The 70249-nt window shown below is 44.7% G+C and overlaps 2 protein-coding genes and 2 long non-coding RNA genes across 27 annotated transcripts; all 4 read left to right on the top strand.

The window, feature by feature from the left end:
- Positions 1-21611: 21611 nt before the first annotated feature.
- LOC116806334 lies at positions 21612-54321 on the top strand. Of its 21 annotated transcripts, none has more exons than XM_043215721.1 (6): positions 21745-21919; positions 21984-22093; positions 35824-35916; positions 39267-39362; positions 39425-39535; positions 39610-39706. In XM_043215721.1, exons 2-5 carry the CDS (start codon positions 22010-22012, stop codon positions 39482-39484), a joined length of 333 nt encoding a protein of 110 aa, XP_043071656.1. In that variant the 5' UTR covers positions 21745-21919; positions 21984-22009; the 3' UTR covers positions 39485-39535; positions 39610-39706. The 21 variants fall into 21 exon arrangements, 18 of the variants coding, with proteins under 18 accessions (XP_043071665.1, XP_043071662.1, XP_043071656.1 ...); XM_043215716.1 differs by lacking the exons at positions 21745-21919; positions 21984-22093; positions 35824-35916; ... (1 more) ...; positions 39425-39535; positions 39610-39706 and adding exons at positions 50093-50141; positions 50203-50295; positions 50355-50468; ... (1 more) ...; positions 53994-54102; positions 54168-54321; XM_043215714.1 differs by lacking the exons at positions 21745-21919; positions 21984-22093; positions 35824-35916; ... (1 more) ...; positions 39425-39535; positions 39610-39706 and adding exons at positions 50093-50141; positions 50203-50295; positions 50355-50468; ... (1 more) ...; positions 53991-54102; positions 54168-54321.
- LOC122322636 lies at positions 25525-25958 on the top strand. Its single transcript, XR_006246736.1, has 3 exons — positions 25525-25603; positions 25666-25776; positions 25851-25958. It is a non-coding gene; the product is annotated as an uncharacterized LOC122322636 (long non-coding RNA).
- LOC122322635 lies at positions 27212-29499 on the top strand. Of its 2 annotated transcripts, XR_006246735.1 has the most exons (4): positions 27212-27226; positions 29126-29221; positions 29284-29394; positions 29469-29499. It is a non-coding gene; the product is annotated as an uncharacterized LOC122322635 (long non-coding RNA). The 2 variants fall into 2 exon arrangements; XR_006246734.1 differs by lacking the exon at positions 27212-27226 and having other exon boundaries at positions 29049-29221.
- Positions 54322-60550: 6229 nt separating the features above from the next.
- Positions 60551-64663, top strand: LOC122322634. 3 transcript variants are annotated; one of them, XM_043215733.1, is made up of 5 exons: positions 60551-60635; positions 60698-60808; positions 64212-64307; positions 64370-64480; positions 64555-64660. In XM_043215733.1, the coding sequence occupies exons 1-5, from the start codon at positions 60628-60630 to the stop codon at positions 64586-64588; spliced, it is 360 nt and encodes a 119-aa protein (XP_043071668.1). In that variant the 5' UTR covers positions 60551-60627; the 3' UTR covers positions 64589-64660. The 3 variants fall into 3 exon arrangements, 2 of the variants coding, with proteins under 2 accessions (XP_043071668.1, XP_043071667.1); XM_043215732.1 differs by having other exon boundaries at positions 60593-60635; positions 60695-60808; positions 64555-64663; XR_006246733.1 differs by lacking the exons at positions 64212-64307; positions 64370-64480; positions 64555-64660 and adding an exon at positions 60883-60991.
- The last annotated feature ends 5586 nt before the right edge of the window (positions 64664-70249 follow it).

The following is a 70249-nucleotide window of genomic DNA, read 5'->3' as shown; positions in this document are numbered from 1 at the left end:
ATCAGTGTTAAAAAGGCGTCCATCTTCCGGCCCAGTTCAGTCACCAAGACAGTGTGTTGCTGAATAATTTCCAGCATGGAAGTGGCTTCAGGGGTACAGGGCAATGGTGTATTCTTTTGTTCCTCCTGTTTCTTCGGCTGAGGGCTGCGGAGCTGCTTCTCCTGCTGCTCGACGCAAAGCCTCTCCTGGAACCTCTCCAGATGCCTCTCCGCTGGGTTGCGTGTATGTGTAGTAGTGTCCTTACCCTGCACCACCTGGCTGTACGTCTTCTTCTGTAAGTTCTGTGTTGGAGTTGGCTGCCTTTTCTGCGACTTCTCCGGCTGCTGCTTCATTAAAGGGCTTGCACTACGCCTGACCGGCGGCTGCACCAACTGCTGGTGTTGATGTTGGTGCTCATGCTGAAGTTGCGGCTTCATAAGTGGCTTATCCTTCCGGAGTGGCGACTGCTGTTGCTGTGGTTTAGCCTGCAAGCTAGCTACCTCAGCACGTGTGACAAGCAGCTTGCTCCTAGCCGACTTATACACAGGGCAGCCCTTGTAACTAGCAACATGCTTGCCCTTACAATTGGCGCAAGTAGCCTCCGTGTCTCGCTGCTTCTCGCACACCGTTGTCATGTGATTGCCAGCACACTTCAGACACACAAATGGTCTTCGGCAATAGTTTTTGCTGTGTCCGAAGGCCTGACAACGGTGGCATTGAACTGGATCCAGCCGCCGCACGTGCTCTTCAACCACAACTTGCTGGCATCCAATACGTGTAAGCTTTGTAATGTTCTTGTATTCTTGTTCAGGTAGTGGCGCAATCTCAACTTCAAACATGTTTAAAGTGTTGCCGGTGAAACGATGTTTAACTGGAGTGGCGTATTTGACTGTGTATCCTAACTCACTCAGCTGGCTCTTCAACCACTCAACAGATGTTGAGTGATGAAGGTTGCGTATGATGACTCGGTAGCCACGTTTCGACTTCAGCTGGTGAGTATACAACTGTGTGTTATCATCATCCAGCGTCTTCAGAATAGTTTTGTAAGTTTCTACATTGTCACAGAGGATCCGGACCCCATTGCCTTGTGTGCATTTAGTGGTAAAGCTACCAGCGTGTGCTGTGTAGCTTAACTTGTCCATTAAAGACTGTATGGCAGCCACGTCTGGCAGAAAAATTTGAGGAATTTTCTGGGGGGCCACAGATTCAGCTCCACAGCCGGAAATTCCATCCTTCCCCGTGTGCGTGTTTTGTGTGCCTAGCACACGCGTATTGGCTGAGGGACTTACACACCTCCTCTTCCTGCTCTTGGGCTGGCTTGGGCTGCTAAGTACAGCAGCCTCAGGAGAATCCATTGCAGTGCACAGTGCACTAATGGTTTCTTTTGACCTACGGAAGTCAACAAGTGGCTCCTGCGCCATCCATCCTCCAGCAGCAACAGGTTTGTGCATCTTCTTAATTTTTTTGGGGGGTTTTGTTGCTTTTTTTTTTTTTTTTTTTTTTTTTTTTTTTTTTATTAATTAAAATAAAATTTATTTTTTTTTATATTTATATTAAATTTTTTTTTTTTTTTTTTTTTTTTTTTTTTTTTGTTTTTTGTTTTTTTTTTTTTTTTTTTTTTTTTTTTTTTTTTTTTTTTTTTTTTTTTTTTTGTTCCTTGGGAGACGGGGGGGGGGGGGGAAGAGGGGGAGGGAAAAAAAAAAAAAAAAAAAGATAGGATGGTGGGTTTTTTTGTTTGGGGGGGGGGGGGGGGCATTAGGGGGGGGGGGGCGCCGCGACCTCCTACTACTTTTTTTTTTTTTTTTTTTTTTTTTTTTTTTTTCTTTTTTTTATTCTTTTCATAAATATATTCTCCTAAAAAGAGAGGTAACCACTTTTTTTTTTGGTTTTCTAAAGTAAGAAAAAAAAAAATTTTTCCCAAATATTTTCCCTTTTCAGATTTTTCAGGCCTTCACTTTTCAGCGTTTCCAGTTTCAGTTTTCCGATTTTTATTTCCCTTTGTCAGATTTAAATTTTTCACGCTGGAACAATGAAAGCAACTGACGACTGAAATATACAGTCGCCAGCCAGCCCGAATATATTTTTCCATTACTTAAACATAGCAATCTTTAAAATATTACTGACATGTCATTTGACAAATTTGATATGGCAACTCTGAACAAAATGAATTTGCTCAGCTTCTTGACTGCAGCATCTACTGCATTTTGCCAACTGCATTACGCAGATGGGGTGACACCGCGAGCTCCTGACCGTCGAGGACCAACTTCAAGAAACCGTTGGGAAAACTGCTTTGCACGTGCAGCTGGAATGTCATCGCAAGTGAAAAAGACCATGGAGGACCAGATAACCAATATTGTCCCATTGAGCGCATTACTCCTGCAGCTGAAATGGCACCGCGAATAAGTGACCATGGAGGACCAGATAACTTAATAAGATGCCAAAACAAGAGCTGCATCTGCCAATGGAGTGGCGCCAAATAAATGACCATGGAGGTCCATCCATATCAAAGTGAATGTAAAACAAAACTTATTCTTTCATCAATTGTTCAGAGGTTGAGAAACAACTGCACTGAAATGAAAGAAAAGAAGAAAGTCAAGGAAAACTAGAGACTTAGCCATATCCGAGGTGGCCGCGCCTTCCGATGTGCCAAACGTCTGGAGTTGTGTAATGGCCGCCAAACAGGAATCAGACATCGGTCATTAACCCAGGTAAACTGCTGCACACCATTAGCACATTGTCGCCGCATCCTCCAAGGACTGAGCACCTGCCTTCGCCAGTCCTGCCACAAATGATGCAAGGGACGCTTACGCAAAGAAAACGATCGTCGCCGCTGCTCCTGTAGGGTCTCCTCCAGACTTTGTTGCTGTTGCCACGGCAGCAAAATCGAGTTTGAAGGCCTTACATGCATACATGGATTAGTCCGATCTGGCAATTTGTCTACACATTCACAAGTGCACATCCGTTTAGCAGGTGGCAATGCCCGCTTAATCTTCCGCTTCTCCGGATTACTTCTGCGCGGCATTATATGGTGCCTATATGGATGCGTGCATAACCGCTTAGAGGGCATCAGTGGAAAGCTACACGGCCGCTTGACTGAGGTAGCTTGAAACTGCTGCATCAGCAGATGATGCTGAGTCCGTACCGACAAAAGCTGGTCCGGAAAAAACGTGGACTCCATAGGTCTACACTGAAACTGCTCAGGTTGCTTAGTCACCTTCTGCTGCTCAAGAAGGAGCTCATCATCCATATCCTGCTCAAGTTGTTGCCGCAAATCCCCAAGCCGCACATCCAACTCAAGTACATCATTACTGGGGGAATGCTGACTCTGATGCTGCACAACCACTTCACTTTGCATAGTCTGCCCAAGTTGAGGCAATTCCAACCTCTCCATATCCATACGTGGACGTATACACAACCGATTCTCATCCATAAGCGGGAAGTTGCATTTGCGGTTCAAAGGAATTGCTACTGGATTCAAGTGCACCAGCGCCTGCTGCTGCTGCATGGGGACATCCTGAATCAGCACAGACTCATCTCCACCTGCAGCCCGAACCGAGGGTAAAATCAACTCCTTAATCTGAGCTGGTTGGCCTCTGATCACTTGCTCAAGTTTCTCACGTGTGATGCGGCCAAGCCTAAAGTCACGACGGAGTGCGTTGATTCTCCCACCATCAAACCGAGCAGGTAAGTGCACTTTCCGCTGCAGTTGCCAAATAGCCGGAGCGTCTTGTTGCTCGCCAGGCTGGCGCAGCTGAGGCAGAATTATGTTCTGAATTTGCGGGGGCTGATGTGCAATAAGCGCCTCTACCCGTTCTCGAGAGATGAGCCCATCTCGGTATCTACGGCGCAGCGAGTTTATGACCATTTCACTCATTCTCCCAGAAGACTGCAGGCATAACTGACGCAGCCGGTCCAGTTCCCTGGCCTCGCGAACAGCATTTTGCTCCCTCTGCTCAATTAGCAAAAGTGTCGGTAACTCTTCCTCCAGTGTGGGTCGAATCTGGAACTGGCGCTGAAGTGGCAGGATGTGCGTATCCAACTGCTGAGTGTACCTAGGACGCACAAGACGTACTGGCACAAACGGCTGAAATAGCAATCTTCGAGCCTCCATATTCGGGTGCGTGCCCAATGAAGAAGCATACCGACTACTGGCCACCTGAAATACATCCTCGACCGTCTTAATGTTGTAGGAGTCTCTAATCACCTGGTTCCTGGTGTACCAACTGACTTGCAATATTTTGCGTAAGATGACATTTTGCAAAGTTTCAATGCGGCGCATCTGTGTGTTTGAAACTAGAGCTCCCCAAATTGGAAATGCATACTGCCATACTGGGGCCATCAACTGCTTGTAAACCACCACTTTGCAGCTCCTATGCAGCATACTACTTCTTCCAAGCAGCCAGTCAAGCTTCCTGCAAAGGGCTCGCAGCCTAATGCAGAGCTGTGTGACGTGACTGTGGAGAATAAGCTTCCGATCCAAAAGCAAGCCCAGATATCTTTGCTTGGATTGCATCTCAACAATTTGTCCATCAAGCTTAATGGCTGGCAATTTAAGGGAATGGGCGGGACGTCGTCTGGAAAACACAACATGTGCCGTCTTGCTAACATTGATCTTAATACACCAATAGTTAGCCCACGCCATGAACTTATTCAGGAAACACTGATTCCCTCTAATTGCTTCCCGAGCACCATTGTGCGCACATAAAACAATGGTGTCATCAGCATACGTTGACAATAGCATAGTGCAATCACTTGGGAAGGCAGACAGTTGCTCACTTCTGATCAGCGATGGGAGCGGCATATCCGACGAGGAGATGGTGTAAAGGATAGGACCAAGCACGCTGCCCTGTGGTACCCCAGCGCAGATTATGCCTGGCCTAGACCTCACACCACCAGTGTTGACGACAAAGCTACGATCACTCAAATAGCTTTGGAGAACTCTATACAAAGTTGGCGGCAAAAGCCTGATCAACTTATACAGAAGTCCTGCATGCCACACTCTGTCAAATGCTTCGCTGATGTCAACGAATACAGCAGAGCAATACTGCCGCCTTTCATATGCACCAAGGATAAACTGCGTCACACGGGCAAGCTGTTGTTCCGCACTATGCTCCTTCCGAAATCCAAACTGGTGACTGGGTACGGCACTGGCAAAATCCTTGCACTCAAAAAGCCTCCGCATAAGCACTTTTTCAAACAGCTTCGAAAAGCCAGACAAAAGGCTTATGGGGCGATACGAGGAGACACTCTCTGTAGATTTACCAGGCTTCAGCAACATCGTAATCCCAGCACACTTCCACTGCTGTGGAAAGTGCCCGAACCTCAGTATGGAATTGAACAGCAGCACAAGATATAGCAACGACTTCACTGGCAGCACCTTAATAACATGGTTGCTAATGTTATCCAAACCAGGGGACTTCTTTAAGGCAAGGGACTTGATCTCCAAAGTGACTTCACTGAGAGTAACAGGACGGAAGGGCAATGGGGCGCCAGACGCACCGCCATCGCCATCAACACGTCGCTGCCGCAGCTCCAGGAGCTGCCACTCATCAGTAACCTTCTTTCGATCCTCCTCTGTGTTCAAGTAGTTAGGCATAAAGCGCCGTTCAAGGTGAGAGACAAACTCCTCAGCTTTCTCAGCATTGGTTCGCGTCCAGACTGGCCCGCCAACATCACCATCAGAACGAGCCTTTAGCGGCCAATTGGGCTCCACCTGCCGCTTCAAAGTTTGTGTCATTCTCCACAACTTTTGCATCCTGTACCGGTCCTTCACATCAATTTGCTTAAACAAATGATTAAGGTGGTTAACCTTTAACAAGCTCAGCGCTTTCCTCAGGCGATTTTGTACCTGTCTGTACCTCTGCCTAGCCAACGGCGTACCCAAGATCAGGAACTCACGCTTGTACTTACGCTTGAGCTGCAGCAGCTTTCCGGTCTCATCATCAAGTCTTGACCCCATACAGGATGTATTGCTCCGCTGTTTCTGCCAAAGTTGTGGCGGTGATGCAAATTTCGCAGCCTCATTAATGTTATTGATGAACACATCAATAGCATCTTCAATGTCAGCACCAGAATTAATTTCCACATTGAGCAACACTCGCTGGTTGAGGTATGCCTGAAACTTGCCAATATTTGCATTCCTGGGTAAAATTGTGCGCCTTAGACCCGGCCGCGTATCAATGCTTGTCCCTTTTGTTGCTAAATCCACATGAATCGGCAAATGATCTGAATCCAGATCTATTGTAGAGAAAGTGCGAAGCCGAGCACTTCCCAAACCACCAAAGACAGCAAAATCCAGAGCAGATGGCCTCTTCTTCTTGTCATATGGATAGTGCGTAGCTCCACCAGTAGCAAGAACATTCAAACGCTTGTTCTTATGCACAACTTCCATCAATCCCGACCCACGCTTACAGGCTCGCACATTCCCCCACCAGGAGTGCCTTGCATTCCAGTCTCCGCATAAAATGAAATTGCCCACATTGCACAGAGAGTCGATGTGCTCAAAAAGCAAAGCAAAGTGGCGGGATGACCAATTATACAGCGGCGGACAGTATATAGGAGCCACAAGCACCAAATCCTTACTACCAGAAGGTGGCAATAACGCAACTGGCATACATTGCACTGACGGGTACTCAATCGGCTGCATGGCCATATGTGCAATTCCATGCTTGACCAGAATAGCCACTCCGCCACTCCTACGGCCTCGCGGACTTACCGCCATATATGTAGTATATCCATCAATGTCCAAGGTCTTCGCATCATCTATCATATTATCATATCTATTTCCAGGGTCTAATCGAGTTTCTATAATCATCATAACATCAATCTGGCTCCGCTGCATGAAAACTTCAAGCTCCAGAATCTTGTTCCGAATCCCAGCAGCATTCCAGTATACAATTTTAAGTGTCTTGGCAGGTGTGATTTCTTCATCAGAAATGGCTGTGGCAGCAGCTATATTTACAGCCGTGCCAACACTAGATGTAGAATTGGTAGTGGTGTGTCTAATCATCAGCAATGTCATTGGCATCACTGACTAAGCAATCAGGTGTTAGTGTAGCATGATTACTGAATGGCGCAGCAGCAAAGGCCAACGACTGCTGATTGCTGGTGCCGGATGAAACAATCGACAAGAGAATATTTAGAAGGGTATCCATCTTCTTGCCCATCTCTCCAATCATTAACGTATTCTGCTGCAGCGCTTGCAAAAACGGGCCATCAGCTTGCCCATCACATTGCTTGCATCGCTGACACTGCTGCTGACTAGGCTTCAGCTGCTGCTGTTGACGCTGCTGCTGCTGTTGATGCTGCTGCTGCTGCTGATGCTGCTGCTGCTGCTGAACTTGCTGCTGCTGCTGCTGCTCAAGAAGGAGCTGATGCTGAAAAACTTGGAGATGCTTCATAGCTGGGTTGCGTTCTCGGATTGGGGCAGTTACACCTCGAGCTACTTGACTATATGTCAGACCAGATTGAATGCCATCCGTCTGCTGCTTACGCATCTGCTTTAAGCCGAGGGGCTGCTGCTTCTGCTGCTGCGGCTTTACCGAACGCTTAACTGCCTTCATCTCAGATTCCTTAATAGAATTATTCACTTGCTGTTTAGCCAGCTGATTGACTTGCTGCTTAACAGACTGGCTGATCAGTTGCTCCACAGACTTCTTAACTGGCCGAACGACGGGCTTCACAACAGGCTGACCAACGAACTTCTTTACCAACTGCTTCTGCTGCACAACTGTGCGTTGATACTGCTTCTGCTGCTTGACTGGTGGTGGCATTGCTGCATCGGCTGACTTGCTGACAGCAGACCGATGAAATGGCTTGACTAGATCACCACGCACAGCTGAACGACTTGACAAGAGTTTATCGCGAGCAGCCTTGTAGACAGGGCAGCCCTTATAGCTCGCCACATGAGATCCCTTGCAATTAGCACAGGTGGCCTCAATCTCCTTCCCCTTGCTGCAGGTTGTAGTGGCGTGACTTCCTGCACACTTTAAGCACAGAAAAGGCCTCCGGCAATAATTTTTACTATGCCCAAATGCCTGGCAACGATGGCATTGGACAGGATCAATACGCCTCTGCTGCCGATCCACAGTAACTTGCTGGTTACCGAGCACAGTTAGCGATAGGATCTTCTCGTTACTCCCATCCAAACGAGGCTCCAACTCCACTTCAAACAAGTTCATCGGTTTAGCAGTGAACCGATGCTTAATCACAGCAACATAACGAGCAGCAAATCCCAACTGCCCCAGCTTATCCTTAACCCATTCATGGGATGTAGTGTGGTGAAGATGACGAATCACTACACGATATCCTCGCTCCATACGCAGCTGATGCGTGTGTAAATGAGTCTCATCCTCATTAAGTGCAGCCAAAACTGCCTTGTATGTGTCCAGGTTCTTACAAAGTACCCTCACACCATCACCCTGAGAGCACTTTGTTGTAAAGCTATTGGCACATGGCAAGCTGCCAAGCTTCTCCAATAGCGGCTGGATCTGAGCCACCTTTGGCAAGAACAATGTCGGCACCTTCGCAGCCTGAACTTGCCCTTGCTCCTGCTGGATATGTTGCTGTACCACGGCATCTTTATCACTGTGAGAGCCAGCACTACGATCACGGACACCATGAGCACCAACATCATCACTCATACACTCATCAAGATCCATTGAGTTCCCCAAAAACAAGGAACGCATCTTCTTACTACGCTTGCTGGCTGGCTGCACGTTAGCCTTAGTTTTCAGGCTCATTGGGACAACCTTCCTCTTAACTCCGACTACAGCAGACAAAAGCGACGAACGATTCTTCTTGCCCACGACTTTCCAATCAGAATCAAGCATCTCTGGCGCGTTCTTTTGTTGCAACATAGAACCGTCGACACCAACTTCAACACCACCCACAGGGATTACAGGCTCACCATCAGAACAACCAGAAAGGTCACAGTATCCAATAGCTTTGCATTCCTCACTGGTCAATAGGGAACCAAGAGGCAATGGCTTCTTCGCCAATTCAGTCTCTGGGTGAGCTGCTCCATCATCCATCAATTTATTCACAGCTGAATCTGAATCATCATCTTCCGAGAAATCCAGCGTATCAATCACCTCCTTATATTTCATTAACAACTTCCTATTCTTATCCATATTCGTTCCAGGTCCTCAAAATATCCGTTATCAGGTAAGTAGCACAAACTTCAAAATTCGCAATCCGTTATCAAGTTCAAATAAACAATACTTCCAGGTCGTCAACTTATATCTTATTATTATCCTTTACTTGCAGCTTTTTCCTTAAAAAATTCACGGTATATATTTGGGCATCCGCCCATGGGATAGAAGCTCCCTGCTTCACACACAATATATTTCACCTATTTTATTTTTCACGATATAAATTCCTTTTTTAGTTGTGTTCACGCTGGAACAATGAAAGCAACTGACGACTGAAATATACAGTCGCCAGCCAGCCCGAATATATTTTTCCATTACTTAAACATAGCAATCTTTAAAATATTACTGACATGTCATTTGACAAATTTGATATGGCAACTCTGAACAAAATGAATTTGCTCAGCTTCTTGACTGCAGCATCTACTGCATTTTGCCAACTGCATTACGCAGATGGGGTGACACCGCGAGCTCCTGACCGTCGAGGACCAACTTCAAGAAACCGTTGGGAAAACTGCTTTGCACGTGCAGCTGGAATGTCATCGCAAGTGAAAAAGACCATGGAGGACCAGATAACCAATATTGTCCCATTGAGCGCATTACTCCTGCAGCTAAAATGGCACCGCGAATAAGTGACCATGGAGGACCAGATAACTTAATAAGATGCCAAAACAAGAGCTGCATCTGCCAATGGAGTGGCGCCAAATAAATGACCATGGAGGTCCATCCATATCAAAGTGAATGTAAAACAAAACTTATTCTTTCATCAATTGTTCAGAGGTTGAGAAACAACTGCACTGAAATGAAAGAAAAGAAGAAAGTCAAGGAAAACTAGAGACTTAGCCATATCCGAGGTGGCCGCGCCTTCCGATGTGCCAAACGTCTGGAGTTGTGTAATGGCCGCCAAACAGGAATCAGACATCGGTCATTAACCCAGGTAAACTGCTGCACACCATTAGCACATTGTCGCCGCATCCTCCAAGGACTGAGCACCTGCCTTCGCCAGTCCTGCCACAAATGATGCAAGGGACGCTTACGCAAAGAAAACGATCGTCGCCGCTGCTCCTGTAGGGTCTCCTCCAGACTTTGTTGCTGTTGCCACGGCAGCAAAATCGAGTTTGAAGGCCTTACATGCATACATGGATTAGTCCGATCTGGCAATTTGTCTACACATTCACAAGTGCACATCCGTTTAGCAGGTGGCAATGCCCGCTTAATCTTCCGCTTCTCCGGATTACTTCTGCGCGGCATTATATGGTGCCTATATGGATGCGTGCATAACCGCTTAGAGGGCATCAGTGGAAAGCTACACGGCCGCTTGACTGAGGTAGCTTGAAACTGCTGCATCAGCAGATGATGCTGAGTCCGTACCGACAAAAGCTGGTCCGGAAAAAACGTGGACTCCATAGGTCTACACTGAAACTGCTCAGGTTGCTTAGTCACCTTCTGCTGCTCAAGAAGGAGCTCATCATCCATATCCTGCTCAAGTTGTTGCCGCAAATCCCCAAGCCGCACATCCAACTCAAGTACATCATTACTGGGGGAATGCTGACTCTGATGCTGCACAACCACTTCACTTTGCATAGTCTGCCCAAGTTGAGGCAATTCCAACCTCTCCATATCCATACGTGGACGTATACACAACCGATTCTCATCCATAAGCGGGAAGTTGCATTTGCGGTTCAAAGGAATTGCTACTGGATTCAAGTGCACCAGCGCCTGCTGCTGCTGCATGGGGACATCCTGAATCAGCACAGACTCATCTCCACCTGCAGCCCGAACCGAGGGTAAAATCAACTCCTTAATCTGAGCTGGTTGGCCTCTGATCACTTGCTCAAGTTTCTCACGTGTGATGCGGCCAAGCCTAAAGTCACGACGGAGTGCGTTGATTCTCCCACCATCAAACCGAGCAGGTAAGTGCACTTTCCGCTGCAGTTGCCAAATAGCCGGAGCGTCTTGTTGCTCGCCAGGCTGGCGCAGCTGAGGCAGAATTATGTTCTGAATTTGCGGGGGCTGATGTGCAATAAGCGCCTCTACCCGTTCTCGAGAGATGAGCCCATCTCGGTATCTACGGCGCAGCGAGTTTATGACCATTTCACTCATTCTCCCAGAAGACTGCAGGCATAACTGACGCAGCCGGTCCAGTTCCCTGGCCTCGCGAACAGCATTTTGCTCCCTCTGCTCAATTAGCAAAAGTGTCGGTAACTCTTCCTCCAGTGTGGGTCGAATCTGGAACTGGCGCTGAAGTGGCAGGATGTGCGTATCCAACTGCTGAGTGTACCTAGGACGCACAAGACGTACTGGCACAAACGGCTGAAATAGCAATCTTCGAGCCTCCATATTCGGGTGCGTGCCCAATGAAGAAGCATACCGACTACTGGCCACCTGAAATACATCCTCGACCGTCTTAATGTTGTAGGAGTCTCTAATCACCTGGTTCCTGGTGTACCAACTGACTTGCAATATTTTGCGTAAGATGACATTTTGCAAAGTTTCAATGCGGCGCATCTGTGTGTTTGAAACTAGAGCTCCCCAAATTGGAAATGCATACTGCCATACTGGGGCCATCAACTGCTTGTAAACCACCACTTTGCAGCTCCTATGCAGCATACTACTTCTTCCAAGCAGCCAGTCAAGCTTCCTGCAAAGGGCTCGCAGCCTAATGCAGAGCTGTGTGACGTGACTGTGGAGAATAAGCTTCCGATCCAAAAGCAAGCCCAGATATCTTTGCTTGGATTGCATCTCAACAATTTGTCCATCAAGCTTAATGGCTGGCAATTTAAGGGAATGGGCGGGACGTCGTCTGGAAAACACAACATGTGCCGTCTTGCTAACATTGATCTTAATACACCAATAGTTAGCCCACGCCATGAACTTATTCAGGAAACACTGATTCCCTCTAATTGCTTCCCGAGCACCATTGTGCGCACATAAAACAATGGTGTCATCAGCATACGTTGACAATAGCATAGTGCAATCACTTGGGAAGGCAGACAGTTGCTCACTTCTGATCAGCGATGGGAGCGGCATATCCGACGAGGAGATGGTGTAAAGGATAGGACCAAGCACGCTGCCCTGTGGTACCCCAGCGCAGATTATGCCTGGCCTAGACCTCACACCACCAGTGTTGACGACAAAGCTACGATCACTCAAATAGCTTTGGAGAACTCTATACAAAGTTGGCGGCAAAAGCCTGATCAACTTATACAGAAGTCCTGCATGCCACACTCTGTCAAATGCTTCGCTGATGTCAACGAATACAGCAGAGCAATACTGCCGCCTTTCATATGCACCAAGGATAAACTGCGTCACACGGGCAAGCTGTTGTTCCGCACTATGCTCCTTCCGAAATCCAAACTGGTGACTGGGTACGGCACTGTTTTTTTGTGTTTGGTGCTCGCGTTGCTCGCACAATTTGGGCTCAAAAAAAATTAAAATTTTACTTCTAATTTTTTTTTTTTTTTTTTTTTTTTTTATTTATTAAAAAAATTTAAAAAATTTTAAAAAAATTTTTAAAAAAAAATAAATATAAATTATTTTAAAAATATTTTTTTTTTTTAATTTAAATTACTCTGTGTAAGAGGGGTGGGCGCCCGCCCCACAAAAAAAAATTATTTAATTAACTATTCTATAACCCCAGCCCTTTTTTTATTTAATATTTTTGTTTAGTAATAATTAAATTTTTTTTTTTAATTAAAATAAAAAATAATAAAATATTTTTTTTTTATTCTTTTTTTTTTCCCCCCCCCCCCAAAAAACCCCCAAAAAAGAAAAAAAAAAAAAAAACACCTCCCCTCTAGAGGGGGGGAGCGGGGTGGGGTTGGGGATGGGTGGATGGGTTAGTTTGGTTTTTTTTTTTTAAAAAAAAAAAAAATATTATAATTTTTTTTTTTTAAAAAGAGGGGCCCCCCCCCCCCCAGCCCAACGCGGGGGGGGGGGGCCACACCACAAATAAAAAATGGAAAGCATTTATAACAAACCCCCCCCCCCCCCCTTATATGGGGGTTTTGTGGGTGAGGGGTGAGGTTTTTTTCCTCCCGGTGTATTGTAGTGTTTTTTTTTTTTTTTTTTTTTTTTTTTTTTATGGGGGGGGGGGGCAGAAAAAACCCAAAAAAAAAAAGAGACAAACCACTAAAAATTATTTTGGGGAGTTCGCAGTGTTAACGGGAGGCGGGAAAATGCGGTTGGTTTTTTTTTTATTGTTTTAGTATTTAAATATTTTATTTTTTTTTTTTTTTTTTTTTTTTTTTTTATAATTTTGTTGTTTTTTATTTTTTTTTTTTTTTTTTTATTATTTTTTATTTTTTTTTTTTTTTTTTATTATTTATAAAGTATTTTTTTTTTTAAAAAAAATTGTAGAAATTGTATTTTTTTGTGTTGTTTTATTTTTTGGGGTTTTTTTTTTTTTTTTTTTTTTTTTTTTTTTTCTTGGAAAGACGAAACTAAGGTCACTCCTTTAGTGGACAGAAAGGCTTGCACCAGGTTAACAAGGGCATCTACCTTGCGTTCCATTAACAGCAGTTTATTTAGGCTTGCCTCAACTGCAAGTAGCCGTGGTGCATTATCCACCGGACCACATTGAAGCCGTGGCGAAGTTGGCTGCTGGTCCTGCTGTTGTTGTTGTATTAGCTGCTGATGCTGCTGCTGCTGGTGCTGCTGCTGCTGCTGCTGTGCTGCTGCTGTTTTAGCTGCTGCTGATGCTGCTGTTGCTGCTGCTGTTTTAGCTGCTGCTGCTGTTGCTGCTGCTGTTTTAGCTGCTGCTGCTGCTGCTGTTTTAACTGCTGCTGCTGCTGCTGCTGATTTTGACTCTGCTGCTGCTGCTGCTGTTGGTGCTGCTGTTTTGCTGCTGCTGATGCTGCCGCTGCCGCTGCTGCTGCTGACCACTGCGCCCGCCGCTCCCAGATGAGGAGGTGGGCAGCTCCGAGCGCAGTTTGTTGATAAGAAGCTTTGCCCGAGCCTCTTTATATTTGGGGCAACCTTTGTAGCAGGACACATGGCTGCCTCCGCAATTGGCGCACTTAGGATTGGCGATCCTCGTCGCACTGCAGGCCGTGGAAGGATGCGCTCCCGCACACTTCATGCAGATAAAAGGGCGGCGGCAGTAATTTTTAGTGTGTCCAAATAGTTGACAGCGATGACATTGAGCGGGATCCTGTCTTCTCAGTTGTCTCTCCACAACAACTCGCTGGTTTCCCAGCAGTGTGAGAGACAGGATCGTATCATTAAAGTTGTCAATAGTAGGCTGAAACTCCACGGCGAAGATGTTCATAGGCTGGAGAGTCCTATTGTGCTTAATAACGTTGACATTCCTGACACCAAAGCCGAGGCTGCGTAATGTGTTGTTTATCCACTCGGTCGGTGTCGAGTGATGTAGCTGGCGAATGACGACCCTATACCCACGGTCGCTGCGAAGCTGATGGGTATGTAAATCAGTGTCATCATTTTTTAATGCGCTCAACAGGGCACGGTATGTGTTCAAATCCTCGCAAATGAATTTGACTCCATTGAATTTAGAGCATTTGGTAGTGAACTTGCCGATGCCCGGAATGTTGTTAACTTTATCCAGCAATGGCTGGATTTCAATAACGTCGTGCACAAAAATAGCAGGAATTTTAACCTCAGAGCAGGTCGCCTGGTTGCTCTTCATATGGGATTCAACCACAACATTCTGCTCACGGTCGGTAATAGCTTTCGGCTGCACAATTTTCACGCTGGAATTTGGGCAGCTTACTGAGGAAGATTCAGATTCAGATGATTCAGAAGGAACAGTCCGTGCTGCCCGCCTGTAAAGATTGGCACCAGCAGAGGGTTTTCTCGCCAATCCAGCGAATCTGCGTTTTAGGTGGTTGGAGCTTAAAGAGCCAAAAGCCCTCTGTGCAGGGCATTTGATTTTTTCTCCAATAACTGGCGGCTTTGTCTTTCGCTTAGCGGCCTGTGCAATAGCAGTATTTGGCACAATTGTTGTGCTGGGAGAGCACGCACTTGTAGTGGACAACAGCTGTTGTGCATAAGTAGCTTTGGGTTGTTCACTTACAGTGCGTGGAGTAGGGCAGACAGTCAGCGACTTTTCTGCAGCTTGTTTTTTTTTTTCAGTGTGGTGCTCGCGATGCTCGCACAATAAGGGCTCACAGACAACTAAAAGTTGCCTGCAAAGCCTTTCTTTATTTGTTCTTACATTACGTACTAGACAAATATGAAAAGAATTTATGAAAAAAAAATTTTACAAAAAAAAAGTAAATATAAAATAATTTTAAAAATAACATTTTTTACAGTACAATTAGCCACTGTGACAAAGGTTGGCGCCAGCCGCAGCCAGAAAAACAGCTGATTAAATCAGCCATCTGGCAACGCCAGCCGATGTTTACAAACGATGTTTGCGAATAGTGAACATTAAATTAATGAATTAAAGTACAAAATGATAAAAAGTAATAACTTGATACGCTTAATCTTTACAGGCTCCCCCGGACAGCAGGCCAACATCAGAGAAGGACACAAAGAAGAGCCTCCCTCGACGTGAAGAGCCGCATCAGGAGTCAGCCATGGATGAACAGGTAAGTGCAGTTTGTGTTTTGTAGATAAACAAAAGCTAATAACATGCATTTTGTTTTAATAGCAGGAGTGCCCAGACTCACGCAGAACGACGCAGGGACGGAGCACCAGAGATCCAATAATAGCAGGAGTGCATCTGGAGCAGTCCGCAGCGCCGCATCATACAGGAGTCGTCGGTAAGTAGTGAGGCATTAATTGTCCCCATACATCATAGTAACGTGTTTGTTTAATTTATTTAATTTTGTTTTAGCGTTGTGAGGCAGTAGCAAAGCCACTGCAGGTAATAGGCAGACACCTCGATAAATAATAGCGAGAGTTCGCAGTGTTAACGGCAGGCGGCAGAAATCGCGCTGGATATTATTTTAATGTTTTAGTATTTTAATATTTTAATATGTTATAATTATATTTATATTCTTTATAATTATGTTGTAGTTTTATAGTTGTATTATGTAGTTTATAGTATGTAATTTTTATATTGTGATTTTATAATTTATAATGAAGTTTATATTGTAATAAAATTGTAGAAATTGTGATAGCTTGTTGTGCTGTATTAATTTGAGGTGTCTGTATTTTTATTTAATTAGCTTTATGTCCTTGTATGAGCGAACTAAGGTCACTCCCTTTAGTGGACAGAAAGGCTTGCACCAGGTTAACAAGGGCATCTACCTTGCGTTCCATTAACAGCAGTTTATTTAGGCTTGCCTCAACTGCTAGCAGCCGTGGTACATTATCCACCGGTCCACATTGAAGCCGTGGCGAAGTTTGCTGCTGATCCTGCTGTTGTTGTTGTATTAGCTGCTGATGCTGCTGCTGCTGCTGCTGATGCTGCTGCTGATGCTGCTGTTGCTGCTGCAGTTTTAGCTGCTGCTGCTGTTGCTGCTGCTGTTTTAGCTGCTGCTGATGCTGTTTTAACTGCTGCTGCTGCTGCTGCTGATGTTGATGCTGCTGCTGCCGCTGCTGCTGCCGCTGCTGCTGCTGCTGCTGCTGCTGTTGGCCAGAGCGTGTGTTAGCACCACTGCGCCCGCCGCTCCCAGATGAGGAGGTGGGCAGCTCCGAGCGCAGTTTGTTGATAAGAAGCTTTGCCCGAGCCTCTTTATATTTGGGGCAACCTTTGTAGCAGGACACATGGCTGCCTCCGCAATTGGCGCACTTAGGATTGGCGATCCTCGTCGCACTGCAGGCCGTGGAAGGATGCGCTCCCGCACACTTCATGCAGATAAAAGGGCGGCGGCAGTAATTTTTAGTGTGTCCAAATAGTTGACAGCGATGACATTGAGCGGGATCCTGTCTTCTCAGTTGTCTCTCCACAACAACTCGCTGGTTTCCCAGCAGTGTGAGAGACAGGATCGTGTCATTAAAGTTGTCAATAGTAGGCTGAAGCTCCACAGCGAAGATGTTCATAGGCTGGAGAGTCCTATTGTGCTTAATAACGTTGACATTCCTGACACCAAAGCCGAGGCTGCGTAATTTGTTGTTAATCCACTCGGTCGGTGTCGAGTGATGTAGCTGGCGAATGACGACCCTATACCCACGGTCGCTGCGAAGCTGATGGGTATGTAGATCAGTGTCATCATTTTTTAATGCGCTCAACAGGGCACGGTATGTGTTCAAATCCTCGCAAATGAATTTGACTCCATTGAATTTAGAGCATTTGGTAGTGAACTTGCCAATGCCCGGAATGTTGTTAACTTTATCCAGCAATGGCTGGATTTCAATAACGTCATGCACAAAAATAGCAGGAATTTTAACCTCAGAGCAGGTCGCCTGGTTGCTCTTCATATGGGATTCAACCACAACATTCTGCTCACGGTCGGTAATAGCTTTCGGCTGCACAATTTTCACGCTGGAATTTGGGCAGCTTACTAAGGATTCAGATTCAGAAGATTCAGAAGGAACACTCCGCCTGTAAAGATTAGCACCGGCAGAAGGTTTCCTCGGCAATCCAGCGAATCTGCGTTTTAGCCGGTTGGAGCTTAAAGAGCCAAAAGCCCGCTGTTTTTTCAGTGTGGTGCTCGCGATGCTCGCACAATAAGGGCTCACAGACAACTAAAAGTTGCCTGCAAAGCCTTTCTTTATTTGTTCTTACATTACGTACTAGACAAATATGAAAAGAATTTATGAAAAAAAAATTTTACAAAAAAAAAGTAAATATAAAATAATTTTGAAAAATAACATTTTTTACAGTACAATTAGCCACTGTGACAAAGGTTGGCGCCGGCCGCAGCCAGAAAAACAGCTGTTTAAATAAGCCATCTGGCAACGCCAGCCGATGTTTACAAACGATGTTTGCAATTAGCGAAACATTTAAGTTATTAAAATAGAATATATAATGATAAAAGTATTAACTATGATACGCTTAATCTTTGCAGGCTCCCCCGGACAAGGCAACATCAAAGAAGGATACAAAGGAGAGCCTCCCTCGACGTGAAGAGCCGCATCAGGAGTCAGCCATGGATGAACAGGTAAGTGCAGTTTGTGTTTTGTAGATAAACAAAAGCTAATAACAAGCATTTTGTTTTAATAGCAGGAGTACCAGACGAACGTATCACGATGCAGGGACGGAGCACCAGAGATCCAAAAATAGCAGGAGTGCATCTGGAGCAGTCCGCAGCGCCGCATCATACAGGAGTCGTCGGTAAGTAGTGAGGCATTAATTGTCCCCATACATCATAGTAACGTGTTTGTTTAATTTATTTAATTTTGTTTTAGCGTTGGGAGGCAGCAGCAAAGCCACTGCAGGTAATAGGCAGACACCTCAATCAACTTTAGCAGGAGTGCGCTGTGTTAACGGCAGGCGGCAGAAGTCGCGCTGGATATTATTTTAATAATTTAGTATTTAAATATTTTAATATGTTATAATTATATTTATATTCTTTATAATTATGTTGTAGTTTTATAGTTGTATTATGTAGTTTATAATATGTAATTTTTATATTGTGATTTAATAATTTATAATGAAGTTTATATTGTAATAAAATTGTAGAAATTGTGATAGCTTGTTGTGCTGAATTAATGTTTGAGGTGTCTGTATTTTTATTTTAATTAGCTTTATGTCCTTGTATGAGGGAACTGAGGTCATTCCCATTAGTGGACACAAGGGCGTGCACCAGATTAACAAGGGCATCAACCTTACGTTCCATTAACAGCAGTCTATTTAGGCTTGCCTCAACTGCTAGTGGCCGTGGTGCATTATCCACCGGTCCACATTGAAGCCGTGGCGAAGTTTGCTGCTGGTCCTGCTGTTGTTGTTGTTTTAGCTGCTGCTGCTGCTGCTGCTGATGCTGCTGCTGCTGCTGCTGTTGCTGCTGCTGTTTTTGCTGCTGCTGATGCTGCTGCTGCTGCTGCTGTTTTAGCTGCTGCTGCTGTTGCTGCTGCTGTTTTTGCTGCTGCTGATGCTGCTGCTGTTTTAACTGCTGCTGCTGCTGCTGCTGATGTTGACGCTGCTGCTGTTGGTGCTGCCGTTTTTGCTGCTGCTGATGCTGACGCTGCTGCTGCTGCTGCTGCTGCTGACCAGAGCCCGCCGCTCCCAGATGAGGAGCTGGGCAGCTCCGAGCGCAGTTTGTTGTAGAGAAGCTTTGCCCGAGCCTCCTTATATTTAGGGCAACCTTTGTAGCAGGACACATGGCTGCCTCCGCAATTGGCGCACTTAGGATTGGCGATCCTCGTCGCGCTGCAGGCCGTGGAAGGATGCGCTCCCGCACACTTCATGCAGATAAAAGGGCGGCGGCAGTAATTTTTTGTGTGTCCAAATAGTTGACAGCGATGACATTGAGCGGGATCCTGTCTTCTCAGTTGTCTCTCCACAACAACTCGCTGGTTTCCCAGCAGTGTGAGAGACAGGATCGTGTCATTAAAGTTGTCAATAGTAGGCTGAAGCTCCACGGCGAAGATGTTCATAGGCTGGAGAGTCCTATTGTGCTTAATAACGTTGACATTCCTGACACCAAAGCCGAGGCTGCGTAATGTGTTGTTTATCCACTCGGTCGGTGTCGAGTGATGTAGCTGGCGAATGACGACCCTATACCCACGGTCGCTGCGAAGCTGATGGGTATGTAGATCAGTGTCATCATTTTTTAATGCGCTCAACAGGGCACGGTATGTGTTCAAATCCTCACAAATGAATTTGACTCCATTGAATTTAGAGCATTTGGTAGTGAACTTGCCGATGCCCGGAATGTTGTTAACTTTATCCAGCAATGGCTGGATTTCAATAACGTCATGCACAAAAATAGCAGGAATTTTAACCTCAGAGCAGGTCGCCTGGTTGCTCTTCATATGGGATTCAACCACAACATTCTGCTCACGGTCGGTAATAGCTTTCGGCTGCACAATTTTCACGCTGGAATTTGGGCAGCTTACTAAGGATTCAGATTCAGAAGATTCAGAAGGAACACTCCGCCTGTAAAGATTAACACCGGCAGAAGGTTTCCTCAGCAATCCAGCGAATCTGCGTTTTAGCCGGTTGGAGCTTAAAGAGCCAAAAGCCCGCTGTGCAGGGCATTTGATTTTTGCTCCAATAACTGGCGGCTTTGTTTTTCGCTTAGCGGCCTGTGAAATAGCTGTTTTTGGCACAATTGTTGTGCTGGGAGAGCACGCACTTGTAGTGGACAACAGCTGTTGTGCATAAGTAGCTTTGGGTTGTTCACTTACAGTGCGTGGAGTAGGGCAGACAGTCAGCGACTTTTCTGCAGCTTGTTGTAGCATCTGGGCTGTAGTAGTAGGCTCCAGCGTGCTGTCCGTTTTCCCACAAAAATCGGTCAGCATTTCGGAGAAGTTGAGCTGTGTCGACTCATACGTTGATGCATTTATAGTTGTTGTAGCAAACATAATATCGACGTCGGTGTCCGAGCTGGCGGGCACAACGGTGGTAGCTGCATTGGCTGCAAGTCTCTCCACAGATTGCGAGTTGAAATTAGCTCTCAGCGATGACTGCACAGACGCGGCTCGCTCATCAAATGGTGAGTTTGCCGAAGAGCGAAGCAGCACTGCTTGCTCATCGTGTGATGAGTCTGCTGAGAAGAGAGCTCGCAGATCCGAGAGAGTGAATTGCGCTTGCGCGAGTGCCGGTGGAATGGCGCTCTCTTTAGAGTTGTTTTGATTGGCCATCGTTGTGGATGCTATCCAAGTTCAGAACCGTTGCACTCTAGTATGCGTGTATGCAGCACATACACACTACAGGCACGATTGGTGAAAAGAGTTCATTGCACATGCGTATCAAAGTTCACAAATAAGGCTTTACCGCAATAAAGCCGACGAACACTAACACGTATAAATGAAACACAAAACGAGGACAGAAAACGATTAACACTGATTTAATTGTTTAATTAATAGCGAGTTGTCTGCGCCGAAAAAACAAATGGCGTGATGTTATATGCGCCGTTTTAACTATTTATTATTAATGATGCTGCCGCTTGGTTGCTTGGCATATGTTTATTGTTTAAACATTTTAACTTTGGCAAATTGTTGCTAAAATGTTGTTGTAACTTTTTAAACTTTTTACACTTTTTTCAGTTTTTTAACTTTTTTTTTTAGTTTTTTTCAGTGTGGTTTTTTCAGTGTGGTTTTTTTTTTTTTTTTTTTTTTTTTTTTTCTCACGTGTGGTTTTTTTCAGTGTGGTTTTTTTTTTCAGTGTGGTGCTCGCGATGCTCGCACAATAAGGGCTCACAGACAACTAAAAGTTGCCTGCAAAGCCTTTCTTTATTTGTTCTTACATTACGTACTAGACAAATATGAAAAGAATTTATGAAAAAAAATTTTACAAAAAAAAAGTTTTTTTTTTTTTTAGTGTGGTGCTCGCGATGCTCGCACAATAAGGGCTCACAGACAACTAAAAGTTGCCTGCAAAGCCTTTCTTTATTTGTTCTTACATTACGTACTAGACAAATATGAATAGAATTTATGAAAAAAAATTTTACAAAAAAAAAGTAAATATAAAATAATTTTAAAAATAACATTTTTTACAGTACAATTAGCCACTGTGACAAAGATTGGCGCCAGCCGCAGCCAGAAAAACAGCTGATTAAATCAGCCATCTGGCAACGCCAGCCGATGTTTACAAACGATGTTTGCGAATAGTGAACATTAAATTAATGAATTAAAGTACAAAATGATAAAAAGTAATAACTTGATACGCTTAATCTTTACAGGCTCCCCCGGACAACAGGCCAACAACAAAGAAGGACACAAAGGAGAGCCTCCCTCGACGTGAAGAGCCGCATCAGGAGTCAGCCATGGATGAACAGGTAAGTGTAGTTTGTGTTTTGTAGTTGAACAAAAAAGCCCATAACAAGCATTTTGTTTTTATAGCAGGAGTACCAGACGAACGCAGCACGATGCAGGGACGGAGCACCAGAAATCCAAAATCGCAGGAGTGTAGCTGGAGCAGTCCGCAGCGCCGTTCCATACAGGAGTCGTCGGTAAGTAGTGAGGCATTGATTGTCCCCATACAGCATAGTAACGTGTTTGTTTAATTTATTTAATTTTGTTTTAGCGTTGGGAGGCAGCAGCGAAGCCACTGCAGGTAATAGGCAGACACCTCAATAAATATTAGCGAGAGTTCGCAGTGTTAACGGCAGGCGGCAGAAATCGCGCTGGATATTATTTTAATGTTTTAGTATTTTAATATTTTAATATGTTATAATTATATTTATATTCTTTATAATTATGTTGTAGTTTTATAGTTGTATTATGTAGTTTATAGTATGTAATTTTTATATTGTGATTTTATAATTTATAATGAAGTTTATATTGTAATAAAATTGTAGAAATTGTGATAGCTTGTTGTGCTGTATTAATTTGAGGTGTCTGTATTTTTATTTAATTAGCTTTATGTCCTTGTATGAGCGAACTAAGGTCACTCCCTTTAGTGGACAGAAAGGCTTGCACCAGGTTAACAAGGGCATCTACCTTGCGTTCCATTAACAGCAGTTTATTTAGGCTTGCCTCAACTGCTAGCAGCCGTGGTACATTATCCACCGGTCCACATTGAAGCCGTGGCGAAGTTTGCTGCTGATCCTGCTGTTGTTGTTGTATTAGCTGCTGATGCTGCTGCTGCTGCTGCTGATGCTGCTGCTGCTGCTGCTGTTGCTGCTGCTGTTTTAGCTGCTGCTGATGCTGCTGTTGCTGCTGCAGTTTTAGCTGCTGCTGCTGTTGCTGCTGCTGTTTTAGCTGCTGCTGATGCTGTTTTAACTGCTGCTGCTGCTGCTGCTGATGTTGACGCTGCTGCTGCTGCTGCTGTTGGTGCTGCTGTTTTTGCTGCAGCTGATGCTGCCGCTGCCGCTGCTGCTGCTGCTGCTGCTGCTGCTGCTGGCCAGAGCGTGTGTTAGCACCACTGCGCCCGCCGCTCCCAGATGAGGAGGTGGGTAGCTCCGAGCGCAGTTTGTTGATAAGAAGCTTTGCCCGAGCCTCTTTATATTTGGGGCAACCTTTGTAGCAGGACACATGGCTGCCTCCGCAATTGGCGCACTTAGGATTGGCGATCCTCGTCGCACTGCAGGCCGTGGAAGGATGCGCTCCCGCACACTTCATGCAGATAAAAGGGCGGCGGCAGTAATTTTTAGTGTGTCCAAATAGTTGACAGCGATGACATTGAGCGGGATCCTGTCTTCTCAGTTGTCTCTCCACAACAACTCGCTGGTTTCCCAGCAGTGTGAGAGACAGGATCGTGTCATTAAAGTTGTCAATAGTAGGCTGAAGCTCCACAGCGAAGATGTTCATAGGCTGGAGAGTCCTATTGTGCTTAATAACGTTGACATTCCTGACACCAAAGCCGAGGCTGCGTAATTTGTTGTTAATCCACTCGGTCGGTGTCGAGTGATGTAGCTGACGAATGACGACCCTATACCCACGGTCGCTGCGAAGCTGATGGGTATGTAGATCAGTGTCATCATTTTTTAATGCGCTCAACAGGGCACGGTATGTGTTCAAATCCTCGCAAATGAATTTCACTCCATTGGGGTTAGAGCATTTGGTAGTGAACTTGCCGATGCCCGGAATGCTGTTAGCTTTATCCAGCAATGGCTGGATTTCAATAACGTCGTGCACAAAAATAGCAGGAATTTTAACCTCAGAGCAGGTCGCCTGGTTGCTCTTCATATGGGATTCAACCACAACATTCTGCTCACGGTCGGTAATAGCTTTCGGCTGCACAATTTTCACGCTGGAATTTGGGCAGCTTACTAAGGATTCAGATTCAGAAGATTCAGAAGGAACACTCCGCCTGTAAAGATTAGCACCGGCAGAAGGTTTCCTCGGCAATCCAGCGAATCTGCGTTTTAGCCGGTTGGAGCTTAAAGAGCCAAAAGCCCGCTGTGCAGGGCATTTGATTTTTGCTCCAATAACTGGCGGCTTTGTCTTTCGCTTAGCGGCCTGTGAAATAGCTGTTTTTGGCACAATTGTTGTGCTGGGAGAGCACGCACTTGTAGTGGACAACAGCTGTTGTGCATAAGTAGCTTTGGGTTGTTCACTTACAGTGCGTGGAGTAGGGCAGACAGTCAGCGACTTTTCTGCAGCTTGTTGTAGCATCTGGGCTGTAGTAGTAGGCTCCAGCGTGCTGTCCGTTTTCCCACAAAAATCGGTCAGCATTTCGGAGAAGTTGAGCTGTGTCGACTCATACGTTGATGCATTTATAGTTGTTGTAGCAAACATAATATCGACGTCGGTGTCCGAGCTGGCGGGCACAACGGTGGTAGCTGCATTGGCTGCAAGTCTCTCCACAGATTGCGAGTTGAAATTAGCTCTCAGCGATGACTGCACAGACGCGGCTCGCTCATCAAATGGTGAGTTTGCCGAAGAGCGAAGCAGCACTGCTTGCTCATCGTGTGATGAGTCTGCTGAGAAGAGAGCTCGCAGATCCGAGAGAGTGAATTGCGCTTGCGCGAGTGCCGGTGGAATGGCGCTCTCTTTAGAGTTGTTTTGATTGGCCATCGTTGTGGATGCTATCCAAGTTCAGAACCGTTGCACTCTAGTATGCGTGTATGCAGCACATACACACTACAGGCACGATTGGTGAAAAGAGTTCATTGCACATGCGTATCAAAGTTCACAAATAAGGCTTTACCGCAATAAAGCCGACGAACACTAACACGTATAAATGAAACACAAAACGAGGACAGAAAACGATTAACACTGATTTAATTGTTTAATTAATAGCGAGTTGTCTGCGCCGAAAAAACAAATGGCGTGATGTTATATGCGCCGTTTTAACTATTTATTATTAATGATGCTGCCGCTTGGTTGCTTGGCATATGTTTATTGTTTAAACATTTTAACTTTGGCAAATTGTTGCTAAAATGTTGTTGTAACTTTTTAAACTTTTTACACTTTTTTCAGTTTTTTAACTTTTTTTTTTTTTCAGTGTGGTTTTTTTTTTCAGTGTGGTTTTTTTTTTTTTTGTTTTTTTTTTCAGTGTGGTGCTCTTGATGCTCGCACAATAAGGCTAGACAACTACAAGTTGCCTGCATTTTTCAGTGTGGTGCTCGCGATGCTCGCACAATAAGGGCTCACAGACAACTAAAAGTTGCCTGCAAAGCCTTTCTTTATTTGTTCTTACATTACGTACTAGACAAATATGAATAGAATTTATGAAAAAAAATTTTACAAAAAAAAAGTAAATATAAAATAATTTTAAAAATAACATTTTTTACAGTACAATTAGCCACTGTGACAAAGGTTGGCGCCAGCCGCAGCCAGAAAAACAGCTGATTAAATCAGCCATCTGGCAACGCCAGCCGATGTTTACAAACGATGTTTGCGAATAGTGAACATTAAATTAATGAATTAAAGTACAAAATGATAAAAAGTAATAACTTGATACGCTTAATCTTTACAGGCTCCCCCGGACAAGCAGGCCAACATCAGAGAAGGACACAAAGAAGAGCCTCCCTCGACGTGAAGAGCCGCATCAGGAGTCAGCCATGGATGAACAGGTAAGTGCAGTTTGTGTTTTGTAGATAAACAAAAGCTAATAACATGCATTTTGTTTTAATAGCAGGAGTACCAGACGAACGTATCACGATGCAGGGACGGAGCACCAGAAATCCAAAAATAGCAGGAGTGCATCTGGAGCAGTCCGCAGCGCCGCATCATACAGGAGTCGTCGGTAAGTAGTGGGGCATTAATTGTCCCCATATAGCATAGTAGCGTGTTTGTTTAATTTATTTAATTTTGTTTTAGCGTTGGGAGGCAGCAGCGAAGCCACTGCAAGTAATATGCAGACACCTCAACAAATATTGGCGAGAGTTCGCAGTGTTAACGGCAGGCGGCAGAAATCGCGCTGGATATTATTTTAATGTTTTAGTATTTTAATATTTTAATATGTTATAATTATATTTATATTCTTTATAATTATGTTGTAGTTTTATAGTTGTATTATGTAGTTTATAGTATGTAATTTTTATATTGTGATTTTATAATTTATAATGAAGTTTATATTGTAATAAAAATTGTAGAAATTGTGATAGCTTGTTGTGCTGTATTAATTTGAGGTGTCTGTATTTTTTATTTAATTAGCTTTATGTCCTTGTATGAGCGAACTAAGGTCACTCCCTTTAGTGGACAGAAAGGCTTGCACCAGGTTAACAAGGGCATCTACCTTGCGTTCCATTAACAGCAGTCTATTTAGACCTGCCTCAACTGCAAGTAGCCGTGGTGCATTATCCACCGGGCCACATTGAGGCCGTGGCGAAGTTTGCTGCTGATCCTGCTGTTGTTGTTGTTTTAGCTGCTGCTGCTGCTGCTGCTGCTGCTGCTGCTGCTGCTGCTGTTTTAGCTGCTGCTGCTGTTGTTGCTGTTTTAGCTGCTGCTGCTGTTTTTGCTGCTGCTGTTGTTTTAACTGCTGCTGCTGCTGCTGATGTTGACGCTGCTGCTGCTGCTGCTGTTGGTGCTGCCGTTTTTGCTGCTGCTGATGCTGCTGCTGCTGATGCTGCTGCTGCTGATGCTGCTGCTGCTGATGCTGCTGCTGCTGATGCTGCTGATGCTGCTGCTGCTGCTGACCAGAGCGTGTGTTAGCGCCACTGCGCCCGCCGCTCCCAGATGAGGAGGTGGGCAGCTCCGAGCGCAGTTTGTTGATAAGAAGCTTTGCCCGAGCCTCTTTATATTTGGGGCAACCTTTGTAGCAGGACACATGGCTGCCTCCGCAATTGGCGCACTTAGGATTGGCGATCCTCGTCGCACTGCAGGCCGTGGAAGGATGCGCTCCCGCACACTTCATGCAGATAAAAGGGCGGCGGCAGTAATTTTTAGTGTGTCCAAATAGTTGACAGCGATGACATTGAGCGGGATCCTGTCTTCTCAGTTGTCTCTCCACAACAACTCGCTGGTTTCCCAGCAGTGTGAGAGACAGGATCGTGTCATTAAAGTTGTCAATAGTAGGCTGAAGCTCCACAGCGAAGATGTTCATAGGCTGGAGAGTCCTATTGTGCTTAATAACGTTGACATTCCTGACACCAAAGCCGAGGCTGCGTAATGTGTTGTTTATCCACTCGGTCGGTGTCGAGTGATGTAGCTGGCGAATGACGACCCTATACCCACGGTCGCTGCGAAGCTGATGGGTATGTAGATCAGTGTCATCATTTTTTAATGCGCTCAACAGGGCACGGTATGTGTTCAAATCCTCGCAAATGAATTTGACTCCATTGAATTTAGAGCATTTGGTAGTGAACTTGCCAATGCCCGGAATGTTGTTAACTTTATCCAGCAATGGCTGGATTTCAATAACGTCATGCACAAAAATAGCAGGAATTTTAACCTCAGAGCAGGTCGCCTGGTTGCTCTTCATATGGGATTCAACCACAACATTCTGCTCACGGTCGGTAATAGCTTTCGGCTGCACAATTTTCACGCTGGAATTTGGGCAGCTTACTAAGGATTCAGATTCAGAAGATTCAGAAGGAACACTCCGCCTGTAAAGATTAGCACCGGCAGAAGGTTTCCTCGGCAATCCAGCGAATCTGCGTTTTAGCCGGTTGGAGCTTAAAGAGCCAAAAGCCCGCTGTGCAGGGCATTTGATTTTTGCTCCAATAACTGGCGGCTTTGTCTTTCGCTTAGCGGCCTGTGAAATAGCTGTTTTTGGCACAATTGTTGTGCTGGGAGAGCACGCACTTGTAGTGGACAACAGCTGTTGTGCATAAGTAGCTTTGGGTTGTTCACTTACAGTGCGTGGAGTAGGGCAGACAGTCAGCGACTTTTCTGCAGCTTGTTGTAGCATCTGGGCTGTAGTAGTAGGCTCCAGCGTGCTGTCCGTTTTCCCACAAAAATCGGTCAGCATTTCGGAGAAGTTGAGCTGTGTCGACTCATACGTTGATGCATTTATAGTTGTTGTAGCAAACATAATATCGACGTCGGTGTCCGAGCTGGCGGGCACAACGGTGGTAGCTGCATTGGCTGCAAGTCTCTCCACAGATTGCGAGTTGAAATTAGCTCTCAGCGATGACTGCACAGACGCGGCTCGCTCATCAAATGGTGAGTTTGCCGAAGAGCGAAGCAGCACTGCTTGCTCATCGTGTGATGAGTCTGCTGAGAAGAGAGCTCGCAGATCCGAGAGAGTGAATTGCGCTTGCGCGAGTGCCGGTGGAATGGCGCTCTCTTTAGAGTTGTTTTGATTGGCCATCGTTGTGGATGCTATCCAAGTTCAGAACCGTTGCACTCTAGTATGCGTGTATGCAGCACATACACACTACAGGCACGATTGGTGAAAAGAGTTCATTGCACATGCGTATCAAAGTTCACAAATAAGGCTTTACCGCAATAAAGCCGACGAACACTAACACGTATAAATGAAACACAAAACGAGGACAGAAAACGATTAACACTGATTTAATTGTTTAATTAATAGCGAGTTGTCTGCGCCGAAAAAACAAATGGCGTGATGTTATATGCGCCGTTTTAACTATTTATTATTAATGATGCTGCCGCTTGGTTGCTTGGCATATATTTATTGTTTAAACATTTTAACTTTGGCAAATTGTTGCTAAAATGTTGTTGTAACTTTTTAAACTTTTTACACTTTTTTTTTCAGTGTGGTTTTTTTTTTTTTTTTTTTTTTTCAGTGTGGTTTTTTTTTTTTCAGTGTGGTTTTTTTTTTTTCAGTGTGGTGCTCGCGATGCTCGCACAATAAGGGCTCACAGACAACTAAAAGTTGCCTGCAAAGCCTTTCTTTATTTGTTCTTACATTACGTACTAGACAAATATGAAAAGAATTTATGAAAAAAAATATTTACAAAAAAAAAGTAAATATAAAATAATTTTAAAAATAACATTTTTTACAGTACAATTAGCCACTGTGACAAAGGTTGGCGCCAGCCGCAGCCAGAAAAACAGCTGATTAAATCAGCCATCTGGCAACGCCAGCCGATGTTTACAAACGATGTTTGCGAATAGTGAACATTAAATTAATGAATTAAAGTACAAAATGATAAAAAGTAATAACTTGATACGCTTAATCTTTACAGGCTCCCCCGGACAGCAGGCCAACATCAGAGAAGGACACAAAGAAGAGCCTCCCTCGACGTGAAGAGCCGCATCAGGAGTCAGCCATGGATGAACAGGTAAGTGCAGTTTGTGTTTTGTAGATAAACAAAAGCTAATAACATGCATTTTGTTTTAATAGCAGGAGTACCAGACGAACGTATCACGATGCAGGGACGGAGCACCAGAAATCCAAAAATAGCAGGAGTGCATCTGGAGCAGTCCGCAGCGCCGCATCATACAGGAGTCGTCGGTAAGTAGTGAGGCATTAATTGTCCCCATGTAGCATAGTATCGTGTTTGTTTAATTTATTTAATTTTGTTTTAGCGTTGGGAGGCAGCAGCGAAGCCACTGCAAGGTAATAGGCAGACACCTCAACAAATATTGGCGAGAGTTCGCAGTGTTAACGGCAGGCGGCAGAAATCGCGCTGGATATTATTTTAATGTTTTAGTATTTTAATATTTTAATATGTTATAATTATATTTATATTCTTTATAATTATGTTGTAGTTTTATAGTTGTATTATGTAGTTTATAGTATGTAATTTTTATATTGTGATTTTATAATTTATAATGAAGTTTATATTGTAATAAAAATTGTAGAAATTGTGATAGCTTGTTGTGCTGTATTAATTTGAGGTGTCTGTATTTTTATTTTAATTAGCTTTATGTCCTTGTATGAGCGAACTAAGGTCATTCCCTTTAGTGGACAGAAAGGCTTGCACCAGATTAACAAGGGCATCTACCTTGCGTTCCATTAACAGCAGTCTATTTAGACCTGCCTCAACTGCAAGTAGCCGTGGTGCATTATCCACCGGGCCACATTGAGGCCGTGGCGAAGTTTGCTGCTGATCCTGCTGTTGTTGTTGTTTTAGCTGCTGCTGCTGCTGCTGCTGCTGCTGTTTTAGCTGCTGCTGCTGTTGTTGCTGTTTTAGCTGCTGCTGCTGTTTTTGCTGCTGCTGTTGTTTTAACTGCTGCTGCTGCTGCTGCTGATGTTGACGCTGCTGCTGCTGCTGCTGTTGGTGCTGCCGTTTTTGCTGCTGCTGATGCTGCTGCTGCTGCTGCTGCTGCTGCTGATGCTGCTGCTGCTGATGCTGCTGCTGCTGCTGCTGCTGCTGCTGCTGCTGCTGCTGCTGCTGCTGCTGACCAGAGCGTGTGTTAGCGCCACTGCGCCCGCCGCTCCCAGATGAGGAGGTGGGCAGCTCCGAGCGCAGTTTGTTGATAAGAAGCTTTGCCCGAGCCTCTTTATATTTGGGGCAACCTTTGTAGCAGGACACATGGCTGCCTCCGCAATTGGCGCACTTAGGATTGGCGATCCTCGTCGCACTGCAGGCCGTGGAAGGATGCGCTCCCGCACACTTCATGCAGATAAAAGGGCGGCGGCAGTAATTTTTTGTGTGTCCAAATAGTTGACAGCGATGACATTGAGCGGGATCCTGTCTTCTCAGTTGTCTCTCCACAACAACTCGCTGGTTTCCCAGCAGTGTGAGAGACAGGATCGTGTCATTAAAGTTGTCAATAGTAGGCTGAAGCTCCACGGCGAAGATGTTCATAGGCTGGAGAGTCCTATTGTGCTTAATAACGTTGACATTCCTGACACCAAAGCCGAGGCTGCGTAATGTGTTGTTTATCCACTCGGTCGGTGTCGAGTGATGTAGCTGGCGAATGACGACCCTATACCCACGGTCGCTGCGAAGCTGATGGGTATGTAGATCAGTGTCATCATTTTTTAATGCGCTCAACAGGGCACGGTATGTGTTCAAATCCTCGCAAATGAATTTCACTCCATTGGAGTTAGAGCATATGGTAGTGAACTTGCCGATGCCCGGAATGCTGTTAGCTTTATCCAGCAATGGCTGGATTTCAATAACGTCGTGCACAAAAATAGCAGGAATTTTAACCTCAGAGCAGGTCGCCTGGTTGCTCTTCATATGGGATTCAACCGCAACATTCTGCTCACGGTCAGTATTAGCTTTCGGCTGCACAATTTTCACGCTGGAATTTGGGCAGCTTACTGAGGATTCAGATTCAGAAGATTCAGAAGGAACACTCCGCCTGTAAAGATTAGCACCGGCAGAAGGTTTCCTCGGCAATCCAGCGAATCTGCGTTTTAGCCGGTTGGAGCTTAAAGAGCCAAAAGCCCGCTGTGCAGGGCATTTGATTTTTGCTCCAATAACTGGCGGCTTTGTCTTTCGCTTAGCGGCCTGTGAAATAGCTGTTTTTGGCACAATTGTTGTGCTGGGAGAGCACGCACTTGTAGTGGACAACAGCTGTTGTGCATAAGTAGCTTTGGGTTGTTCACTTACAGTGCGTGGAGTAGGGCAGACAGTCAGCGACTTTTCTGCAGCTTGTTGTAGCATCTGGGCTGTAGTAGTAGGCTCCAGCGTGCTGTCCGTTTTCCCACAAAAATCGGTCAGCATTTCGGAGAAGTTGAGCTGTGTCGACTCATACGTTGATGCATTTATAGTTGTTGTAGCAAACATAATATCGACGTCGGTGTCCGAGCTGGCGGGCACAACGGTGGTAGCTGCATTGGCTGCAAGTCTCTCCACAGATTGCGAGTTGAAATTAGCTCTCAGCGATGACTGCACAGACGCGGCTCGCTCATCAAATGGTGAGTTTGCCGAAGAGCGAAGCAGCACTGCTTGCTCATCGTGTGATGAGTCTGCTGAGAAGAGAGCTCGCAGATCCGAGAGAGTGAATTGCGCTTGCGCGAGTGCCGGTGGAATGGCGCTCTCTTTAGAGTTGTTTTGATTGGCCATCGTTGTGGATGCTATCCAAGTTCAGAACCGTTGCACTCTAGTATGCGTGTATGCAGCACATACACACTACAGGCACGATTGGTGAAAAGAGTTCATTGCACATGCGTATCAAAGTTCACAAATAAGGCTTTACCGCAATAAAGCCGACGAACACTAACACGTATAAATGAAACACAAAACGAGGACAGAAAACGATTAACACTGATTTAATTGTTTAATTAATAGCGAGTTGTCTGCGCCGAAAAAACAAATGGCGTGATGTTATATGCGCCGTTTTAACTATTTATTATTAATGATGCTGCCGCTTGGTTGCTTGGCATATATTTATTGTTTAAACATTTTAACTTTGGCAAATTGTTGCTAAAATGTTGTTGTAACTTTTTAAACTTTTTACACTTTTTTTCAGTTTTTTAACTTTTTTTTTTTTTTTTTTTTTTTTTTCAGTGTGGTTTTTTTTCAGTGTGGTTTTTTTTTTTTTTTTTTTTTCAGTGTGGTTTTTTTTTTTTTTTTTTTTTTTTTTTCAGTGTGGTGCTCGCGATGCTCGCACAATAAGGGCTCACAGACAACTAAAAGTTGCCTGCAAAGCCTTTCTTTATTTGTTCTTACATTACGTACTAGACAAATATGAAAAGAATTTATGAAAAAAAATTTTACAAAAAAAAAGTAAATATAAAATAATTTTAAAAATAACATTTTTTACAGTACAATTAGCCACTGTGACAAAGGTTGGCGCCAGCCGCAGCCAGAAAAACAGCTGATTAAATCAGCCATCTGGCAACGCCAGCCGATGTTTACAAACGATGTTTGCGAATAGTGAACATTAAATTAATGAATTAAAGTACAAAATGATAAAAAGTAATAACTTGATACGCTTAATCTTTACAGGCTCCCCCGGACAACAGGCCAACATCAGAGAAGGACACAAAGAAGAGCCTCCCTCGACGTGAAGAGCCGCATCAGGAGTCAGCCATGGATGAACAGGTAAGTGCAGTTTGTGTTTTGTAGATAAACAAAAGCTAATAACATGCATTTTGTTTTAATAGCAGGAGTACCAGACGAACGTATCACGATGCAGGGACGGAGCACCAGAGATCCAGAAATAGCAGGAGTGCATCTGGAGCAGTCCGCAGCGCCGCATCATACAGGAGTCGTCGGTAAGTAGTGAGGCATTAATTGTCCCCATACAGCATAGTAGCGTGTTTGTTTAATTTATTTAGTTTTGTTTTAGCATTGGGAGGCAGCAGCGAAGCCACTGCAAGTAATAGGCAGACACCTCAATAAATATTAGCGAGAGTTCGCAGTGTTAACGGCAGGCGGCAGAAATTCGCCGCTGGATATTATTTTAATGTTTTAGTATTTTAATATTTTAATATGTTATAATTATATTTATATTCTTTATAATTATGTTGTAGTTTTATAGTTGTATTATGTAGTTTATAGTATGTAATTTTTATATTGTGATTTTATAATTTATAATGAAGTTTATATTGTAATAAAAATTGTAGAAATTGTGATAGCTTGTTGTGCTGTATTAATTTGAGGTGTCTGTATTTTTATTTAATTAGCTTTATGTCCTTGTATGAGCGAACTAAGGTCACTCCCTTTAGTGGACACAAGGGCGTGCACCAGATTAACAAGGGCATCAACCTTACGTTCCATTAACAGCAGTCTATTTAGGCTTGCCTCAACTGCTAGTGGCCGTGGTGCATTATCCACCGGTCCACATTGAAGCCGTGGCGAAGTTTGCTGCTGGTCCTGCTGTTGTTGTTGTTTTAGCTGCTGCTGCTGCTGCTGCTGCTGCTGCTGCTGCTGCTGCTGCTGCTGCTGCTGTTGCTGCTGTTTTAGCTGCTGCTGCTGCTGTTGCTGCTGCTGTTGTTTTAACTGCTGCTGCTGCTGCTGCTGATGCTGCTGCTGCTGCTGCTGCTGCTGCTGCTGCTGCTGCTGCTGCTGCTGCTGCTGCTGCTGCTGCTGCTGCTGCTGCTGCTGCTGCTGCTGCTGCTGCTGCTGCTGCCGCTGCTGCTGCTGCTGCTGCTGCTGCTGCTGCTGCTGACCAGAGCGTGTGTTAGCGCCACTGCGCCCGCCGCTCCCAGATGAGGAGCTGGGCAGCTCCGAGCGCAGTTTGTTGTAGAGAAGCTTTGCCCGAGCCTCCTTATATTTAGGGCAACCTTTGTAGCAGGACACATGGCTGCCTCCGCAATTGGCGCACTTAGGATTGGCGATCCTCGTCGCGCTGCAGGCCGTGGAAGGATGCGCTCCCGCACACTTCATGCAGATAAAAGGGCGGCGGCAGTAATTTTTTGTGTGTCCAAATAGCTGGCAGCGATGACATTGAGCGGGATCCTGTATTCTCAGTTGTCTCTCCACTACAACTCGCTGGTTTCCCAGCAGTGTGAGAGACAGGATCCCGTCGTTAGAGTTGTCAATAGTAGGCTGAAGCTCCACGGCGAAGATGTTCATAGGCTGGAGAGTCCTATTGTGCTTAATAACGTTGACATTCCTGACACCAAAGCCGAGGCTGCGTAATTTGTTGTTAATCCACTCGGTCGGTGTCGAGTGATGTAGCTGACGAATGACGACCCTATACCCACGGTCGCTGCGAAGCTGATGGGTATGTAGATCAGTGTCATCATTTTTTAATGCGCTCAACAGGGCACGGTATGTGTTCAAATCCTCGCAAATGAATTTCACTCCATTGGAGTTAGAGCATTTGGTAGTGAACTTGCCGATGCCCGGAATGCTGTTAGCTTTATCCAGCAATGGCTGGATTTCAATAACGTCGTGCACAAAAATAGCAGGAATTTTAACCTCAGAGCAGGTCGCCTGGTTGCTCTTCATATGGGATTCAACCACAACATTCTGCTCACGGTCGGTAATAGCTTTCGGCTGCACAATTTTCACGCTGGAATTTGGGCAGCTTACTAAGGATTCAGATTCAGAAGATTCAGAAGGAACACTCCGCCTGTAAAGATTAGCACCGGCAGAAGGTTTCCTCGGCAATCCAGCGAATCTGCGTTTTAGCCGGTTGGAGCTTAAAGAGCCAAAAGCCCGCTGTGCAGGGCATTTGATTTTTGCTCCAATAACTGGCGGCTTTGTCTTTCGCTTAGCGGCCTGTGCAATAGCTGTTTTTGGCACAATTGTTGTGCTGGGAGAGCACGCACTTGTAGTGGACAACAGCTGTTGTGCATAAGTAGCTTTGGGTTGTTCACTTACAGTGCGTGGAGTAGGGCAGACAGTCAGCGACTTTTCTGCAGCTTGTTGTAGCATCTGGGCTGTAGTAGTAGGCTCCAGCGTGCTGTCCGTTTTCCCACAAAAATCGGTCAGCATTTCGGAGAAGTTGAGCTGTGTCGACTCATACGTTGATGCATTTATAGTTGTTGTAGCAAACATAATATCGACGTCGGTGTCCGAGCTGGCGGGCACAACGGTGGTAGCTGTATTGGCTGCAAGTCTCTCCACGGCGATGTCCGAGCCAGCGGGGACAACGGTGGTTGCTGAATTAGCTGCAAAACTCTCCACAGACTGCGAGTTGAAATTAGCTCTCAGCGATTTTTTTCAGTGTGGTGCTCGCGATGCTCGCACAATAAGGGCTCACAGACAACTAAAAGTTGCCTGCAAAGCCTTTCTTTATTTGTTCTTACATTACGTACTAGACAAATATGAAAAGAATTTATGAAAAAAAATTTTACAAAAAAAAAGTAAATATAAAATAATTTTGAAAAATAACATTTTTTACAGTACAATTAGCCACTGTGACAAAGGTTGGCGCCGGCTGCAGCCAGAAAAACAGCTGTTTAAATAAGCCATCTGGCAACGCCAGCCGATGTTTACAAACGATGTTTGCAATTAGCGAAACATTTAAGTTATTAAAATATAATATAAATTGATAAAAGTATTAACTATGATACGCTTAATCTTTGCAGGCTCCCCCGGACAAGGCAACATCAAAGAAGGATACAAAGGAGAGCCTCCCTCGACGTGAAGAGCCGCATCAGGAGTCAGCCATGGATGAACAGGTAAGTGCAGTTTGTGTTTTGTAGATAAACAAAAGCTAATAACAAGCATTTTGTTTTAATAGCAGGAGTACCCAGACGAACGTATCACGATGCAGGGACGGAGCACCAGAGATCCAGAAAATAGCAGGAGTGCATCTGGAGCAGTCCGCAGCGCCGCATCATACAGGAGTCGTCGGTAAGTAGTGAGGCATTAATTGTCCCCATACATCATAGTAACGTGTTTGTTTAATTTTGTTTTAGGATTGGTTTGCAACAGCGGAGCCGCTGCAGTTAATAGTCAGACACCTCAATCAACTTTAGCGGGAGTGCGTTGTGTTAGCGGCAGGCGGCAGAAATCGCGCTGGATATTATTTTAATGTTTTAGTATTTAAATATTTTAATATGTTATAATTATATTTATATTCTTTATAATTATGTTGTAGTTTTATAGTTGTATTATGTAGTTTATAGTATGTAATTTTTATATTGTGATTTTATGATTTATAATGAAGTTTATATTGTAATAAAAATTGTAGAAATTGTGATAGCTTGTTGTGCTGTATTAATTTGAGGTGTCTGTATTTTTTATTTAATTAGCTTTATGTCCTTGTATGAGCGAACTAAGGTCACTCCCTTTAGTGGACAGAAAGGCTTGCACCAGGTTAACAAGGGCATCTACCTTGCGTTCCATTAACAGCAGTCTATTTAGACCTGCCTCAACTGCAAGTAGCCGTGGTGCATTATCCACCGGGCCACATTGAAGCCGTGGCGAAGTTTGCTGCTGATCCTGCTGTTGTTGTTGTTTTAGCTGCTGCTGCTGCTGCTGCTGCTGCTGTTTTAGCTGCTGCTGCTGTTGTTTTAACTGCTGCTGCTGCTGCTGCTGCTGTTTTTGCTGCTGCTGATGCTGCTGTTGTTTTAACTGCTGCTGCTGCTGCTGCTGATGTTGACGCTGCTGCTGCTGCTGCTGCTGCTGCTGCTGTAGGTGCTGCCGTTTTTGCTGCTGCTGATGCTGCTGCTGCTGATGCTGCCGCTGCTGCTGCTGCTGCTGCTGATGCTGCTGCTGCTGCTGCTGCTGCTGCTGCTGCTGCTGCTGCTGACCAGAGCGTGTGTTAGCGCCACTGCGCCCGCCGCTCCCAGATGAGGAGGTGGGCAGCTCCGAGCGCAGTTTGTTGATAAGAAGCTTTGCCCGAGCCTCTTTATATTTGGGGCAACCTTTGTAGCAGGACACATGGCTGCCTCCGCAATTGGCGCACTTAGGATTGGCGATCCTCGTCGCACTGCAGGCCGTGGAAGGATGCGCTCCCGCACACTTCATGCAGATAAAAGGGCGGCGGCAGTAATTTTTTGTGTGTCCAAATAGTTGACAGCGATGACATTGAGCGGGATCCTGTCTTCTCAGTTGTCTCTCCACTACAACTCGCTGGTTTCCCAGCAGTGTGAGAGACAGGATCGTGTCATTAAAGTTGTCAATAGTAGGCTGAAGCTCCACGGCGAAGATGTTCATAGGCTGGAGAGTCCTATTGTGCTTAATAACGTTGACATTCCTGACACCAAAGCCGAGGCTGCGTAATTTGTTGTTAATCCACTCGGTCGGTGTCGAGTGATGTAGCTGACGAATGACGACCCTATACCCACGGTCGCTGCGAAGCTGATGGGTATGTAGATCAGTGTCATCATTTTTTAATGCGCTCAACAGGGCACGGTATGTGTTCAAATCCTCGCAAATGAATTTGACTCCATTGAATTTAGAGCATTTGGTAGTGAACTTGCCAATGCCCGGAATGTTGTTAACTTTATCCAGCAATGGCTGGATTTCAATAACGTCGTGCACAAAAATAGCAGGAATTTTAACCTCAGAGCAGGTCGCCTGGTTGCTCTTCATATGGGATTCAACCGCAACATTCTGCTCACGGTCAGTATTAGCTTTCGGCTGCACAATTTTCACGCTGGAATTTGGGCAGCTTACTGAGGATTCAGATTCAGAAGATTCAGAAGGAACACTCCGCCTGTAAAGATTAGCACCGGCAGAAGGTTTCCTCGGCAATCCAGCGAATCTGCGTTTTAGCCGGTTGGAGCTTAAAGAGCCAAAAGCCCGCTGTGCAGGGCATTTGATTTTTGCTCCAATAACTGGCGGCTTTGTCTTTCGCTTAGCGGCCTGTGAAATAGCTGTTTTTGGCACAATTGTTGTGCTGGGAGAGCACGCACTTGTAGTGGACAACAGCTGTTGTGCATAAGTAGCTTTGGGTTGTTCACTTACAGTGCGTGGAGTAGGGCAGACAGTCAGCGACTTTTCTGCAGCTTGTTGTAGCATCTGGGCTGTAGTAGTAGGCTCCAGCGTGCTGTCCGTTTTCCCACAAAAATCGGTCAGCATTTCGGAGAAGTTGAGCTGTGTCGACTCATACGTTGATGCATTTATAGTTGTTGTAGCAAACATAATATCGACGTCGGTGTCCGAGCTGGCGGGCACAACGGTGGTAGCTGCATTGGCTGCAAGTCTCTCCACAGATTGCGAGTTGAAATTAGCTCTCAGCGATGACTGCACAGACGCGGCTCGCTCATCAAATGGTGAGTTTGCCGAAGAGCGAAGCAGCACTGCTTGCTCATCGTGTGATGAGTCTGCTGAGAAGAGAGCTCGCAGATCCGAGAGAGTGAATTGCGCTTGCGCGAGTGCCGGTGGAATGGCGCTCTCTTTAGAGTTGTTTTGATTGGCCATCGTTGTGGATGCTATCCAAGTTCAGAACCGTTGCACTCTAGTATGCGTGTATGCAGCACATACACACTACAGGCACGATTGGTGAAAAGAGTTCATTGCACATGCGTATCAAAGTTCACAAAAAAAGTTTTTACCAAAAAAAACCCAAAAAAAATAAAAATTTAAAAAAAAAAAAAAAAAAAGAAAAAAAAAAATTAAAAATTTTTTTTTTTTTTTATTAATAAGGGGTTTTTTTCGGCGAAAAAACAAATGGCGTGATGTTATATGCGCCTTTTTTTTTTTTTTTTTTTTAGTGTGGTGCTCGCGATGCTCGCACAATAAGGGCTCACAGACAACTAAAAGTTGCCTGCAAAGCCTTTCTTTATTTGTTCTTACATTACGTACTAGACAAATATGAATAGAATTTATGAAAAAAAATTTTACAAAAAAAAAGTAAATATAAAATAATTTTGAAAAATAACATTTTTTACAGTACAATTAGCCACTGTGACAAAGGTTGGCGCCGGCCGCAGCCAGAAAAACAGCTGTTTAAATAAGCCATCTGGCAACGCCAGCCGATGTTTACAAACGATGTTTGCGAATAGTGAAACATTAAAGTTAATGAATTAAAGTACAAAATGATAAAAAGTAATAACTATGATACGCTTAATCTTTACAGGCTCCCCCGGACAGCAGGCCAACATCAGAGAAGGACACAAAGAAGAGCCTCCCTCGACGTGAAGAGCCGCATCAGGAGTCAGCCATGGATGAACAGGTAAGTGCAGTTTGTGTTTTGTAGATAAACAAAAGCTAATAACATGCATTTTGTTTTAATAGCAGGAGTACCAGACGAACGTATCACGATGCAGGGACGGAGCACCAGAGATCCAGAAATAGCAGGAGTGCATCTGGAGCAGTCCGCAGCGCCGCATCATACAGGAGTCGTCGGTAAGTAGTGAGGCATTAATTGTCCCCATACAGCATAGTAGCGTGTTTGTTTAATTTATTTAATTTTGTTTTAGCGTTGGGAGGCAGCAGCGAAGCCACTGCAAGTAATACGCAGACACCTCAACAAATATTAGCGAGAGTTCGCAGTGTTAACGGCAGGCGGCAGAAATCGCGCTGGATATTATTTTAATGTTTTAGTATTTTAATATTTTAATATGTTATAATTATATTTATATTCTTTATAATTATGTTGTAGTTTTATAGTTGTATTATGTAGTTTATAGTATGTAATTTTTATATTGTGATTTTATAATTTATAATGAAGTTTATATTGTAATAAAATTGTAGAAATTGTGATAGCTTGTTGTGCTGTATTAATTTGAGGTGTCTGTATTTTTATTTAATTAGCTTTATGTCCTTGTATGAGCGAACTAAGGTCACTCCCTTTAGTGGACAGAAAGGCTTGCACCAGGTTAACAAGGGCATCTACCTTGCGTTCCATTAACAGCAGTCTATTTAGACCTGCCTCAACTGCAAGTAGCCGTGGTGCATTATCCACCGGGCCACATTGAGGCCGTGGCGAAGTTTGCTGCTGATCCTGCTGTTGTTGTTGTTTTAGCTGCTGCTGCTGCTGCTGCTGCTGCTGTGCGTTTTAGCTGCTGCTGCTGTTGTTGCTGTTTTAGCTGCTGCTGCTGTTTTTGCTGCTGCTGTTGTTTTAACTGCTGCTGCTGCTGCTGCTGATGTTGACGCTGCTGCTGCTGCTGCTGTAGGTGCTGCCGTTTTTGCTGCTGCTGATGCTGCTGCTGATGCTGCTGCTGCTGCTGATGCTGCTGCTGCTGATGCTGCTGCTGCTGATGCTGCTGATGCTGCTGCTGCTGCTGACCAGAGCGTGTGTTAGCGCCACTGCGCCCGCCGCTCCCAGATGAGGAGGTGGGCAGCTCCGAGCGCAGTTTGTTGATAAGAAGCTTTGCCCGAGCCTCTTTATATTTGGGGCAACCTTTGTAGCAGGACACATGGCTGCCTCCGCAATTGGCGCACTTAGGATTGGCGATCCTCGTCGCACTGCAGGCCGTGGAAGGATGCGCTCCCGCACACTTCATGCAGATAAAAGGGCGGCGGCAGTAATTTTTTGTGTGTCCAAATAGTTGACAGCGATGACATTGAGCGGGATCCTGTCTTCTCAGTTGTCTCTCCACAACAACTCGCTGGTTTCCCAGCAGTGTGAGAGACAGGATCGTGTCATTAAAGTTGTCAATAGTAGGCTGAAGCTCCACAGCGAAGATGTTCATAGGCTGGAGAGTCCTATTGTGCTTAATAACGTTGACATTCCTGACACCAAAGCCGAGGCTGCGTAATTTGTTGTTAATCCACTCGGTCGGTGTCGAGTGATGTAGCTGACGAATGACGACCCTATACCCACGGTCGCTGCGAAGCTGATGGGTATGTAGATCAGTGTCATCATTTTTTAATGCGCTCAACAGGGCACGGTATGTGTTCAAATCCTCGCAAATGAATTTGACTCCATTGAATTTAGAGCATTTGGTAGTGAACTTGCCAATGCCCGGAATGTTGTTAACTTTATCCAGCAATGGCTGGATTTCAATAACGTCATGCACAAAAATAGCAGGAATTTTAACCTCAGAGCAGGTCGCCTGGTTGCTCTTCATATGGGATTCAACCGCAACATTCTGCTCACGGTCAGTATTAGCTTTCGGCTGCACAATTTTCACGCTGGAATTTGGGCAGCTTACTGAGGATTCAGATTCAGAAGATTCAGAAGGAACACTCCGCCTGTAAAGATTAGCACCGGCAGAAGGTTTCCTCGGCAATCCAGCGAATCTGCGTTTTAGCCGGTTGGAGCTTAAAGAGCCAAAAGCCCGCTGTGCAGGGCATTTGATTTTTGCTCCAATAACTGGCGGCTTTGTCTTTCGCTTAGCGGCCTGTGAAATAGCTGTTTTTGGCACAATTGTTGTGCTGGGAGAGCACGCACTTGTAGTGGACAACAGCTGTTGTGCATAAGTAGCTTTGGGTTGTTCACTTACAGTGCGTGGAGTAGGGCAGACAGTCAGCGACTTTTCTGCAGCTTGTTGTAGCATCTGGGCTGTAGTAGTAGGCTCCAGCGTGCTGTCCGTTTTCCCACAAAAATCGGTCAGCATTTCGGAGAAGTTGAGCTGTGTCGACTCATACGTTGATGCATTTATAGTTGTTGTAGCAAACATAATATCGACGTCGGTGTCCGAGCTGGCGGGCACAACGGTGGTAGCTGCATTGGCTGCAAGTCTCTCCACAGATTGCGAGTTGAAATTAGCTCTCAGCGATGACTGCACAGACGCGGCTCGCTCATCAAATGGTGAGTTTGCCGAAGAGCGAAGCAGCACTGCTTGCTCATCGTGTGATGAGTCTGCTGAGAAGAGAGCTCGCAGATCCGAGAGAGTGAATTGCGCTTGCGCGAGTGCCGGTGGAATGGCGCTCTCTTTAGAGTTGTTTTGATTGGCCATCGTTGTGGATGCTATCCAAGTTCAGAACCGTTGCACTCTAGTATGCGTGTATGCAGCACATACACACTACAGGCACGATTGGTGAAAAGAGTTCATTGCACATGCGTATCAAAGTTCACAAATAAGGCTTTACCGCAATAAAGCCGACGAACACTAACACGTATAAATGAAACACAAAACGAGGACAGAAAACGATTAACACTGATTTAATTGTTTAATTAATAGCGAGTTGTCTGCGCCGAAAAAACAAATGGCGTGATGTTATATGCGCCGTTTTAACTATTTATTATTAATGATTTTTTTTTTTTTTTTTTTTTTTTTTTTTTTTTTTTTTTTTTTTTTTTTTTTTTTTTTTTTTTTTTTTTTTTTTTTTTTTTTTTTTTTTTTTTTTTTTTTTTTTTTTTTTTTTTTTTTTTTTTTTTTTTTTTTTTTTTTTTTTTTTTTTTTTTTTTTTTTTTTTTTTTTTTTTTTTTTTTTTTTTTTTTTTTTTTTTTTTTTTTCAGTGTGGTGCTCGCGATGCTCGCACAATAAGGGCTCACAGACAACTAAAAGTTGCCTGCAAAGCCTTTCTTTATTTGTTCTTACATTACGTACTAGACAAATATGAATAGAATTTATGAAAAAAAAATTTTACAAAAAAAAAGTAAATATAAAATAATTTTGAAAAATAACATTTTTTACAGTACAATTAGCCACTGTGACAAAGGTTGGCGCCGGCCGCAGCCAGAAAAACAGCTGTTTAAATAAGCCATCTGGCAACGCCAGCCGATGTTTACAAACGATGTTTGCAATTAGCGAAACATTTAAGTTATTAAAATAGAATATATAATGATAAAAGTATTAACTATGATACGCTTAATCTTTGCAGGCTCCCCCGGACAAGGCAACATCAAAGAAGGACACAAAGGAGAGCCTCCCTCGACGTGAAGAGCCGCATCAGGAGTCAGCCATGGATGAACAGGTAAGTGCAGTTTGTGTTTTGTAGATAAACAAAAGCTAATAACATGCATTTTGTTTTAATAGCAGGAGTACCAGACGAACGTATCACGATGCAGGGACGGAGCACCAGAGATCCAGAAATAGCAGGAGTGCATCTGGAGCAGTCCGCAGCGCCGCATCATACAGGAGTCGTCGGTAAGTAGTGGGGCATTAATTGTCCCCATACAGCATATTAACGTGTTTGTTTAATTTATTTAATTTTGTTTTAGCGTTGGGAGGCAGCAGCGAAGCCACTGCAAGTAATATGCAGACACCTCAACAAATATTGGCGAGAGTTCGCAGTGTTAACGGCAGGCGGCAGAAATCGCGCTGGATATTATTTTAATGTTTTAGTATTTTAATATTTTAATATGTTATAATTATATTTATATTCTTTATAATTATGTTGTAGTTTTATAGTTGTATTATGTAGTTTATAGTATGTAATTTTTATATTGTGATTTTATAATTTATAATGAAGTTTATATTGTAATAAAATTGTAGAAATTGTGATAGCTTGTTGTGCTGTATTAATTTGAGGTGTCTGTACTCTTTATTTAATTAGCTTTATGTCCTTGTATGAGCGAACTAAGGTCACTCCCTTTAGTGGACAGAAAGGCTTGCACCAGGTTAACAAGGGCATCTACCTTGCGTTCCATTAACAGCAGTCTATTTAGACCTGCCTCAACTGCAAGTAGCCGTGGTGCATTATCCACCGGTCCACATTGAAGCCGTGGCGAAGTTTGCTGCTGGTCCTGCTGTTGTTGTTGTTTTAGCTGCTGCTGCTGCTGCTGCTGCTGCTGCTGCTGCTGCTGATGCTGTTGCTGTTTTAGCTGCTGCTGCTGTTTTTGCTGCTGCTGTTGTTTTAACTGCTGCTGCTGCTGCTGCTGATGTTGACGCTGCTGCTGCTGCTGCTGTAGGTGCTGCCGTTTTTGCTGCTGCTGATGCTGCTGCTGATGCTGCTGCTGCTGCTGATGCTGCTGCTGCTGATGCTGCTGCTGCTGCTGATGCTGCTGCTGCTGCTGCTGCTGACCAGAGCGTGTGTTAGCACCACTGCGCCCGCCGCTCCCAGATGAGGAGGTGGGCAGCTCCGAGCGCAGTTTGTTGATAAGAAGCTTTGCCCGAGCCTCTTTATATTTGGGGCAACCTTTGTAGCAGGACACATGGCTGCCTCCGCAATTGGCGCACTTAGGATTGGCGATCCTCGTCGCACTGCAGGCCGTGGAAGGATGCGCTCCCGCACACTTCATGCAGATAAAAGGGCGGCGGCAGTAATTTTTTGTGTGTCCAAATAGTTGACAGCGATGACATTGAGCGGGATCCTGTCTTCTCAGTTGTCTCTCCACAACAACTCGCTGGTTTCCCAGCAGTGTGAGAGACAGGATCGTGTCATTAAAGTTGTCAATAGTAGGCTGAAGCTCCACAGCGAAGATGTTCATAGGCTGGAGAGTCCTATTGTGCTTAATAACGTTGACATTCCTGACACCAAAGCCGAGGCTGCGTAATTTGTTGTTAATCCACTCGGTCGGTGTCGAGTGATGTAGCTGACGAATGACGACCCTATACCCACGGTCGCTGCGAAGCTGATGGGTATGTAGATCAGTGTCATCATTTTTTAATGCGCTCAACAGGGCACGGTATGTGTTCAAATCCTCGCAAATGAATTTGACTCCATTGAATTTAGAGCATTTGGTAGTGAACTTGCCAATGCCCGGAATGTTGTTAACTTTATCCAGCAATGGCTGGATTTCAATAACGTCATGCACAAAAATAGCAGGAATTTTAACCTCAGAGCAGGTCGCCTGGTTGCTCTTCATATGGGATTCAACCGCAACATTCTGCTCACGGTCAGTATTAGCTTTCGGCTGCACAATTTTCACGCTGGAATTTGGGCAGCTTACTGAGGATTCAGATTCAGAAGATTCAGAAGGAACACTCCGCCTGTAAAGATTAGCACCGGCAGAAGGTTTCCTCGGCAATCCAGCGAATCTGCGTTTTAGCCGGTTGGAGCTTAAAGAGCCAAAAGCCCGCTGTGCAGGGCATTTGATTTTTGCTCCAATAACTGGCGGCTTTGTCTTTCGCTTAGCGGCCTGTGAAATAGCTGTTTTTGGCACAATTGTTGTGCTGGGAGAGCACGCACTTGTAGTGGACAACAGCTGTTGTGCATAAGTAGCTTTGGGTTGTTCACTTACAGTGCGTGGAGTAGGGCAGACAGTCAGCGACTTTTCTGCAGCTTGTTGTAGCATCTGGGCTGTAGTAGTAGGCTCCAGCGTGCTGTCCGTTTTCCCACAAAAATCGGTCAGCATTTCGGAGAAGTTGAGCTGTGTCGACTCATACGTTGATGCATTTATAGTTGTTGTAGCAAACATAATATCGACGTCGGTGTCCGAGCTGGCGGGCACAACGGTGGTAGCTGCATTGGCTGCAAGTCTCTCCACAGATTGCGAGTTGAAATTAGCTCTCAGCGATGACTGCACAGACGCGGCTCGCTCATCAAATGGTGAGTTTGCCGAAGAGCGAAGCAGCACTGCTTGCTCATCGTGTGATGAGTCTGCTGAGAAGAGAGCTCGCAGATCCGAGAGAGTGAATTGCGCTTGCGCGAGTGCCGGTGGAATGGCGCTCTCTTTAGAGTTGTTTTGATTGGCCATCGTTGTGGATGCTATCCAAGTTCAGAACCGTTGCACTCTAGTATGCGTGTATGCAGCACATACACACTACAGGCACGATTGGTGAAAAGAGTTCATTGCACATGCGTATCAAAGTTCACAAATAAGGCTTTACCGCAATAAAGCCGACGAACACTAACACGTATAAATGAAACACAAAACGAGGACAGAAAACGATTAACACTGATTTAATTGTTTAATTAATAGCGAGTTGTCTGCGCCGAAAAAACAAATGGCGTGATGTTATATGCGCCGTTTTAACTATTTATTATTAATGATGCTGCCGCTTGGTTGCTTGGCATATGTTTATTGTTTAAACATTTTAACTTTGGCAAATTGTTGCTAAAATGTTGTTGTAACTTTTTAAACTTTTTACACTTTTTCAGTTTTTTAACTTTTTTTTTTTTTTTTTTTTTTTTTTCAGTGTGGTTTTTTTCAGTGTGGTTTTTTTCAGTGTGGTTTTTTTTTCAGTGTGGTTTTTTTTTTTCAGTGTGGTGCTCGCGATGCTCGCACAATAAGGGCTCACAGACAACTAAAAGTTGCCTGCAAAGCCTTTCTTTATTTGTTCTTACATTACGTACTAGACAAATATGAAAAGAATTTATGAAAAAAAATTTTACAAAAAAAAAGTAAATATAAAATAATTTTAAAAATAACATTTTTTACAGTACAATTAGCCACTGTGACAAAGGTTGGCGCCAGCCGCAGCCAGAAAAACAGCTGATTAAATCAGCCATCTGGCAACGCCAGCCGATGTTTACAAACGATGTTTGCGAATAGTGAACATTAAATTAATGAATTAAAGTACAAAATGATAAAAAGTAATAACTTGATACGCTTAATCTTTACAGGCTCCCCCGGAAAGCAGGCCAACATCAGAGAAGGACACAAAGAAGAGCCTCCCTCGACGTGAAGAGCCGCATCAGGAGTCAGCCATGGATGAACAGGTAAGTGCAGTTTGTGTTTTGTAGATAAACAAAAGCTAATAACATGCATTTTGTTTTAATAGCAGGAGTACCAGACGAACGTATCACGATGCAGGGACGGAGCACCAGAAATCCAAAAATAGCAGGAGTGCATCTGGAGCAGTCCGCAGCGCCGCATCATACAGGAGTCGTCGGTAAGTAGTGGGGCATTAATTGTCCCCATATAGCATAGTAGCGTGTTTGTTTAATTTATTTAATTTTGTTTTAGCGTTGGGAGGCAGCAGCGAAGCCACTGCAAGTAATATGCAGACACCTCAACAAATATTGGCGAGAGTTCGCAGTGTTAACGGCAGGCGGCAGAAATCGCGCTGGATATTATTTTAATGTTTTAGTATTTTAATATTTTAATATGTTATAATTATATTTATATTCTTTATAATTATGTTGTAGTTTTATAGTTGTATTATGTAGTTTATAGTATGTAATTTTTATATTGTGATTTTATAATTTATAATGAAGTTTATATTGTAATAAAATTGTAGAAATTGTGATAGCTTGTTGTGCTGTATTAATTTGAGGTGTCTGTATTTTTATTTAATTAGCTTTATGTCCTTGTATGAGCGAACTAAGGTCACTCCCTTTAGTGGACAGAAAGGCTTGCACCAGGTTAACAAGGGCATCTACCTTGCGTTCCATTAACAGCAGTCTATTTAGACCTGCCTCAACTGCAAGTAGCCGTGGTGCATTATCCACCGGGCCACATTGAGGCCGTGGCGAAGTTTGCTGCTGATCCTGCTGTTGTTGTTGTTTTAGCTGCTGCTGCTGCTGCTGCTGCTGCTGCTGCTGCTGCTGCTGTTTCGTTTAGCTGCGCTGTTGTTGCTGTTTTAGCTGCTGCTGCTGTTTTTGCTGCTGCTGTTGTTTTAACTGCTGCTGCTGCTGCTGCTGATGTTGACGCTGCTGCTGCTGCTGCTGTAGGTGCTGCCGTTTTTGCTGCTGCTGATGCTGCTGCTGATGCTGCTGCTGCTGCTGATGCTGCTGCTGCTGATGCTGCTGCTGCCGATGCTGCTGATGCTGCTGCTGCTGCTGACCAGAGCGTGTGTTAGCGCCACTGCGCCCGCCGCTCCCAGATGAGGAGGTGGGCAGCTCCGAGCGCAGTTTGTTGATAAGAAGCTTTGCCCGAGCCTCTTTATATTTGGGGCAACCTTTGTAGCAGGACACATGGCTGCCTCCGCAATTGGCGCACTTAGGATTGGCGATCCTCGTCGCACTGCAGGCCGTGGAAGGATGCGCTCCCGCACACTTCATGCAGATAAAAGGGCGGCGGCAGTAATTTTTTGTGTGTCCAAATAGTTGACAGCGATGACATTGAGCGGGATCCTGTCTTCTCAGTTGTCTCTCCACAACAACTCGCTGGTTTCCCAGCAGTGTGAGAGACAGGATCGTGTCATTAAAGTTGTCAATAGTAGGCTGAAGCTCCACAGCGAAGATGTTCATAGGCTGGAGAGTCCTATTGTGCTTAATAACGTTGACATTCCTGACACCAAAGCCGAGGCTGCGTAATTTGTTGTTAATCCACTCGGTCGGTGTCGAGTGATGTAGCTGACGAATGACGACCCTATACCCACGGTCGCTGCGAAGCTGATGGGTATGTAGATCAGTGTCATCATTTTTTAATGCGCTCAACAGGGCACGGTATGTGTTCAAATCCTCGCAAATGAATTTGACTCCATTGAATTTAGAGCATTTGGTAGTGAACTTGCCAATGCCCGGAATGTTGTTAACTTTATCCAGCAATGGCTGGATTTCAATAACGTCATGCACAAAAATAGCAGGAATTTTAACCTCAGAGCAGGTCGCCTGGTTGCTCTTCATATGGGATTCAACCGCAACATTCTGCTCACGGTCAGTATTAGCTTTCGGCTGCACAATTTTCACGCTGGAATTTGGGCAGCTTACTGAGGATTCAGATTCAGAAGATTCAGAAGGAACACTCCGCCTGTAAAGATTAGCACCGGCAGAAGGTTTCCTCGGCAATCCAGCGAATCTGCGTTTTAGCCGGTTGGAGCTTAAAGAGCCAAAAGCCCGCTGTGCAGGGCATTTGATTTTTGCTCCAATAACTGGCGGCTTTGTCTTTCGCTTAGCGGCCTGTGAAATAGCTGTTTTTGGCACAATTGTTGTGCTGGGAGAGCACGCACTTGTAGTGGACAACAGCTGTTGTGCATAAGTAGCTTTGGGTTGTTCACTTACAGTGCGTGGAGTAGGGCAGACAGTCAGCGACTTTTCTGCAGCTTGTTGTAGCATCTGGGCTGTAGTAGTAGGCTCCAGCGTGCTGTCCGTTTTCCCACAAAAATCGGTCAGCATTTCGGAGAAGTTGAGCTGTGTCGACTCATACGTTGATGCATTTATAGTTGTTGTAGCAAACATAATATCGACGTCGGTGTCCGAGCTGGCGGGCACAACGGTGGTAGCTGCATTGGCTGCAAGTCTCTCCACAGATTGCGAGTTGAAATTAGCTCTCAGCGATGACTGCACAGACGCGGCTCGCTCATCAAATGGTGAGTTTGCCGAAGAGCGAAGCAGCACTGCTTGCTCATCGTGTGATGAGTCTGCTGAGAAGAGAGCTCGCAGATCCGAGAGAGTGAATTGCGCTTGCGCGAGTGCCGGTGGAATGGCGCTCTCTTTAGAGTTGTTTTGATTGGCCATCGTTGTGGATGCTATCCAAGTTCAGAACCGTTGCACTCTAGTATGCGTGTATGCAGCACATACACACTACAGGCACGATTGGTGAAAAGAGTTCATTGCACATGCGTATCAAAGTTCACAAATAAGGCTTTACCGCAATAAAGCCGACGAACACTAACACGTATAAATGAAACACAAAACGAGGACAGAAAACGATTAACACTGATTTAATTGTTTAATTAATAGCGAGTTGTCTGCGCCGAAAAAACAAATGGCGTGATGTTATATGCGCCGTTTTAACTATTTATTATTAATGATGCTGCCGCTTGGTTGCTTGGCATATATTTATTGTTTAAACATTTTAACTTTGGCAAATTGTTGCTAAAATGTTGTTGTAACTTTTTAAACTTTTTACACTTTTTCAGTTTTTTATTTTTTTTTTTTTTTTTAGTGTTTTTTTTTTTTTGTGGTTTTTTTTTTTTCAGTGTGGTTTTTTTTTTTCAGTGTGGTTTTTTTGATGCTCGCAAATAAGTTTCAGTGTGGTTTTTTTCAGTGTGGTGCTCGCGATGCTCGCACAATAAGGGCTCACAGACAACTAAAAGTTGCCTGCAAAGCCTTTCTTTATTTGTTCTTACATTACGTACTAGACAAATATGAAAAGAATTTATGAAAAAAAATTTTACAAAAAAAAAGTAAATATAAAATAATTTTGAAAAATAACATTTTTTACAGTACAATTAGCCACTGTGACAAAGGTTGGCGCCGGCTGCAGCCAGAAAAACAGCTGTTTAAATAAGCCATCTGGCAACGCCAGCCGATGTTTACAAACGATGTTTGCAATTAGCGAAACATTTAAGTTATTAAAATAGAATATATAATGATAAAAGTATTAACTATGATACGCTTAATCTTTGCAGGCTCCCCCGGACAAGGCAACATCTAAGAAGGACACAAAGGAGAGCCTCCCTCGACGTGAAGAGCCGCATCAGGAGTCAGCCATGGATGAACAGGTAAGTGCAGTTTGTGTTTTATAGATAAACAAAAGCTAATGACAAGCATTTTGTTTTAATAGCAGGAGTACCAGACGAACGTATCACGATGCAGGGACGGAGCACCAGAGATCCAGAAATAGCAGGAGTGCATCTGGAGCAGTCCGCAGCGCCGCATCATACAGGAGTCGTCGGTAAGTAGTGAGGCATTAATTGTCCCCATACAGCATATTAACGTGTTTGTTTAATTTTGTTTTAGGATTGGTTTGCAACAGCGGAGCCGCTGCAGTTAATAGTCAGACACCTCAATCAACTTTAGCGGGAGTGCGTTGTGTTAGCGGCAGGCGGCAGAAGTCGCGCTGGATATTATTTTAATAATTTAGTATTTAAATATTTTAATATGTTATAATTATATTTATATTCTTTATAATTATGTTGTAGTTTTATAGTTGTATTATGTAGTTTATAGTATGTAATTTTTATATTGTGATTTTATAATTTATAATGAAGTTTATATTGTAATAAAATTGTAGAAATTGTGATAGCTTGTTGTGCTGTATTAATTTGAGGTGTCTGTATTTTTATTTAATTAGCTTTATGTCCTTGTATGAGCGAACTAAGGTCACTCCCTTTAGTGGACAGAAAGGCTTGCACCAGGTTAACAAGGGCATCTACCTTGCGTTCCATTAACAGCAGTCTATTTAGACCTGCCTCAACTGCAAGTAGCCGTGGTGCATTATCCACCGGACCACATTGAAGCCGTGGCGAAGTTGGCTGCTGGTCCTGCTGTTGTTGTTGTATTAGCTGCTGATGCTGCTGCTGCTGATGCTGCTGCTGCTGCTGCTGTTGCTGCTGCTGTTTTAGCTGCTGCTGATGCTGCTGTTGCTGCTGCTGTTTTAGCTGCTGCTGCTGTTGCTGCTGCTGTTTTAGCTGCTGCTGATGCTGCTGCTGTTTTAACTGCTGCTGCTGCTGCTGCTGATGTTGACGCTGCTGCTGCTGCTGCTGTTGGTGCTGCTGTTTTTGCTGCTGCTGATGCTGCCGCTGCCGCTGCTGCTGCTGCTGCTGGCCAGAGCGTGTGTTAGCACCACTGCGCCCGCCGCTCCCAGATGAGGAGGTGGGCAGCTCCGAGCGCAGTTTGTTGATAAGAAGCTTTGCCCGAGCCTCTTTATATTTGGGGCAACCTTTGTAGCAGGACACATGGCTGCCTCCGCAATTGGCGCACTTAGGATTGGCGATCCTCGTCGCACTGCAGGCCGTGGAAGGATGCGCTCCCGCACACTTCATGCAGATAAAAGGGCGGCGGCAGTAATTTTTAGTGTGTCCAAATAGTTGACAGCGATGACATTGAGCGGGATCCTGTCTTCTCAGTTGTCTCTCCACAACAACTCGCTGGTTTCCCAGCAGTGTGAGAGACAGGATCGTATCATTAAAGTTGTCAATAGTAGGCTGAAGCTCCACAGCGAAGATGTTCATAGGCTGGAGAGTCCTATTGTGCTTAATAACGTTGACATTCCTGACACCAAAGCCGAGGCTGCGTAATGTGTTGTTTATCCACTCGGTCGGTGTCGAGTGATGTAGCTGGCGAATGACGACCCTATACCCACGGTCGCTGCGAAGCTGATGGGTATGTAGATCAGTGTCATCATTTTTTAATGCGCTCAACAGGGCACGGTATGTGTTCAAATCCTCGCAAATGAATTTGACTCCATTGAATTTAGAGCATTTGGTAGTGAACTTGCCGATGCCCGGAATGTTGTTAACTTTATCCAGCAATGGCTGGATTTCAATAACGTCATGCACAAAAATAGCAGGAATTTTAACCTCAGAGCAGGTCGCCTGGTTGCTCTTCATATGGGATTCAACCGCAACATTCTGCTCACGGTCAGTATTAGCTTTCGGCTGCACAATTTTCACGCTGGAATTTGGGCAGCTTACTAAGGATTCAGATTCAGAAGATTCAGAAGGAACACTCCGCCTGTAAAGATTAGCACCGGCAGAAGGTTTCCTCGGCAATCCAGCGAATCTGCGTTTTAGCCGGTTGGAGCTTAAAGAGCCAAAAGCCCGCTGTGCAGGGCATTTGATTTTTGCTCCAATAACTGGCGGCTTTGTTTTTCGCTTAGCGGCCTGTGAAATAGCTGTTTTTGGCACAATTGTTGTGCTGGGAGAGCACGCACTTGTAGTGGACAACAGCTGTTGTGCATAAGTAGCTTTGGGTTGTTCACTTACAGTGCGTGGAGTAGGGCAGACAGTCAGCGACTTTTCTGCAGCTTGTTGTAGCATCTGGGCTGTAGTAGTAGGCTCCAGCGTGCTGTCCGTTTTCCCACAAAAATCGGTCAGCATTTCGGAGAAGTTGAGCTGTGTCGACTCATACGTTGATGCATTTATAGTTGTTGTAGCAAACATAATATCGACGTCGGTGTCCGAGCTGGCGGGCACAACGGTGGTAGCTGCATTGGCTGCAAGTCTCTCCACAGATTGCGAGTTGAAATTAGCTCTCAGCGATGACTGCACAGACGCGGCTCGCTCATCAAATGGTGAGTTTGCCGAAGAGCGAAGCAGCACTGCTTGCTCATCGTGTGATGAGTCTGCTGAGAAGAGAGCTCGCAGATCCGAGAGAGTGAATTGCGCTTGCGCGAGTGCCGGTGGAATGGCGCTCTCTTTAGAGTTGTTTTGATTGGCCATCGTTGTGGATGCTATCCAAGTTCAGAACCGTTGCACTCTAGTATGCGTGTATGCAGCACATACACACTACAGGCACGATTGGTGAAAAGAGTTCATTGCACATGCGTATCAAAGTTCACAAATAAGGCTTTACCGCAATAAAGCCGACGAACACTAACACGTATAAATGAAACACAAAACGAGGACAGAAAACGATTAACACTGATTTAATTGTTTAATTAATAGCGAGTTGTCTGCGCCGAAAAAACAAATGGCGTGATGTTATATGCGCCGTTTTAACTATTTATTATTAATGATGCTGCCGCTTGGTTGCTTGGCATATGTTTATTGTTTAAACATTTTAACTTTGGCAAATTGTTGCTAAAATGTTGTTGTAACTTTTTAAACTTTTTACACTTTTTCAGTTTTTTTAACTTTTTTTTTTTTTTTTTTTTTTTTTTCAGTGTGGTTTTTTTCAGTGTGGTTTTTTTTTTTTTTTTTCAGTGTGGTTTTTTTTTCAGTGTGGTTTTTTCAGTGTGGTGCTCGCGATGCTCGCACAATAAGGGCTCACAGACAACTAAAAGTTGCCTGCAAAGCCTTTCTTTATTTGTTCTTACATTACGTACTAGACAAATATGAATAGAATTTATGAAAAAAAAATTTTACAAAAAAAAAGTAAATATAAAATAATTTTAAAAATAACATTTTTTACAGTACAATTAGCCACTGTGACAAAGGTTGGCGCCAGCCGCAGCCAGAAAAACAGCTGATTAAATCAGCCATCTGGCAACGCCAGCCGATGTTTACAAACGATGTTTGCGAATAGTGAACATTAAATTAATGAATTAAAGTACAAAATGATAAAAGTAATAACTATGATACGCTTAATCTTTACAGGCTCCCCCGGACAGCAGGCCAACATCAGAGAAGGACACAAAGAAGAGCCTCCCTCGACGTGAAGAGCCGCATCAGGAGTCAGCCATGGATGAACAGGTAAGTGCAGTTTGTGTTTTGTAGATAAACAAAAGCTAATAACAAGCATTTTGTTTTAATAGCAGGAGTGCCCAGACTCACGCAGAACGACGCAGGGACGGAGCACCAGAGATCCAATAATAGCAGGAGTGCATCTGGAGCAGTCCGCAGCGCCGCATCATACAGGAGTCGTCGGTAAGTAGTGAGGCATTAATTGTCCCCATACATCATAGTAACGTGTTTGTTTAATTTTGTTTTAGGATTGGATTGCAACAGCGGAGCCGCTGCAGTTAATAGTCAGACACCTCAATCAACTTTAGCGGGAGTGCGTTGTGTTAGCGGCAGGCGGCAGAAGTCGCGCTGGATATTATTTTAATAATTTAGTATTTAAATATTTTAATATGTGATATTTATATTTATATTTTTATAATTATGTTGTAGATATATAGTTGTGTTATGTAGTTTATAATATGTCATTTTTATATTGTGATTTTATAATTTATAGTGAAGTTTATAATGCAATAAATTTGTAAAAAATTTGTAATAGCTTGTTGTGCTGAATTAGTGTTTGAGGTGTCTGTATTTTTATTTTAATTAGCTTTATGTCCTTGGATAAGGGAACTAATGTCATTCCCTTTAGTGGACAGAAAGGCTTGCACCAGATTAACAAGGGCATCAACCTTACGTTCCATTAACAGCAGTCTATTTAGACTTGCCTCAACTGCTAGCAGCCGTGGTGCATTATCCACCGGTCCACATTGAAGCCGTGGCGAAGTTTGCTGCTGGTCCTGCTGTTGTTGTTGTTTTAGCTGCTGCTGCTGCTGCTGCTGCTGCTGCTGTTTTTTCTGCTGCTGCTGCTGCTGCTGTTTTAACTGCTGCTGCTGCTGCTGCTGATGTTGACGCTGCTGCTGCTGCTGCTGTTGATGCTGCCGTTTTTGCTGCTGCTGATGCTGCTGCTGATGCTGCTGCTGCTGCTGATGCTGCTGCTGCTGCTGCTGCTGCTGATGCTGCTGCTGCTGCTGCTGCTGGCCAGAGCGTGTGTTAGCGCCACTGCGCCCGCCGCTCCCAGATGAGGAGGTGGGCAGCTCCGAGCGCAGTTTGTTGTAGAGAAGCTTTGCCCGAGCCTCCTTATATTTAGGGCAACCTTTGTAGCAGGACACATGGCTGCCTCCGCAATTGGCGCACTTAGGATTGGCGATCCTCGTCGCGCTGCAGGCCGTGGAAGGATGCGCTCCCGCACACTTCATGCAGATAAAAGGGCGGCGGCAGTAATTTTTTGTGTGTCCAAATAGCTGGCAGCGATGACATTGAGCGGGATCCTGTCTTCTCAGTTGTCTCTCCACTACAACTCGCTGGTTTCCCAGCAGTGTGAGAGACAGGATCGTGTCATTAAAGTTGTCAATAGTAGGCTGAAGCTCCACAGCGAAGATGTTCATAGGCTGGAGAGTCCTATTGTGCTTAATAACGTTGACATTCCTGACACCAAAGCCGAGGCTGCGTAATTTGTTGTTAATCCACTCGGTCGGTGTCGAGTGATGTAGCTGACGAATGACGACCCTATACCCACGGTCGCTGCGAAGCTGATGGGTATGTAGATCAGTGTCATCATTTTTTAATGCGCTCAACAGGGCACGGTATGTGTTCAAATCCTCGCAAATGAATTTGACTCCATTGAATTTAGAGCATTTGGTAGTGAACTTGCCAATGCCCGGAATGTTGTTAACTTTATCCAGCAATGGCTGGATTTCAATAACGTCATGCACAAAAATAGCAGGAATTTTAACCTCAGAGCAGGTCGCCTGGTTGCTCTTCATATGGGATTCAACCGCAACATTCTGCTCACGGTCAGTATTAGCTTTCGGCTGCACAATTTTCACGCTGGAATTTGGGCAGCTTACTGAGGATTCAGATTCAGAAGATTCAGAAGGAACACTCCGCCTGTAAAGATTAGCACCGGCAGAAGGTTTCCTCGGCAATCCAGCGAATCTGCGTTTTAGCCGGTTGGAGCTTAAAGAGCCAAAAGCCCGCTGTGCAGGGCATTTGATTTTTGCTCCAATAACTGGCGGCTTTGTCTTTCGCTTAGCGGCCTGTGAAATAGCTGTTTTTGGCACAATTGTTGTGCTGGGAGAGCACGCACTTGTAGTGGACAACAGCTGTTGTGCATAAGTAGCTTTGGGTTGTTCACTTACAGTGCGTGGAGTAGGGCAGACAGTCAGCGACTTTTCTGCAGCTTGTTGTAGCATCTGGGCTGTAGTAGTAGGCTCCAGCGTGCTGTCCGTTTTCCCACAAAAATCGGTCAGCATTTCGGAGAAGTTGAGCTGTGTCGACTCATACGTTGATGCATTTATAGTTGTTGTAGCAAACATAATATCGACGTCGGTGTCCGAGCTGGCGGGCACAACGGTGGTAGCTGCATTGGCTGCAAGTCTCTCCACAGACTGCGAGTTGAAATTAGCTCTCAGCGATGACTGCACAGACGCGGCTCGCTCATCAAATGGTGAGTTTGCCGAAGAGCGAAGCAGCACTGCTTGCTCATCGTGTGATGAGTCTGCTGAGAAGAGAGCTCGCAGATCCGAGAGAGTGAATTGCGCTTGCGCGAGTGCCGGTGGAATGGCGCTCTCTTTAGAGTTGTTTTGATTGGCCATCGTTGTGGATGCTATCCAAGTTCAGAACCGTTGCACTCTAGTATGCGTGTATGCAGCACATACACACTACAGGCACGATTGGTGAAAAGAGTTCATTGCACATGCGTATCAAAGTTCACAAATAAGGCTTTACCGCAATAAAGCCGACGAACACTAACACGTATAAATGAAACACAAAACGAGGACAGAAAACGATTAACACTGATTTAATTGTTTAATTAATAGCGAGTTGTCTGCGCCGAAAAAACAAATGGCGTGATGTTATATGCGCCGTTTTAACTATTTATTATTAATGATGCTGCCGCTTGGTTGCTTGGCATATATTTATTGTTTAAACATTTTAACTTTGGCAAATTGTTGCTAAAATGTTGTTGTAACTTTTTAAACTTTTTACACTTTTTTCAGTTTTTTAACTTTTTTTTTTTTTTTTTTTTTCAGTGTTTTTTTCAGTGTGGTTTTTTTTTTTCAGTGGGGTTTTTTTCTTTTTTTTTTCAGTGGGGTTTTTTTCAGTGTGGTTTCTCAACTAAAAGTTGCCTGCAAAGCCTTTCTTTATTTGTTCTTACATTATAATTTAAAAATTTTTAAAAAAAAAATAAATATAAAATAAATTTAACATAAAATTTTACAGTAAAGTGGTTTTTTGAAAACAATAGTTTTTTTTCAGTGTGGTTTTTTCAGTGTGGTGCTCGCGATGCTCGCACAATAAGGGCTCACAGACAACTAAAAGTTGCCTGCAAAGCCTTTCTTTATTTGTTCTTACATTACGTACTAGACAAATATGAAAAGAATTTATGAAAAAAAAATTTTACAAAAAAAAAGTAAATATAAAATAATTTTGAAAAATAACATTTTTTTACAGTACAATTAGCCACTGTGACAAAGGTTGGCGCCGGCTGCAGCCAGAAAAACAGCTGTTTAAATAAGCCATCTGGCAACGCCAGCCGATGTTTACAAACGATGTTTGCGAATTAGTGAAACATTTAAGTTATTAAAATAGAAGTACAAAATGATAAAAAGTAATAACTATGATACGCTTAATCTTTACAGGCTCCCCCGGACAGCAGGCCAACATCAAAGAAGGACACAAAGAAGAGCCTCCCTCGACGTGAAGAGCCGCATCAGGAGTCAGCCATGGATGAACAGGTAAGTGCAGTTTGTGTTTTGTAGATAAACAAAAGCTAATAACAAGCATTTTGTTTTAATAGCAGGAGTACCAGACGAACGTATCACGATGCAGGGACGGAGCACCAGAGATCCAAAAATAGCAGGAGTGCATCTGGAGCAGTCCGCAGCGCCGCATCATACAGGAGTCGTCGGTAAGTAGTGAGGCATTAATTGTCCCCATACAGCATAGTAGCGTGTTTGTTTAATTTATTTAATTTTGTTTTAGGGTTGGGAGGCAGCAGCAAAGCCACTGCAGGTAATAGGCAGACACCTCAATCAAATATTAGCAGGAGTGCGCTGTGTTAACGGCAGGCAACAGAAGTCACGCTGGATATTTTAATATTTTAGTATTTTAATATGTTATAATTATATTTATATTTTTATAATATGTTGTAGTTTTATAGTTATACTATGTAGTTTATAATATGTAATTTTTATATTGTGATTTTATAATTTATAGTGAAGTTTATAATGTAATAAATTTGTAAAAAATTTGTAATAGCTTGTTGTGCTGAATTAATGTTTGAGGTGTCTGTATTTTTATTTTAATTAGCTTTATGTCCTTGTATGAGGGAACTGAGGTCATTCCCATTAGTGGACACAAGGGCGTGCACCAGATTAACAAGGGCATCAACCTTACGTTCCATTAACAGCAGTCTATTTAGGCTTGCCTCAACTGCTAGTGGCCGTGGTGCATTATCCACCGGTCCACATTGAAGCCGTGGCGAAGTTTGCTGCTGGTCCTGCTGTTGTTGTTGTTTTAGCTGCTGCTGCTGCTGCTGCTGCTGCTGCTGCTGCTGCTGCTGCTGCTGCTGCTGCTGTTTTAGCTGCTGCTGATGCTGCTGCTGCTGCTGCTGATGCTGCTGCTGCTGTTGCTGCTGCTGTTTTTGCTGCTGCTGATGCTGCTGCTGTTTTAACTGCTGCTGCTGCTGCTGCTGATGTTGACGCTGCTGCTGCTGCTGCTGTTGGTGCTGCCGTTTTTGCTGCTGCTGATGCTGATGCTGCCGCTGCCGCTGCTGCTGCTGCTGCTGACCAGAGCGTGTGTTAGCGCCACTGCGCCCGCCGCTCCCAGATGAGGAGCTGGGCAGCTCCGAGCGCAGTTTGTTGTAGAGAAGCTTTGCCCGAGCCTCCTTATATTTAGGGCAACCTTTGTAGCAGGACACATGGCTGCCTCCGCAATTGGCGCACTTAGGATTGGCGATCCTCGTCGCGCTGCAGGCCGTGGAAGGATGCGCTCCCGCACACTTCATGCAGATAAAAGGGCGGCGGCAGTAATTTTTTGTGTGTCCAAATAGCTGGCAGCGATGACATTGAGCGGGATCCTGTCTTCTCAGTTGTCTCTCCACTACAACTCGCTGGTTTCCCAGCAGTGTGAGAGACAGGATCCCGTCGTTAGAGTTGTCAATAGTAGGCTGAAGCTCCACGGCGAAGATGTTCATAGGCTGGAGAGTCCTATTGTGCTTAATAACGTTGACATTCCTGACACCAAAGCCGAGGCTGCGTAATTTGTTGTTAATCCACTCGGTCGGTGTCGAGTGATGTAGCTGACGAATGACGACCCTATACCCACGGTCGCTGCGAAGCTGATGGGTATGTAGATCAGTGTCATCATTTTTTAATGCGCTCAACAGGGCACGGTATGTGTTCAAATCCTCGCAAATGAATTTCACTCCATTGGAGTTAGAGCATATGGTAGTGAACTTGCCGATGCCCGGAATGCTGTTAGCTTTATCCAGCAATGGCTGGATTTCAATAACGTCGTGCACAAAAATAGCAGGAATTTTAACCTCAGAGCAGGTCGCCTGGTTGCTCTTCATATGGGATTCAACCGCAACATTCTGCTCACGGTCAGTATTAGCTTTCGGCTGCACAATTTTCACGCTGGAATTTGGGCAGCTTACTGAGGATTCAGATTCAGAAGATTCAGAAGGAACACTCCGCCTGTAAAGATTAGCACCGGCAGAAGGTTTCCTCGGCAATCCAGCGAATCTGCGTTTTAGCCGGTTGGAGCTTAAAGAGCCAAAAGTCCGCTGTGCAGGGCATTTGATTTTTGCTCCAATAACTGGCGGCTTTGTCTTTCGCTTAGCGGCCTGTGAAATAGCTGTTTTTGGCACAATTGTTGTGCTGGGAGAGCACGCACTTGTAGTGGACAACAGCTGTTGTGCATAAGTAGCTTTGGGTTGTTCACTTACAGTGCGTGGAGTAGGGCAGACAGTCAGCGACTTTTCTGCAGCTTGTTGTAGCATCTGGGCTGTAGTAGTAGGCTCCAGCGTGCTGTCCGTTTTCCCACAAAAATCGGTCAGCATTTCGGAGAAGTTGAGCTGTGTCGACTCATACGTTGATGCATTTATAGTTGTTGTAGCAAACATAATATCGACGTCGGTGTCCTGTTTCTCGCCCCCAGCCCAAGCCGAGCGGGAAGAAAGGAGGGGGTTAGAAGTTAAAAAAAAATTTTTTTTTGGTGTGGTGCTCGCGATGCTCCACAATAAGGGCTCACAGACAACTAAAAGTTGCCTGCAAAGCCTTTCTTTATTTGTTCTTACATTACGTACTAGACAAATATGAATAGAATTTATGAAAAAAAATTTTACAAAAAAAAAGTAAATATAAAATAATTTTAAAAATAACATTTTTTACAGTACAATTAGCCACTGTGACAAAGGTTGGCGCCAGCCGCAGCCAGAAAAACAGCTGATTAAATCAGCCATCTGGCAACGCCAGCCGATGTTTACAAACGATGTTTGCGAATAGTGAACATTAAATTAATGAATTAAAGTACAAAATGATAAAAAGTAATAACTTGATACGCTTAATCTTTACAGGCTCCCCCCGGACAGCAGGCCAACATCAGAGAAGGACACAAAAAAGAGCCTCCCTCGACGTGAAGAGCCGCATCAGGAGTCAGCCATGGATGAACAGGTAAGTGCAGTTTGTGTTTTGTAGATAAACAAAAGCTAATAACATGCATTTTGTTTTAATAGCAGGAGTACCAGACGAACGTATCACGATGCAGGGACGGAGCACCAGAAATCCAAAAATAGCAGGAGTGCATCTGGAGCAGTCCGCAGCGCCGCATCATACAGGAGTCGTCGGTAAGTAGTGGGGCATTAATTGTCCCCATATAGCATAGTAGCGTGTTTGTTTAATTTATTTAATTTTGTTTTAGCGTTGGGAGGCAGCAGCGAAGCCACTGCAAGTAATATGCAGACACCTCAACAAATATTGGCGAGAGTTCGCAGTGTTAACGGCAGGCGGCAGAAATCGCGCTGGATATTATTTTAATGTTTTAGTATTTTAATATTTTAATATGTTATAATTATATTTATATTCTTTATAATTATGTTGTAGTTTTATAGTTGTATTATGTAGTTTATAGTATGTAATTTTTATATTGTGATTTTATAATTTATAATGAAGTTTATATTGTAATAAAAATTGTAGAAATTGTGATAGCTTGTTGTGCTGTATTAATTTGAGGTGTCTGTATTTTTTTATTTAATTAGCTTTATGTCCTTGTATGAGCGAACTAAGGTCACTCCCTTTAGTGGACAGAAAGGCTTGCACCAGGTTAACAAGGGCATCTACCTTGCGTTCCATTAACAGCAGTCTATTTAGACCTGCCTCAACTGCAAGTAGCCGTGGTGCATTATCCACCGGGCCACATTGAGGCCGTGGCGAAGTTTGCTGCTGATCCTGCTGTTGTTGTTGTTTTAGCTGCTGCTGCTGCTGCTGCTGCTGCTGCTCCCTTTTTAGCTGCTGCTGCTGTTGTTGCTGTTTTAGCTGCTGCTGCTGTTTTTGCTGCTGCTGTTGTTTTAACTGCTGCTGCTGCTGCTGCTGATGTTGACGCTGCTGCTGCTGCTGCTGTAGGTGCTGCCGTTTTTGCTGCTGCTGATGCTGCTGCTGATGCTGCTGCTGCTGCTGATGCTGCTGCTGCTGATGCTGCTGCTGCTGATGCTGCTGATGCTGCTGCTGCTGCTGACCAGAGCGTGTGTTAGCGCCACTGCGCCCGCCGCTCCCAGATGAGGAGGTGGGCAGCTCCGAGCGCAGTTTGTTGATAAGAAGCTTTGCCCGAGCCTCTTTATATTTAGGGCAACCTTTGTAGCAGGACACATGGCTGCCTCCGCAATTGGCGCACTTAGGATTGGCGATCCTCGTCGCACTGCAGGCCGTGGAAGGATGCGCTCCCGCACACTTCATGCAGATAAAAGGGCGGCGGCAGTAATTTTTTGTGTGTCCAAATAGTTGACAGCGATGACATTGAGCGGGATCCTGTCTTCTCAGTTGTCTCTCCACAACAACTCGCTGGTTTCCCAGCAGTGTGAGAGACAGGATCGTGTCATTAAAGTTGTCAATAGTAGGCTGAAGCTCCACAGCGAAGATGTTCATAGGCTGGAGAGTCCTATTGTGCTTAATAACGTTGACATTCCTGACACCAAAGCCGAGGCTGCGTAATTTGTTGTTAATCCACTCGGTCGGTGTCGAGTGATGTAGCTGACGAATGACGACCCTATACCCACGGTCGCTGCGAAGCTGATGGGTATGTAGATCAGTGTCATCATTTTTTAATGCGCTCAACAGGGCACGGTATGTGTTCAAATCCTCGCAAATGAATTTGACTCCATTGAATTTAGAGCATTTGGTAGTGAACTTGCCAATGCCCGGAATGTTGTTAACTTTATCCAGCAATGGCTGGATTTCAATAACGTCATGCACAAAAATAGCAGGAATTTTAACCTCAGAGCAGGTCGCCTGGTTGCTCTTCATATGGGATTCAACCGCAACATTCTGCTCACGGTCAGTATTAGCTTTCGGCTGCACAATTTTCACGCTGGAATTTGGGCAGCTTACTGAGGATTCAGATTCAGAAGATTCAGAAGGAACACTCCGCCTGTAAAGATTAGCACCGGCAGAAGGTTTCCTCGGCAATCCAGCGAATCTGCGTTTTAGCCGGTTGGAGCTTAAAGAGCCAAAAGCCCGCTGTGCAGGGCATTTGATTTTTGCTCCAATAACTGGCGGCTTTGTCTTTCGCTTAGCGGCCTGTGAAATAGCTGTTTTTGGCACAATTGTTGTGCTGGGAGAGCACGCACTTGTAGTGGACAACAGCTGTTGTGCATAAGTAGCTTTGGGTTGTTCACTTACAGTGCGTGGAGTAGGGCAGACAGTCAGCGACTTTTCTGCAGCTTGTTGTAGCATCTGGGCTGTAGTAGTAGGCTCCAGCGTGCTGTCCGTTTTCCCACAAAAATCGGTCAGCATTTCGGAGAAGTTGAGCTGTGTCGACTCATACGTTGATGCATTTATAGTTGTTGTAGCAAACATAATATCGACGTCGGTGTCCGAGCTGGCGGGCACAACGGTGGTAGCTGCATTGGCTGCAAGTCTCTCCACAGATTGCGAGTTGAAATTAGCTCTCAGCGATGACTGCACAGACGCGGCTCGCTCATCAAATGGTGAGTTTGCCGAAGAGCGAAGCAGCACTGCTTGCTCATCGTGTGATGAGTCTGCCGAGAAGAGAGCTCGCAGATCCGAGAGAGTGAATTGCGCTTGCGCGAGTGCCGGTGGAATGGCGCTCTCTTTAGAGTTGTTTTGATTGGCCATCGTTGTGGATGCTATCCAAGTTCAGAACCGTTGCACTCTAGTATGCGTGTATGCAGCACATACACACTACAGGCACGATTGGTGAAAAGAGTTCATTGCACATGCGTATCAAAGTTCACAAATAAGGCTTTACCGCAATAAAGCCGACGAACACTAACACGTATAAATGAAACACAAAACGAGGACAGAAAACGATTAACACTGATTTAATTGTTTAATTAATAGCGAGTTGTCTGCGCCGAAAAAACAAATGGCGTGATGTTATATGCGCCGTTTTAACTATTTATTATTAATGATGCTGCCGCTTGGTTGCTTGGCATATATTTATTGTTTAAACATTTTAACTTTGGCAAATTGTTGCTAAAATGTTGTTGTAACTTTTTAAACTTTTTACACTTTTTTCAGTTTTTTAACTTTTTTTTTTTTTTTTTTTTTTTCAGTGTGTTTTTTTTTCAGTGTGGTGCTCGCGATGCTTTTTCAAATGTGGGCTCACAGACAACTAAAAGTTGCCTGCAAAGCCTTTCTTTTTTTTTTTTCAGTGTGGTGCTCGCGATGCTCGCACAATAAGGGCTCACAGACAACTAAAAGTTGCCTGCAAAGCCTTTCTTTATTTGTTCTTACATTACGTACTAGACAAATATGAATAGAATTTATGAAAAAAAATTTTACAAAAAAAAAGTAAATATAAAATAATTTTAAAAATAACATTTTTTACAGTACAATTAGCCACTGTGACAAAGGTTGGCGCCAGCCGCAGCCAGAAAAACAGCTGATTAAATCAGCCATCTGGCAACGCCAGCCGATGTTTACAAACGATGTTTGCGAATAGTGAACATTAAATTAATGAATTAAAGTACAAAATGATAAAAAGTAATAACTTGATACGCTTAATCTTTACAGGCTCCCCCGGACAGCAGGCCAACATCAGAGAAGGACACAAAGAAGAGCCTCCCTCGACGTGAAGAGCCGCATCAGGAGTCAGCCATGGATGAACAGGTAAGTGCAGTTTGTGTTTTGTAGATAAACAAAAGCTAATAACATGCATTTTGTTTTAATAGCAGGAGTACCAGACGAACGTATCACGATGCAGGGACGGAGCACCAGAAATCCAAAAATAGCAGGAGTGCATCTGGAGCAGTCCGCAGCGCCGCATCATACAGGAGTCGTCGGTAAGTAGTGGGGCATTAATTGTCCCCATATAGCATAGTAGCGTGTTTGTTTAATTTATTTAATTTTGTTTTAGCGTTGGGAGGCAGCAGCGAAGCCACTGCAAGTAATATGCAGACACCTCAACAAATATTGGCGAGAGTTCGCAGTGTTAACGGCAGGCGGCAGAAATCGCGCTGGATATTATTTTAATGTTTTAGTATTTTAATATTTTAATATGTTATAATTATATTTATATTCTTTATAATTATGTTGTAGTTTTATAGTTGTATTATGTAGTTTATAGTATGTAATTTTTATATTGTGATTTTATAATTTATAATGAAGTTTATATTGTAATAAAAATTGTAGAAATTGTGATAGCTTGTTGTGCTGTATTAATTTGAGGTGTCTGTATTTTTTATTTAATTAGCTTTATGTCCTTGTATGAGCGAACTAAGGTCACTCCCTTTAGTGGACAGAAAGGCTTGCACCAGGTTAACAAGGGCATCTACCTTGCGTTCCATTAACAGCAGTCTATTTAGACCTGCCTCAACTGCAAGTAGCCGTGGTGCATTATCCACCGGGCCACATTGAGGCCGTGGCGAAGTTTGCTGCTGATCCTGCTGTTGTTGTTGTTTTAGCTGCTGCTGCTGCTGCTGCTGCTGCTGTTTTAGCTGTTGCTGCTGTTGTTGCTGTTTTAGCTGCTGCTGCTGTTTTTGCTGCTGCTGTTGTTTTAACTGCTGCTGCTGCTGCTGCTGATGTTGACGCTGCTGCTGCTGCTGCTGTAGGTGCTGCCGTTTTTGCTGCTGCTGATGCTGCTGCTGATGCTGCTGCTGCTGCTGATGCTGCTGCTGCTGATGCTGCTGCTGCTGATGCTGCTGATGCTGCTGCTGCTGCTGACCAGAGCGTGTGTTAGCGCCACTGCGCCCGCCGCTCCCAGATGAGGAGGTGGGCAGCTCCGAGCGCAGTTTGTTGATAAGAAGCTTTGCCCGAGCCTCTTTATATTTGGGGCAACCTTTGTAGCAGGACACATGGCTGCCTCCGCAATTGGCGCACTTAGGATTGGCGATCCTCGTCGCACTGCAGGCCGTGGAAGGATGCGCTCCCGTACACTTCATGCAGATAAAAGGGCGGCGGCAGTAATTTTTTGTGTGTCCAAATAGTTGACAGCGATGACATTGAGCGGGATCCTGTCTTCTCAGTTGTCTCTCCACAACAACTCGCTGGTTTCCCAGCAGTGTGAGAGACAGGATCGTGTCATTAAAGTTGTCAATAGTAGGCTGAAGCTCCACAGCGAAGATGTTCATAGGCTGGAGAGTCCTATTGTGCTTAATAACGTTGACATTCCTGACACCAAAGCCGAGGCTGCGTAATGTGTTGTTTATCCACTCGGTCGGTGTCGAGTGATGTAGCTGGCGAATGACGACCCTATACCCACGGTCGCTGCGAAGCTGATGGGTATGTAGATCAGTGTCATCATTTTTTAATGCGCTCAACAGGGCACGGTATGTGTTCAAATCCTCGCAAATGAATTTGACTCCATTGAATTTAGAGCATTTGGTAGTGAACTTGCCAATGCCCGGAATGTTGTTAACTTTATCCAGCAATGGCTGGATTTCAATAACGTCATGCACAAAAATAGCAGGAATTTTAACTTCAGAGCAGGTCGCCTGGTTGCTCTTCATATGGGATTCAACCACAACATTCTGCTCACGGTCGGTAATAGCTTTCGGCTGCACAATTTTCACGCTGGAATTTGGGCAGCTTACTAAGGATTCAGATTCAGAAGATTCAGAAGGAACACTCCGCCTGTAAAGATTAGCACCGGCAGAAGGTTTCCTCGGCAATCCAGCGAATCTGCGTTTTAGCCGGTTGGAGCTTAAAGAGCCAAAAGCCCGCTGTGCAGGGCATTTGATTTTTGCTCCAATAACTGGCGGCTTTGTCTTTCGCTTAGCGGCCTGTGAAATAGCTGTTTTTGGCACAATTGTTGTGCTGGGAGAGCACGCACTTGTAGTGGACAACAGCTGTTGTGCATAAGTAGCTTTGGGTTGTTCACTTACAGTGCGTGGAGTAGGGCAGACAGTCAGCGACTTTTCTGCAGCTTGTTGTAGCATCTGGGCTGTAGTAGTAGGCTCCAGCGTGCTGTCCGTTTTCCCACAAAAATCGGTCAGCATTTCGGAGAAGTTGAGCTGTGTCGACTCATACGTTGATGCATTTATAGTTGTTGTAGCAAACATAATATCGACGTCGGTGTCCGAGCTGGCGGGCACAACGGTGGTAGCTGCATTGGCTGCAAGTCTCTCCACAGATTGCGAGTTGAAATTAGCTCTCAGCGATGACTGCACAGACGCGGCTCGCTCATCAAATGGTGAGTTTGCCGAAGAGCGAAGCAGCACTGCTTGCTCATCGTGTGATGAGTCTGCCGAGAAGAGAGCTCGCAGATCCGAGAGAGTGAATTGCGCTTGCGCGAGTGCCGGTGGAATGGCGCTCTCTTTAGAGTTGTTTTGATTGGCCATCGTTGTGGATGCTATCCAAGTTCAGAACCGTTGCACTCTAGTATGCGTGTATGCAGCACATACACACTACAGGCACGATTGGTGAAAAGAGTTCATTGCACATGCGTATCAAAGTTCACAAATAAGGCTTTACCGCAATAAAGCCGACGAACACTAACACGTATAAATGAAACACAAAACGAGGACAGAAAACGATTAACACTGATTTAATTGTTTAATTAATAGCGAGTTGTCTGCGCCGAAAAAACAAATGGCGTGATGTTATATGCGCCGTTTTAACTATTTATTATTAATGATGCTGCCGCTTGGTTGCTTGGCATATGTTTATTGTTCACGCTGGAACAAATATGAGAAAAAAAAACAGCCCCCCCCCCCCCAAATATTTTTTTCTTTTCTTAAAAAAAACCAATCTTAAAAAACCAGAAATATACAGTCGCCAGCCAGCCCGAATATATTTTTCCATTACTTAAACATAGCAATCTTTAAAATATTACTGACATGTCATTTGACAAATTTGATATGGCAACTCTGAACAAAATGAATTTGCTCAGCTTCTTGACTGCAGCATCTACTGCATTTTGCCAACTGCATTACGCAGATGGGGTGACACCGCGAGCTCCTGACCGTCGAGGACCAACTTCAAGAAACCGTTGGGAAAACTGCTTTGCACGTGCAGCTGGAATGTCATCGCAAGTGAAAAAGACCATGGAGGACCAGATAACCAATATTGTCCCATTGAGCGCATTACTCCTGCAGCTGAAATGGCACCGCGAATAAGTGACCATGGAGGACCAGATAACTTAATAAGATGCCAAAACAAGAGCTGCATCTGCCAATGGAGTGGCGCCAAATAAATGACCATGGAGGTCCATCCATATCAAAGTGAATGTAAAACAAAACTTATTCTTTCATCAATTGTTCAGAGGTTGAGAAACAACTGCACTGAAATGAAAGAAAAGAAGAAAGTCAAGGAAAACTAGAGACTTAGCCATATCCGAGGTGGCCGCGCCTTCCGATGTGCCAAACGTCTGGAGTTGTGTAATGGCCGCCAAAGGGGAATCGGACACCGGTCATCAACCCAGGTTAACTGCTGCGCACCACTAGCACATTGTCGCTGCAATCTCCAAGGACTGAGCACCTGCCTTCGTCAGTCCTGCCACAAATGGTGCAAGGGACGCTTAGGCAAAGAAAACGATCGTCGCTGCTGCTGCTGTAGGGTCTCCTCCAGACTTTGTTGCTGTTGCCACGGCAGCAAAATCGAGTTTGAAGGCCTTACATGCATACATGGATTAGTCCGATCTGGCAATTTGTCTACACATTCACAAGTGCACATCCGTTTAGCAGGTGGCAATGCCCGCTTAATCTTCCGCTTCTCCGGATTACTTCTGCGCGGCATTATATGGTGCCTATATGGATGCGTGCATAACCGCTTAGAGGGCATCAGTGGAAAGCTACACGGCCGCTTGACTGAGGTAGCTTGAAATTGCTGCATCAGCAGATGACGCTGAATCCGTACAGACAAAAGCTGGTCCGGAAAAAACGTGGACTCCAAAGGTCTACACTGAAACAGCTCAGGCTGCTTCGTCATCATTTGCTCATTACACTTCTGCTGCTCAAGAAGGAGCTCATCATCCAAATCCTGCACAAGTTGCTGTTGCAAAGCCACAAACCGCGCATTCAACTCAGATATACCAACACTGGGGGAATGCTGGCTCTGATGTTGCACAACCACATCACTTTGCGTAGCTTGTTGCCCAAGTTGAGGCACCTCCAACACCTTCTCTATACTCATATATGGACGTATGCTCAACCGATTTTCCTCCATCAGTGGGGAGTTGCATTTTCGTTTCAATGGTATTGACTCTGGATTCAAGTGCATCAGCGCCTGCTGCTGCTGCATGGGAACATCCTGAATCAGCACAGACTCATCTCCACCTGCAGCCCGAACCGAGGGTAAAATCAACTCCTTAATCTGAGCTGGTTGGCCTCTAATCACTTGCTCAAGTTTCTCACGTGTGATGCGGCCAAGCCTAAGTCACGACGGAGTGCGTTGATTCTCCCACCATCAAACCGAGCAGGTAAGTGCACTTTCCGCTGCAGTTGCCAAATAGCCGGAGCGTCTTGTTGCTCGCCAGGCTGGCGCAGCTGAGGCAGAATTATGTTCTGAATTTGCGGGGGCTGATGTGCAATAAGCGCCTCTACCCGTTCTCGAGAGATGAGCCCATCTCGGTATCTACGGCGCAGCGAGTTTATGACCATTTCACTCATTCTCCCAGAAGACTGCAGGCATAACTGACGCAGCCGGTCCAGTTCCCTGGCCTCGCGAACAGCATTTTGCTCCCTCTGCTCAATTAGCAAAAGTGTCGGTAACTCTTCCTCCAGTGTGGGTCGAATCTGGAACTGGCGCTGAAGTGGCAGGATGTGCGTATCCAACTGCTGAGTGTACCTAGGACGCACAAGACGTACTGGCACAAACGGCTGAAATAGCAATCTTCGAGCCTCCATATTCGGGTGCGTGCCCAATGAAGAAGCATACCGACTACTGGCCACCTGAAATACATCCTCGACCGTCTTAATGTTGTAGGAGTCTCTAATCACCTGGTTCCTGGTGTACCAACTGACTTGCAATATTTTGCGTAAGATGACATTTTGCAAAGTTTCAATGCGGCGCATCTGTGTGTTTGAAACTAGAGCTCCCCAAATTGGAAATGCATACTGCCATACTGGGGCCATCAACTGCTTGTAAACCACCACTTTGCAGCTCCTATGCAGCATACTACTTCTTCCAAGCAGCCAGTCAAGCTTCCTGCAAAGGGCTCGCAGCCTAATGCAGAGCTGTGTGACGTGACTGTGGAGAATAAGCTTCCGATCCAAAAGCAAGCCCAGATATCTTTGCTTGGATTGCATCTCAACAATTTGTCCATCAAGCTTAATGGCTGGCAATTTAAGGGAATGGGCGGGACGTCGTCTGGAAAACACAACATGTGCCGTCTTGCTAACATTGATCTTAATACACCAATAGTTAGCCCACGCCATGAACTTATTCAGGAAACACTGATTCCCTCTAATTGCTTCCCGAGCACCATTGTGCGCACATAAAACAATGGTGTCATCAGCATACGTTGACAATAGCATAGTGCAATCACTTGGGAAGGCAGACAGTTGCTCACTTCTGATCAGCGATGGGAGCGGCATATCCGACGAGGAGATGGTGTAAAGGATAGGACCAAGCACGCTGCCCTGTGGTACCCCAGCGCAGATTATGCCTGGCCT

The sequence above is a fragment of the Drosophila grimshawi genome, unplaced genomic scaffold, assembly GCF_018153295.1.
Source record: "Drosophila grimshawi isolate 15287-2541.00 unplaced genomic scaffold, ASM1815329v1 contig_47, whole genome shotgun sequence".
In the NCBI taxonomy this organism is placed as follows: Eukaryota; Metazoa; Arthropoda; class Insecta; order Diptera; family Drosophilidae; genus Drosophila; species Drosophila grimshawi.
The sequence above is the reverse complement of the archived record's forward strand: the minus strand, read 5'-3'. Positions and strand labels throughout refer to the sequence as shown.

Excerpts from the sequence above, each read along its gene's own strand:
- LOC116806334 (XM_043215714.1), top strand. The coding sequence starts at position 50,116 with ATGTTTGCAATTAGCGAAACATTTAA. Across the intron at positions 50,142-50,202 it reads GCAATTAGCGAAACATTTAA|GCTCCCCCGGACAAGGCAAC; the intron begins GTTATTAAAATA and ends TAATCTTTGCAG. Across the intron at positions 50,469-53,832 it reads GCATCATACAGGAGTCGTCG|GCTCCCCCGGACAGCAGGCC; the intron begins GTAAGTAGTGAG and ends TAATCTTTACAG.
- LOC122322634 (XM_043215732.1), top strand. Across the intron at positions 60,809-64,211 it reads GCATCATACAGGAGTCGTCG|GCTCCCCCGGACAGCAGGCC; the intron begins GTAAGTAGTGGG and ends TAATCTTTACAG. Across the intron at positions 64,308-64,369 it reads AGTCAGCCATGGATGAACAG|CAGGAGTACCAGACGAACGT; the intron begins GTAAGTGCAGTT and ends TTGTTTTAATAG.